Source organism: Micrasema longulum, unplaced genomic scaffold, assembly GCF_059751315.1.
Source record: "Micrasema longulum isolate JH-2025_06_02 unplaced genomic scaffold, ASM5975131v1 h1tg001867l, whole genome shotgun sequence".
Taxonomy (NCBI): Eukaryota; Metazoa; Arthropoda; class Insecta; order Trichoptera; family Brachycentridae; genus Micrasema; species Micrasema longulum.
The window spans coordinates 2,129-74,217 of NW_028279041.1; the positions used below are offsets into that span (position 1 = coordinate 2,129).

A 72,089-nucleotide genomic window follows, 5' to 3' on the forward strand; every position below is an offset into this window, starting at 1 on the left:
ATTACACATTCATTTGCTAATTACATATGAAATGTGATCCCATCCTGTTTCTTTACGATCCTAGCAGTATTTCTACACTTTAAAATGACACAACACGGCATAGTTGAATTCAAAACAAGGGGTGCGTTCTGGGCCACGGTCTACAAAGAAACTACTGGGTCCAAACGTAAAACTACTCATTTATGAGTAGTTTAGTCGCCTTCTGTTTGATGCTCGTATGCGGTTTCTAGACTTTTCTTAATTCTATGATTATTGTATAATTACAAATAAAATTTACTTAAATTTTCCAGCTGAACAGATTGACTTTAATTTTTTTACTTAATCTTGTAAACTTGTCGTCCCTAAGCGAGGAATTCTTAATGATGCTATCAATTTTAATAAAATCGTGAATGGCACACTGGACGTCCCCGATTTAACACTTGTATAGCTGTGATATCACACTAGTATACATACAATACAAGATTTGATGAATCTCTTATTTTAAAAATAATGAAGTCGTATTTTTTGTAATCCTCAAATGGGCATTTTCACACCGGATTTGGAAAGTGAAATTTGTAAAAGTATGCTGGATTTTAATATAAAAAAATATTTATCCTTGCTGCGTGAAGAACGAACGTGAGTCAACAGCAATATGTAAGAGAGAGCACGAAGATACAATTCATAACAAGGAAGACAGAGACGCTTTTCAGTGGCCGATGTTTGCGTGAAACAGATTCAGTCAGTTATTTACAGTGATGACACGCACGCATGTAAGATGACCGGCGTTCTATGATTTTTATTTATTTTTCTATAACGGGGCTAAATTATATGTTTATTTTTATAAATTATAGAAAAGGAATTATTAAACAGTATGTCTCCGTGTTTTTTTTTTTCAAATGTCTGAATTATAGTCCTTAAAATATAGCTTGATTAAAATGACAGCTGCCAAATAATGTCTAATATTTTTAATATTTTTAACCACTTATTGATTATCAAAACCAACTAGTTTCGGCAACTCGCGTTGCCCTCTTTAGGGTTATATATGGTCAGTATATAACCCTGAAGAGGGCAGCGTGAGTTGCCGAAACTAGTCGGTTTTGATAATAAATAAGTGGTTTAAAAAACAAAGTGATTTTATTTATTCTTTTAAAACAAAGTTAATTCTTTAAATATCAATAATATTTCCTTCATTAGTTTTCGATTTACTATTTGATTACAATTTAGATTGAAAACAAAACTACTTAAACATTGTGGCTTTTGCTGAGCGATACGGATCGTCATTATTGTGGAGCTCAAAATGATTACGTCACACGAGCGAGCGTGACGTCACGACATTCTAATGTACCTATTACCCATATAATTTCACAAGGATTTTCTCCACATTTCCATCGAATGGAAATTGTATTCACGCCATGTTTTACATTAGATAGGAAAAAACATGGTTTTTTCTTTTCGTTCAACAGTTTTCATTTTATTGAGAAAACATGTTATGTATAATATTCCCAAGGAGTTTTGGGAAAAAGTCATTTAGGGACGAACACATAGCAATATTTATTTATATACGTATTAACAAATTTAATGCAACAGAGCGGGAAAACATTTTTGAGAAGGGAATATGGATGTCTAGACATTTACAGGACCTACCTATTGGCTGGTTTAAGTTACCGCTTAACACACTAACATTAACCATTCTGCCCATGTTTAAACAAACGATTCAGCCAGATAAATCTCACCCACATCAATAAAGGTTTCAGCTCCTTTACTTTACAAAAGTCAGTAAAAGTACATTCCTCCACGTGCCCGAAACCGTTTAAAACACCATGCGTCTTCCTATCGGTTTTATTCGTACAAAAAGCGATGTTTTTTTTTGTAAATAAACGAGTTACTCTTTTTAAATTTTCGATTTCATATACCGTGATTTTAATTCAATCTAATTCTACTTCTCCCACTGCCCCTTTCACTGTGAGTTTGGCAAATTATATGGAGGGCCTTTGTCGGATATTGTCATTCATCCTCATGACCATATTGCAAACACGAATGGTAGCAAAAACTGTATTTACTTGTATCACATATGGTTTACTCGGCCACTTTACACGCTGTGTATCAATCACCACACTTCTGCCTCTGTGTTCATTAAACCCTGTCACATCAGAAACCGCGATGATCAGTATGAGCAAGAAGACTTATTGGCACATGAAAAAAATTTTTTGAGACGAATAAAATTAAAAAATATATAATATCAAAAAAAGAAAATGGTTTCTGACATCTGCAAAGGAGCGACAAGGGGGAGGGGAGGGGGAGTCTTATACGCCAAAAACACGCGGCCGCGCTCCCCTCGCTTCTCCTCTGCAGAAGTAAGCGACCATTTGTTTTGTTTAATATAATTAATATATCTTTCTCTAAATGTTTTTTAAATAAGCTAATATGTCTTCTTGCCCATACTGATCATCGTGATTTCGGATGTGACAGGGTTTAAAGAACATCCTGTATATGGCACATCAATATGGTAAATAGTAAACTCAAGCATTCGGAAAATCAACTAAGAGTTTCCTACTCAAATCCCCCCCACTAAATCCAGTCCTTTACTCCTTTCTTGAAAATATTTTTTGTCTTTGATAACTGAATACGTTCTACCAAAATATTGAACACTCTCGGTGCGATAAATTAGAGATGTCTCTGAGCAAAAGTCGTACGGGTTTTGGGTATGACATAATTCATGCTCTGGGAAAACCTCGTACGGAGCTGAGACCTCGCTTCTTTGTTCGACCAGAAGTGTGGTACTTATTTTAGGTACATTTGTCTCACATCCAGCACCTTCGTGCATTGGAACAACTGTTCTGGCGGGTATGTTGGAGGGCGCCGGAACTCTGAAAACTCTGAAAATATAGTATCTCTGTTTCCATAAATCCGAGGATTGTCTGCAAGTACAATATTTATTTATTTATTTAGTATTTCACAGTTTTAAAATGTACAGAGTTTAATTGTTTCAGGTCCCGACTAGCTAGGAAATTCCTGTGTTTAGGAAGGACCTTATTTTTTTCATGTGTTTTTTATATTTTTAATTTCATTAAATGATGCTTAATAAATTCAAGGAATAATAATAACATTAGAAAAAATCAATATAAATATAAATTAGAAAACATGCAAGTAATAATAATAAAAATTGAATCATAAAAATAAATTAGAAAATATGCCATTAATAGTAAATAAATGAGACACAATTATTATAAATTATAAAACATACCGATAATAATAAAAATTGAACCACAAATACACATTATAAAATATAAAATTAGTAATTAAGAAATTAAACAAAAATATAAATTGGAAAACATACCGATAATAATAAAAATTGAAGCTTAAATACAAATTTGAAAATATATCGTTAGTAATTAAAAATTGAAGAACAAAAATAAATTACAGAATATACCATTTAATTTTTTTTTTAAAATAAGATACGGTTAAAATACTAGTATTAAAAAGAAAAAAAAACATATGTAAATGAATAAACATAAAAAGTAAAAATGAAATATACATAAAAACAATAAGAGATTTTTTTCAATTAAAAGCAAACCATTTTTTTATATATTATATAATATATATATAAAAAAAATTCTTACAGCACTTTAAATTTCCGCCGATGGAATTTTAGATTATTTTACAAAAAAATAAATATTTTTTATCGGTTTTTCGGAGCAATTAAGCGTGTCAGTCCTCTTGTGTGATTTCCTAATTTTTAATCGAATTCTTATCAAATTGACAGCCATGTAGAGTACATGCTATCAATTTAACCACATATGGGAGTTCCCTTTATCTCTGTGAATCATCCCTTATCTAAATCGACCTACTAAGTTGACTCTGTGTCAATCACTTTTAATGAAATAAGGCAGAGGTATTCAACTGCCATATTATCCGGGTTTGTGCACAATGGTTTCCAAACAATATGGTATTTTCACAAATCGGAAATTTGTAAAGTTAAAGAGCTGAAACCTCTATTGATGCGGGTGAGATTCGCCTGATACCTGAAAATATTTAACAAATTACAACAGGGATGGAGAATACCTTAAATAAGGGAATATGGAAGTCTAGGCATTTATAGGGCTTATGACCTGTCATTGGCTGGTTTAAGTGGCCACTTTACACACTGTGTAACATTCACCATTCTGCCCATGTTTTAACATAAAGGTTCCAGCTCTTTTACTATACAAAAGTCAACAGATCGAAGAGTTGAGGAAATAAAGACATTTAAGATAAGGTTATTTAGAAGTCTAGGCATCTACAGGGCTTATGACCAGTAAATGGCTGGTTTAAGTGGCCACTTTACACACTGTGTAACATTCACCATTTTGCCTATGTTTGAACATCCATGTTTCTTTAATTCTTCCATTTGTTGATTTTAGTGAAGTTAAGGAGCTGAAACCTTTATTGTTGTGAATAGATTCATCTGAATAGAATTATTTCACATACTAGGCAACGCCTGAAAACAATTTTTTAATTTTTAAACTTCTTCTTGGACCAGTTGGTTTCATTACAATCTTTGAGTTTGTCCAAATGTTCGTAGACAAAAGACTGGATTTCACCCCCTCGGGAGTCATTAAGATTAACAAATTACAACAGGGATGGAGAATACCTTAAATAAGGGAATATGGAATATGGAAAAGGGAATATGGTTGCCACTTAAACCAGCCAATGACAGGTCATAAGCCCTGGGAATGCCTAGACTTCCATATGTCCTTATTTAAGGTATTCTCCATCCCTGTTGTAATTTGAAAATATTTATTTATTTATTAATATTTTTTGCTTACAAACTTTAATTAATAATAAAAAATAATGTGACCTCACCGGGGTTTCCCGTGCCGAGGACACTTAACAATATACTTTTTTTTAAATTACATTTGGGAATAAACTAAGAAGACCAACTTAAAAAACGAAGATAATTAACAAATATTCAGACAGTTTTAAAAACAAGGTATTTATGTACATCTATATTATTTATATTACAAAACACACAATGAAAATAACAAAAACCTAACATAAGCTATACACTTGTGGAGCAGTTGAATCAATATTGGTATGGGCGAATGAGACAATCCATTTTACTTCTACCTAGCTCCACTATCCATTTTTTTATAGCCTTTTTAAACATTTACTCGTTAATAATTGTTTTAATAGATAGTGGAAGTAGGTTATAGATTTTAATTGAATAATACTCAAAGTCGCTTTGTCCGAAAGTGGTTATATCACCATCAAACATCAACTGATGGAAGAATTGAAGGAATATAGATGTTCAAACATCGGCAGAATGGTGAATGTTACACAGTGTCTAATGTGTCATCTCAAACCAGCTAATGACAGGTCATAAGCCCTTTAGATGCCTTGCTTTCCATATTCCCTTCTCTGAAATGTTTTTCATCTCTGTTGTAATATATTGGTCCTATACAAAGATTATTGATTTTACACAATATTATTTTTACGTTTTTGTTTACGTTTGTGGAAAATTTTACCTTGGCTGCTATTCTGAACGCTTTCGCCGCCATAGAGAAAGATTTTAAATATAATTTTATTTTTATACATACGAAATACTGTAGAAATCCGTATACCCTAACTCCAGTCATCCGGATTGCCAAATATCCATATCGTCACCAGGAAATAAAAAAAATAAAAGGAATCGTTTTTAATTTTAATGTAATTGTGCGATTAACTTTGTTGGACTTGTTTTAGTAAGTTTTAATTGTAATTTCAATTCGCTGTATCATTTCAAATGCAACAAAATCTGGCACTCATTAAGCCGGATAACTGGAGTTTCTGTCATTGGCTCGTCCCTGAAAACAATTTTCCCACTTGTATACTTCTTTCACCAGTTAGTCATGCGTTGCCTAGTAGGGGGATTGGTTCGGCTGGATGAATCTCAGCCACATGATAAGGTTTTAGCTCTTTTACTTCACAAAAGACAGCAGATGAAAGAGTTAAATAGGTTGATGCTAGATTTCCGTCTTGAATATGGTGGTGCTAGGAATAGAGCGAATTTATGAGTAATGATTTTCTTTTTTTGGGCCTACTAGGTTTGAATTATTTGGCTGGTGGAGGAGTGGTAACAGTTCTGGTTCTCCCGATCGGACTGGTTTCTTCCGGTTTACTAACAATCTAATGAACTAACATACCCAATCGCCGTCAGAAATGGGAAAATTTGATTGAGGGTGACAGAGAGAACCAGGGCGTATGTACTCCCTCGCATAGTAAAGAGACTCCCGGACGAAATAAAGAATAGTGATACAAATAAAAATAAAGTAAAAATGGTTTTAAAAATCTTTTTCTTAAATTCTAAATTTAGTGTGTAAAAAAAATATAAAAAAATGGGGAAACCAAACAATTTTATACAGTGTCAAAAAAGTGTTTGTTTATTATGATCGGGTTGTGGTCCTGTGGCTAGTGTCTCGGACTCACGGACCAAAGGTCTGTGGTTCGAATCCCACTCTACCCCAACTTGATTCCATTTTCTAATAGTGAGTTATTTACAACTCGTTGAAAATGGCCCTCAAAATGAAATATTTGGGTAAATCATAAGAACGCAAATATTTCTTTTAAAAAAATATATATATATTTTTTATATATTTCGGTATCAAAAAAGACTTGATTTACTTGTATTTATTAATTTTTTAAACTTTTATTTTATTTATATATTTAAGATTTTTAATATTTTTATGTAAACATTATTATATTGTGTTACCAAAATGTTTAAAGAGAGAAATCCCTGCAAAAAAACTGCTTTTGCAGTTTGGCGGAAATTAAAAAAATTGTTTAGAAGAATGCTTATGTAAATTTTTTTTTTTAAAAAAGACAAATTGACTGTATGTACTTAGGTTGCTCTGACGGCGATCGGAACATTGAAAGCGGTGAATGTAAATTCAAAAAATTAATATACGCGAATCTTTTGAAAAAAAAAACCGTTTATTACAGCTAAAAAAGATTTTTTTTTTGCAATGTGGGGATCTGAAAAGAGGCCACAATACCTTTAAAACAGATTCGGGTAAGTGGGTGAGGCTTTCAGAAAAGCTGGAAAAAATGAGGAAATGTGAATATTTAAACATAGGCAGGATGGTGAATGTTACACAGTGTGTAAAATGGCCACTTAAAACAGCCAATGACAGATCATAAGCCCTGTAAATGCCTAAATTTTTATATTTCATTCTCGAAAATGTTTTCCCTCTCTGTTGCAACAAATTTTTATATTCCACGTTTTCTATACTGATTTGAAGCTAAAACTTTACCTATAAATCATCAATATAAACTGCGAATTGTGAAAAAAAACGTCTCACACGATGACAAAACTAATAATGTTTATCTTTTCATTGTTTACAGAACAGACAGGCATCGGAATCCGTGCCCCCTACGAAGCCAGCAAAGTCGAACCTCCATTACCCGAGTGATAAAGCAGAACACCGGCTCCACAGGGCGAGAAACTCCGTATTCGAGCCCCGCCCCGGCCCGACATACAGCGACATCCACAGCAGCGTCAACTCCGACTGCTACAGACAGGAAACAGGAAACGTCCGTCCCGTCAGTTCGCCCGGCCGAGTTGTCGACCCGCAAACACCCCGCCATCTCGTGCACTCGCCCGCCGGCTGTCCGCGAGCCCCGGTCCGGTACATCGGCGCCAAGACCGACAGCCGCTTCGACTACTCGAGCGGCGCGCAGCAGCGGAAGCTGGTGCGCAGAGAAACGGTCATAGCCAGCTGGAAGTATCTTAAGAACGAGAGAGAAAAGGCGCTGGGCGCGAAGGAGCCGAGAAAGATCTCCCGGAGCCACAGCGAAAGGCAAAATGGCGGTCTAAGAAAGTTCTCTTCTAAAAGAAAAAGCGTCATTTACACTTACGATCCGGTGCGCAAGGTCTTGAACAAAGCCTACACGTACGACTCTGATTCGGAATCGTCGGACGAATCCCTCAAAAACCACGCTGCTTCAACGCGGTCTTCATCGAGTATTTCTCTGGACACCGAGGATCAAAAATACGGGTGCCAACGCTCATCTTCGTTTACAAAAATAAAGACGCTTTTCATGAGAGTCTTTAATAATAAATCGCTGTAAAACGTACTAAACACATTTTAGCGTAGTTTATTTGTAGTTTCTTAATTCTAATTTTAATTATTTTTCCCGCGTAAATGATTCCGAGATATTTTTCCTCTTCGCATGTGATACCCTTTAGTGATATAATATTATTTTAAATTATAATAATTTACATTTTGTATGTAACATTCGCAAAATACGAGTATGTTAATCAACTGTCTCGCGTCTAGGAGCGATTTGTGATTGTTTGACTGCTGAAATGCATCCGCATTCTAAATTTAAATAGCGTTATTCAAAGCCGCCAAGATTCCCTCCAAATCGAAGAAGATGAAGAGCGGAGAGAGGGTCCCGGAGGTGAGCAAGGAGAAGGAGCGCAGCGACGGAAGCACCAAGAAGAAGCGGGACGGGGACGGCAGGGAGAGGAGCAGAGAGTCCGGGAAGGACCGGGACACGGAGCAGACTAAGGAGAGGTCCAAGGAGAGAGACAAGGAAGATCAGAGTAAGGAACGGTCGAAGGAGAGAGAGAAAGACGGTCTTCACCTTGGCAACAATGTGAGGCAGTTGGAGATCGGCAGAAGTCAGTCGCCAGCGCTAGCCGAACTCAGAACGGAATCCCTGCCCATCACACAATTATATCAGGTAAGATTTCTTCTATTATTTTGTTTATTTTTGTTTATGCATTTTTACTTTTCATATATTAATCACAATTGAATCCAGGGCCTCAATTATGAACTTTATCTTCATATGTACACATCGAGACGGTATACTTAACTTCTGTACTATCTGTATCTTCCTCGGTATGTTCTACCTACAGCTCGACATCATATGATCGAAACGAACCAATGAATGACCGCAAAAATTAGTCCGCGTTTCTTACTTCATTAACATTTCCAATAGTTCTCATTTATATTTCAAATAGGCTTCTGTGATAGAAAGTGCCCACTTCAAACCGATTATAAACTCCAATAAATCCCAATTCAAGCAAAAAATGCTCGCTTGAACATAATTTTTAAATGAATTTTGACACTTGCCAAGACGATTTGCTTAATAATCGTCTGCATTTATCTACCGAGCGACTACAAAGCCGGCTCCTTTAACGTCCCGATACGTACACTCCGGAAGATATTAAAACAGACGGAAAAATATAATAACTAATAATGTTTTTATTGTGGCAACTTTCTTACACCTAGATACTCTTATATGTTAATAGGGTAGAATCTAGCGACATTATTTTTTGCATCTAGCCACTTGTTCGGAAACTGACAGTTATGTCAGAATTTAATTCGACTTTAAAATTGACTTATTTCTCTCTTATATTTTGAATAGGCTTTTAAGAAAAAAAGTGCCAACCTCAAAATGATTAAAAATTTAAGTAAATCGTAATTAAAGGAAAAATTGCTCGGCGGAACATGATTTTTGACACTTTTAATGCGTAGATAAACGTATCGAGGGTTTCTAGACCCGTTGGTATAAACCGATATACTTACATTACAACTTGATGGTGGGGGAATCTGAAACAGGGGGAAAACATTTTTGGGAAGGGAATATGGAAGTCTAGGCATTTACAGGGCTTATGACCTGTCATTAGCTGGTTTTAGTGGCCACTTTACACACTGTGTAACATTCACCATTCTGCCCATGTTTGAACATCCACATTTCCTCAACTCTTCCATCTGTTGACTTTTGGGAGGAAATCCAGCCAGTCTGCAAGCATTTGGACATACTCAAACATTGTTGAATAATTATTTTATTTGAAAGTTACTAATAGGTTGAAATTATCTCATTTGGTTAAAAAGTTACGATGTTTTAGAAATCGGACTATCACAAAATCTTCTTTTATGAACATTTCGTTAAATGTGACTCCCGTGGTTTTATACTTTAGGGTAGATTTAATGTTTTCTTGTTTTCGTTCTAGGAACCAGCATCTTCAACATCTTCCAAACATAGCAGCGAAAGGAGTCATCACTCCAAGAGCCATTCCCGGGACTTGGGCAATGCCCCATCTCCACAGTCTGACCAGCAGCCACCGAGCAGATCGTAAGTACCATTATTATTATTTTTATATTTTGTCTATGCCAAGCGGACGAACGTAGTTCTGTTTGTGAAATAAAAGCAAAGTCTCGGACGAGCGTTTTCCACTCAATTACTACTCTCGGGTAGCTAATGGTTGTAGACAGAGCTGGCAGTCTCCTAAGGACATGACAGATGCGAGACCTTGAACTGATAGATGACTTTGTGTACCTCGGCTCGCTTATCTCCAACAACGGCAGTTGCAGACCTGAGATTGGTCGCAGGATTCAAATAGCCAAACAAGCAATGAACCGTTCGGAGAAGATTTGGCGAGATCGAGGTATATCAATAAACACAAAAAAGCGGTTGAAGGAAGCCCTGGTATTCTCCGTTTTCCTATATGGGGCTGAAACGTGGACAATGCGTGCATACGAGAGGAAGAGGATCGATGCATTCGAGATATGGTGTTGGAGAAGCTGCGTGTGCCTCGGACAGCCAGAAGGACGAATGCATCGATACTGGAAGAGCTGCATATTACAACTCGTCCATCAGTGGTGTGTTTGAGAAGGATACTGTCTTTCTTTGGACATATTGCCAGACGTGAGCCAGACAAACTAGAAAAGGCAATAATGTTGGCCGAGTTGAAGGTAGGAGAAGCCTATAGATGGACTGACCAAATAAAGGTGGCTACGGGGCTAAAATTTGATGAGTCGGTTCGTCGGGCTGAGGACAGACTGGAGTGGAACAGACTAATCTGAAGTGTTCACGGTGATCTCGATCCTCAGCATTGAGGGACCGACTTGGAAGAAGAAGATTTCTTTTGGGTAAAACTCCTGATAAAAAATCAAGTGGAAATATGTCCATTTCGTTGTGTATTCGTTGGCGTGTTCGCCTACTATGTTTGGGCTCCCGGGCTTGATTTCTGGAAGGATCGACATTAAATATTTGTTTATAAGGTGGTTCTTTCAATGATTGCTCTCATCGTAAATTTATTACTGCGTAAATTTTTTTTTTCCCGGTGATGGGTAGCTAGTACACATTGCGCGCCAGAGGTATAGTCCTTAAAATGTAACATGATTAAAATGACAGTTGTCAGAAAAAGTGACGACATTACTTTGTAATAACGTCAAAGGAGTTATTTATATTGACACACGAAAAATCATTCGTATCTGGCGTGTTAATTTATTTTTTCAACATAATGTTTGACACATAAATCAACATTAATATATAAAATCAGATTTTAAACTAAAAAAAAACTCAAAAAAGCCTAATTATCAACGACGTTCTTACAAGGTTACATCATTTTGCAAAAACGTTTGAGATTGGACAAATTGATCGAATAAAAATATAATTCATTTAATGTTGTTCATGTATAAATGTCTTATTTTTTGGTGAATAATTGTGTTAAGCGTTTTTATATCAATTTTCGGAAACAGAGTTTCATGATTGCATGAAAAAACGGATAAAATCGATTTGATCAGTGATCAGTAATTTCCCATCACTAATGACATTAGTTTGAAAGCTGTCATTTTAATCAAGCTATATTTTAAGGACTACAGTTTTTTTCCTTTAAAAATAAAATTATCTAAAAACTGTAAAATTCGAAGTATTAAATCAGTGTGTATTTATCGATCACACGACTTACGTAAATTTAATGGGCATATTTTTCACGTTATATTATGCAAATAGTTCATAAAACATGCGACCTTCGTTTTCTAATCAGCGGGCCGAACCAGCCTCCGTTATTCATAAATCTCTATCAAAATTATTTCATGATTACGTTCCATAAGAGCGTCTATCCATAAACAGGTGCAAACTTCATTTCTAATGAAGATTTTTAAGGAAATAAGGTCGCGGAATCACGTAGGTGCTCATTGCGTTATAACATTTACATAGTTAATTATTCAAAACGTGAAAAACATCATTTTCTTGGATATCAAATGGAGTTTATTTTCAAATGGATCGGTATACTTTTTACAAAATTTTAAAACACAGTGTCATTCAAAATTGTGGACTCAATTTCGCACTGGCGTATCGTCGTATTTCCCTGAGCCCAGGCGGATGAAGAATACAGCTATGTATGTAAAATAGAACTATAGTCAACAATATTTTGAGTTTGTCCAAATTTTTGTAAACAAGGACTGTATTCAACTCCCTGGGGCGCTGAATCTTATGGTCGTGGTTGACGCTCGGGTAAATGTCTCTATTTACGTGTGTAACCACTACCGTTCTCAATATATACTGTTGAATAATATTCAGTTCTCTGAATTCTTTGAAGGGCAAGTCACTTGGATAACGAAATGTTTTTTTTTTTATTACTAGGATTAAAGATTTCTGTGCAATTGCTACAGGTTCAAGGGCGTTTTGGTTGTATTATTTATTACTTTAACTAATAAAATTTAAACTCTAAAAAACATATTTTATCAATTACTAGCGACCCGACAGCCGTTGTCCTGCCCAAACGTTGGCTAGCCTGCTATTGGCGTAGAAAAATACTTTTCATTGATAAGTAGGTACCTAGGTACTTGTTTGTGATTAAATTCCAAAACTAAAAATTGTTAATATTCAAATATTGAATGTAAGTATATAGGTACCTAGCTTGTTTATAGTTGAATTCCAAAACATAAAATATTCTATTTTTTTCAAATATGGCATTCTTTTTGCAAACGTCAAACTCCGGTCTTCTCACTAACAGAGGGGTGTACTTATGTAGGAAAACGATTTATAAAAATGTGTTGAATTTAATATTATTTTAGTAATAAAAATCCAGTAAATAGAAATAGATGGGTTGAATTTATAAGTAATTTAATGAAAGGATCTGATTGAGATCCACAATAAACGAATGCTGTTTGTAAACATTAAACAAAAAACTTTTTTAATACACAAAAAAACAACATATTTCCATTTTTTTGTAAATGCATTCTCCTCGAATGCAACCCTGGTAGATCGATGAATAAAACATTTATGCTCCTTACTTCTTTTTTACATATTATATCGAAGATTTTAATATCTACGAACACGCACAGCGCAAAGATCTATATTTCTCTGAAAACCGCACGTAAATCGCTTAAGCCGTTTAGGAGAAGTTCAGTGACATCACACGTACAGAGGAATTATAAATATAAAGATATACTATTTATTATTTTAGTTTGTTTTATAGTTACTTATCCGATTTTTCTCTACCTAAATCCAGTAACCATTTTATTACAAATTTATTTAATTGAATTCCGGTCATGGTTTTTCAATGTTCGGGTGACATATATATAATATTTTGGGGCCCAGAAACCTGAAATTTCTTTGCCCGAATTCAGAGTTTGCAGTAAACCCCATGACCCATCCTTTAGTTTGGCTTCTGGTAGTGTGGGAGTGGTCCTTTTGGGATTTGGTAGAATAATTTGCTTTCACAAACATAATTATTCTAGATATATATAATTGCATTATATCTAATATATCAAATTCCTCGAACAACTTGACATTTGACTTATATTAATTGATATTTTAAAATTTTACACGTTTTTTCTCCATTCCATTTTTTTTCAGGATTTTTACCTGAAATTATCCATCAGCGGAAAACACGCATCTTGAATTCTGATTCTATTTTTTCACATACAGAACCGTGTTCTTCGTTGTTGGTTGAGTTAGTTGAGAAATAAGTCTAACATTTTGAAATACCCTGTACGCCGCCTAGCTGTGAATTAAAAAAAAACTTTCTACGAAATTACTCACTCTTAGTCATCATAAAAAAAAAGGGATTTAGTGGTGTGTTTTTCAATTTTTCGATAAAACTATTGGCAAATTAGTATGTGATTGGTTGAACACTCGGCTACATCTTTTTCTATCTTAATTTCATTAAATTTCACATTTAAAATGATTATTTGCATAAGGTAAACAGTTCATTGTACTATTGATATTAAAGGGTTACCTTTCTTTTTTTTCCTTCAGCGTCCGTATTTAAAAAATCTTTGATTATTGAGTACATGAAAATAACATTTTTAAATGTATAAATTGCATGTATTTATTTGATATGTAATATATTTTCTTTACTAACTTTGTATGCTATGTGGAAATCTGTTATTAGTTCTGAGTTTAAACACTATATCTGTTTGTTTACTAAAAATATGTATGTAGAACTGTTGATTTCCCAAATAAAATAAATTAAAATAAATTTATAGCTTAATTTTAAGATGTATTTTTCTAAAGTGTAATTATATTTCCATGTAAATAAATAATATATGTACGTACGTAAAAATAAACAGCAAAAAAAATTGTTGATTTTCTAGAATTGAAGAAATATTGATGCACAAACATAGGCTAAATAGTGAACGACATATATAATTTTCTTTATTTTAGATTCCACAACCCTAGTTTCCATTCTATTGTTTGCATATTTTCATATTAGCAAGGAAATAATTTTGATTTAAAACCAACTGGAGTACAGCTATTAACATAAAATTAGCATACCTACAGCTATAAGTGCCACTAATAAATAACATTGCAGACCTCGGCATGTCATTTAAAATTAGGTTATTTCTTTATTCATATTTTTACCTTAAATAGCCACGTAAAGTATAATTAAGTCGCTTGTCATTATCGATACGTTTATATTTAAAATGTCAAAAGAAAAACACCTTTCGGTGAATGTTACATTATATAGTAATTTATGCAAAATATATTTTTTATATTTAAGGTTGTAGTCGGGTAAAACGCACGAAAAATGAGGAAATCGTACGATTTTGCCATTTTAAAACGAATGTTTTTTAAACATCGCGCCATGGAATTAAGACTAGTCCAGAAGGAGCGTAGAATCATATTTGAATACATCGGACTGTGTCCAATAATTCCCCCAATATGCCCCACTTTCGCCGCGCGCATTCGCGATGTCGCCGCGTAATGTTGCACGACGGGAAAAAAAATAACCATATCACAAATGTGAGGTAAAAAAAAGTAATCTGTTAATTTCTCTACACTGTTATTGTTCACGCGGAAATATTAATTGACACAACAGAGTAGATAAGTAAAGGGTCATTTAATAAGAGTAATTGAATTAATGAACTTTGAACTTAAAATATAAAACAAATTTTATTTTACATAAAACAAATATTTTTATATCATGTTAAATAATATTTGATGTCTTGAAGATAATGTCAGTCAAATGTCCACCACAGAGTTGTTTAATCTTGCCCCCACTTAAACACACTTTCGCCGCGCGCATACTTGAAGTCACCGGGTAATATTGCCAGATCGCGAAGAATATAACCATAACACAAATGTAAGGTAAAAAAAAAGCAATTTGTTAATTTCTCTAAATTTTTATTGTAAACACGGAAATATTGATTGACACAACAGAGTGGATAAGTGAAGGGTTATTTAATAAGAGTAATTGAATTCATGAACTTTTAACTTAAAATATAAAGTTTTAAAGATAATGTCATTCAAATGTCCCCCACGGCGTTGTTTAATCCGAGGTCTAATTTTCATTAGATCAGCAAAGTAGGGTAAAAAAATTTACTACCCTGGCAACACTAACGAAATGTTCATTTTGTTTCTTCGACAATCTGACAGATGGAAAAATAATTCAATTTTTAAGTAATGTATTTGTTACACACGCTTTCATTTGCTAATTACACATGAGATGTGATTGCATCCTGTTTCTTTAAGATCCTTGCGGTATTTCTACACTTTAAAAGGACACAACACGGCATAGTTGAATTCAAATCAGGAGTTGCGTACTGAGCGACGTCTACAAAGAAACTAATGGGTCAAAACGTAAACCTACTCATTTATGAGTAGTTGAGTCGCCTTCTGTTTGATGTGCGTATGCGGTTTCTGGACTATTCTTAATTCTATGGGTATTTCTATTAAAAAATATACTACTAAAACATAATTACTTTTCGACTGACAGATTACGTCATTTCAAATTTAGACTTAATTTTGGCATGTCTATTCTAGCCGGTAGGGACTGGGTAGCAGTGGCGAGCGGTGAGTTTTTAAATTGGTAAGCTATGAAAATTCTTATAAAATGTCCATAGCGGTGGTATGGCATATAAAAAGCAAGTCTATTTTATATTTAATAAATATTTCCTAACAAATGGCTCCAGCGGCTAATAGTTTCAGTTAAAATATTTTCTAATGTAGCACAAACATTTAATTTCAAAAATACAATTTAAAAAAACATTATTGCAAAAAAAATTGGAACCCCCTATGGACTCGAACCCCCGCCTGCGTCATTAGAAAGCAACGACCCATCCGCGCAGCTATTTCGTGTTATGAGCCAAGTGTCGAAAAAGTAATTAATAAACTGGATAATTCATTAGCGTACCGGTGCATCTTTGGTTAAGTCAGACTATTATAACTTGTCTCGAAATAAAACACTATTTCTTAATAAATGAGATAAAAACCAAATAATTTAAAAGTATTCCTTACCGAGTACGATAGTTCACCAAACAAAACATAAATTACGTTATAAGAATCATTGTTTCATCGACCTTTAAATCACATTATTATTCACAAAACGACATAAATTATACATTTTATAATTCTTCATAAATATTTATTCTTAACACTATACACTAGTAACGTTTTTATCATAACCCTAACTAAATTTTAAAAGTTTAAATGGATACTGAAGAATAACCTACAATATTCAACTGTCATCGTATGCACAAAAACGAATTACAATAAAAAAACAATTCAGTTTTTTTAAAAACCCACTAAAGGATTTATACTATATTATGGATTAAAATATCAAAATATTTATTTATTTTAAAGCAAATTTACTTTCAAACCACCGAAACATAAGTATGATCAATTACTTACTTATTATTGTAACTTCCGTGTTAAGACATACAAAATATATTCGTTATCTCTTTCTAACACATAACGAGTGCGTATATTTTCACCTCCCTTAGACTGTCGTAAGTCAAATTGATGTATTTTAAAGAATACTAGCCCTTATGAAAATGTATTGAAAGACTAAATTTGCATTAATGAAAGCTGCAAGATTTTACTGTAATCGCAAGTGTAATTTTTCGAACGAGATTCTAAAGTTTTAGGTTAAAGACGTATTTGAATTAGTGATTTTAAAGTGAGCAGAGTAATCTCGTGTAATCCAATAGTAATAATTTTGGCCAATAGAGGCGCAACTGGTCGCTGTATGGAATAAAGGAATATTATATAATTTACTTACCCAAGAAAAGTAATATATTTTTTTGGTGATGTGTTTTTTCCTAATAATACTACAGTATTATAAAACATTACTTACGATGTCAAAAAAATATGGTAGCTGCATGTCATCTATTATAAGGAGCATTCGCCCCTGCTGGGTAGGCATGAAGGTAATAAAAACCTCAATAAGATATTGTACAAGCAGAATTATCTTCTTTAAAAAAAAGGAGAATATAATTCCATAAAAAAAGGTTTCAACTAAAGTATTACCGAAGGCATAATTTTACGTAGAAATGAAGGAAAATGTCACAAGAATTTACGTATTTACGAGAATCGAGATACCAAAGTTTAGTCTAAATTTTAAATGGCGTAATTTGCCGCTCGAAAAGTAATTATATTTTCATCATCATCATCATTCCCTTTCCGCACCTAATGGTGCATAGGGCACTGCATTGGCACACCAATCGCAGCACATCTTGATCATGTTTGTAACATGAAGGTAAGATGATCAGTCTCACGCTTCGGGTACCAGTCCAGGGACTATTAAATATTTTTAGTGTAAAAACACACTTTTTGATAAATATTTTATATAAACCATGTCGGGAATCGAACCCGAGACCTCTGCATGGTAGGCAAACGCGCTGAACATTACACCACGAGGCCGACAATTTTAGTTATATAAAAATTATAAGTACATTTTTTAGTAGAAATGAAAGTACATTTTTTAGTAGAAACCTTTGAAAATTATTGTTTTTATCTCTTTTAAGTTTTAATTTTTTTATTATTGCGCAATTTTTAAAAACGTGCATATGATTTCCGAATTTTCGTGCGTTTTACCCGACTACAGCCTTAATGAGGTACGGTGTTTTTTCTTATTTTTTTTTATTTGTCAGATCACTGATATGACAACTAAACTAAGCCAAATTAAAAAAAAATAAAAATATGCTTCGTATTATCAGCGCTACGGTAGGCAGAAACACCCCCCCCCCCCCACAATCTTCTTCTTCTTTTTCTGTCTTCTTTTTCTCCTCCAATTTTTTAAAAATCTTTTTCGTTACGAACTTACTATTTTGATGCAAAGCAAGTTTCAAATGCATCATTACACCTATTATTTTTATTTCTGATAAATAAATATTTAAAACCTCCCAATTTTCCAGCATGGAAGACTCACCGCAGAAGCAACTCCTAGGAAACCTCGCATCATTGACTGAATACAGTGGTATCCTCAATTCTCCATCTGGCTTCCACAGCGCTAATGTCTCCTACGCCCTCTCCAGCGATGAGTTCAGCTCGCCCCAGCCTGGCTACAGAGGTAACATTCTACTAAAATTAGTAAAAATTTTACCGGACACGAGAAGTTATCTATATAGGTTTAAATTGAGGAATGATGACTATTGTCCATGCGATGATATTTTTTTAAAGAGTATCGAACATCTGTTATATCAGTGCCCATTTTTCAGTTTACAACGCCATAATCTTGAAGCAGAATGCAGAAAAGATGGAATATCCTTAACTGATATTCACATTGTCGTTAAAAGTAGTTAACACGCGCCATTGTTTTACCAAAATCAGTGATCAAACATCCCATTTCCAAGATAAACAATAACTATTTTTTTCGAGTACCTTAGCCTTGTACATGATGCGTAAGGGTACTAAATACAGAGGTCCAAATATATTTTTAAAAAAAAAAACATTTCTACTAATTATTAATAAAAAATGAATAACTACGGATTGGAAAACTCCTTGAATAAGTAGGAATAGGTCGTTGAGGGTTGGAGCTCCTACCCCAGTTAGAGATTGACAGAGAAGACACGAGGTTGCTGTTTAATGCGTATTTATTACATGGCGAATAAGATACAGCACTTGGTTGTGTAGCGCGAGCGTAGCGGCGATGATGGATTGAAGAGACTGCATTTGAACTACATGCTGGAATTGTGTGACGTCGCCGAGCTGGACTGACCGACTGAACTGAACTTGTTGGGCTAACTGACTGGCGTTGCCATGCCCTGAGGTCTCTTTATTGGTGACGTTTCTTTGTAGTTCATTTCTTCATGGTAGGGACAATGTGAATGTACTGCAGAACGATGCCCCAGATTTCATGCGCAATACTGATAGAGTTGCATTAAATGTGATATTGGATTCTATAGAAAATGATGGCATTGCTTTCTTTGGTCATCGCAGTATTTCAGGTGAAACGTTTCAGCATGTTTGTCATCCATTATGGACTATGAACCGTACAAATATATAACTTTTTTATGCCAAAACAAACACCGCTGAGAGGGTCGTGTGTGTGAGACCCAAATGGCATTTACTCAATGTACCGATAAGTTGAATCCAGGTTGTGTTTTTTAAATCTTATATTTCCTCTGATGTATGGGAGCGAAGTATGGACTTGGAAAAACAAGGATGAAAGTAGGCTGAATGCTGTCGAAATGCGATCTCTCAGGCAAATGTGTGGTAAAACTATGTACGATAGATACACAAATGTTGAGATCCGTACATTATGTAAGGCTGAGACAAGCATTATTGACAAAATCAAGAAAAGAGCTCTGTGGTGGTTTGGACATGTAGAGCGAATGGACAGCGAAAAAACGACTAAGAATATTTACAATGCGAATGTTGACGGATGCAGAAATAGAGGAAGACCCCGAAAGACATGGCATGACCAAATCCAACAAATACTTGAAGATGGACACGTCAAAAGTCGGAATAATCGGCGCGCGGGCATGAGAAGATGCATGAATGTAGAGGTAGCGAGGTCTGTATGCAAAGATAACGGCGTGATGGTTTGTTGTTGTTATATTGCCTTTAGCTCTATTTCTGCTGATTTGTGTTTTGGTCCATTGGACAAAAACAAACTGAAGCAACAATATGTGTAAGAGTTTGCGAAGAGTGGATTTATGTGAGACGGTTTCGACTCGGGATTTACACATCACAGGACATTTCCTTCACCAGCACAATTTTCACTGTTTTCCCTTTTTTTTTTTTCAACTAACAACATAGAAATATTCTCCATCGTATGAAAGAATCAATTCAACATTTGACCCGTGTGCATGTTTTCTCATTGAAAAAATCGCAAGATGCCATCAATGAGTATTGAATTGCTTAGAAACTGCAACAAAAATTTTGAAAAAGTGCTTCATACTAGATTTGTCAAATTTATTAACAAGAATGTAGGTTTCGATCCATACCAACATGCTTTTCAGAAAAATAGTAATATGACAGCAAATTTAGTTGACGCTATGAATTACATAAATGATGAATTAGATAAAGGTAAATTTGTGATTCCAATTTTTATTGACTTATGCCTTTGACACTGTCGATAATGACACTCTATTATGCTCGCTATTAAGATTAGGTTTCAGGGTAAATTCCTTAAAGCTAACATAAAGGGAAGAAAGGCAATGACAAAGAATCTTAATTATATGAGTGAAGGAATTCCTATAACTATAGGAGTCTCTCAGGAGTCAATATTAGGCCCCCTATTGTATTTATTGTATATTGACAACTTTAAACCTTTAAATGTATCGAGGAGGTATTTCGTATAATATACAGATGATATTCTATTCATGTATAGTGGTGATAATGAAACCTAACTGTAAAACGACATCAATGAGGATCTGAATAAATTTATATACTGGTTAGAAAATAACTCATTAACAATAAATACAAATATGACCAAATATTAAAGCAAATGAACAAACGCCCCATAAAACTTAACCTAATAATTAAAGATGAGCAAATTAAACACACGGCAAATGTAAAGTACTTGGGTTTGAAAGTTTGTGACAAATTAGGTTGGACAAAACATATCAAAGCAGTTATAAAAAAACTGGGTCCAATTATTTGAATACTGAGAAGAACGGAAGTCTTTGATAAAAGTACAAAATTAATGATATACAATGCTTTCATACTTCCGCACTTTGTATATGGATCAATAATATGGTCGCAATGGCGGCCTCCGTGGTGTAGTGGTCAAGACGCTTGACTCACGCACGGAAGGTTCCGGGTTCGGTTCCCGGTGAGAACACAAAAATTAAAAATGTGATTTTTCTCAAGCCTGGGTGCTCTGTGATGTAATTCACCACCTAATTGCCTCCTGGCCTGTTGTGGTGCCAAAAAAAAAAAATTTTAACAAATGCAAGAATCAATACAAAGAACAATGAATAAGGCACTTAAAGTAACATTTAATTTTAATAAATATACTAGAACCACAGATTTATATAGAATAACAAAAATGCTCTATTTAGATTAATTCATTTACACAGAAAAGGTAAAGATGATATTTAAGATGAAAAATAAAAAATAAAGACAAACATTAAATTAAATTTTATCAGCAATATACATAAAATAAATACAAGAGCATCAAATAATTTAACTTGTGAAAAACTAGGTCTACTAATGAATAACATGACTCGCCTACAGTCTGTATTGAATGCCGCAGCGAGACTTATTTTTGGAATCTCTAAGTTCAGTCATATCACTCCACTACTTCGGGAATTACACTGGCTATGTTTTCCACAGAGGGTGGAATACAAACTCTATTGGCTTATGTATAAGTAGCTGCACAACTCTGCTCCAGAATATCTAAGGGAACTCTGCATTCCAGATGAACTAGCTGACAGATGTCTTACGCTCAGATGAGCTACATCTACGTCGAAAGGAAAAGTTATTACACCTCTAATCAAACAGCACACTAAATTTGGCGAACACGCATTTGCAGTCGCAGGCCCTACGGCATGGAATGCTCTCCCAGCAGAGATCCGAAACTGTGAGAGTGAAGTGATGTTTCGGAAGAAACTTAAAACCCACTTGTTCTCATAATCATTTGAATAAATTCTTAGCATGTGGTGACAAAGTACATTATTTTTCTTAAATTAAAAAGCTAAATTAAATTTATATCTTTATATAATCACTTTGTAAAGCGCCCTTGAGGTATTATTTTTATTTTCTTTTATTCAGGAAACATACAGTACAGTTACAAAGTTTAATATTTTACACAATTAGACTTAATTCTAATGGACCAGTGAAGTTTCCATATTAAAAAGCAATTATATGTAAGGTTAATTATGAAAGTATAAAAAAGAGAAGGAAAAAGAAAACATAAATGAAAGTTGTTTAAAAATTAAAATTTAAGTGAAAAAAATATATTTTAAGGTTTGTAGTTTGTAGTGAGTATTTACAAATGGAAATAATATTAAAAATGAAGAAAATTTGTAAGAGTAATTAAAAATTAAGAATGGAAATAAAGAATGAAAAACATGCTCAGATGTAAAAATAAAATAAAATAGTAATAACATTTTTTTTAAAAAAGGAAAAACATAAACACTTATTTATTTTAAGGGATTCAAAGAAACGATGAGAAGAATCTTTAAGTGAAATATAAGACAGTAAATTTAAATTTAGGTCAATTTAAAAAACATCTTCAAAATTAAAATTACGAAAATGGTGCTATATAAGTTATACATAATAATAATAACCTAGGACTAACAGAAAAAGAAACAGTTTTGTGTGTACAGCAATAAATTTCTTCAATTCACTTTCTAATGACTTAAATAATACACAAAACATATACGTACTTAAAAATCACCTAAATAAAACAGTTCTTACAGCCCGTGTGACGAGTGATATGTGATGTATTTTATCGACTTTTTATTGAAACTATTGTGTCATAATGTATTATATCCCCTCATACCAGCACTTTTGCTGATTGGGAATATTTCTCACAAATAAAATAATAATATGTAATGTAATGTAATATGTAAATTTAAAAACGATGTATTTTGTCATAAATAAATAAATCTAATCTAAGATAGAGTGAGTATTGGAGTTACAATGCGCATTGGACGAGGAAATGATGACGATTATTTTGTTTCCTTCAGTGGAGGATATTGCAGAACAGCCCGAGTATCTACCCCACCCGGTATTAATGTCTTCGTTCCCCCCTCGCGGACAGTTCCTATCAGATAGTGACCAATCTGTATTCTATTACCAAGGTGCGATATGTCGCTTGTTGCTTGGCCTGCTTATCACCCGCCCGAATAAATATCGAAATTGTGCGCGGCCGTAGTGACGAGCGTTTTGCGGCGCGGCGCGGGTGCAGTACGCGGCGCCTCGCAGCGCCCATGCGGTCACTCTGGACACGACACTTGTTACCATACATTTGAGTTCAGCACGCTCGACACTATGGCTAAGCTCTGACTGCTTCAAAGACTCAACTAACAAATATGCAACATTGTATCTATTGTTACGTGTATTTTTCCATTGTAATAACTTAACATTAACTATGAAATGTATGTTTAAATCTAATAGAGTTCCTAATATTGTAATATTTATTGCTGGGATAACTGCTTTCTAATTTTGAATTTTATTAAAATATTTATTTATTTATTTATTTATATACGGCATTTCTGCCATTTACATATATGTGGTATAAAGAGTGCTTAGAAATAAAAATATTAAAAATAAAAAAAATCGAGTATGAAATATTAATAAACTCGTACTGTACACATTATTAATTACTTGAAATACATACATATTTTAAAGAAATTATACAATAACAAAATACATTAATCAATCAAATTATAACTATTCCAACCCAATCTTCTGAAGATTATTTGCTCTTTTTGATAAAAATATGTTGGTCACTTAATTTTTTAAGTTAGGCAGAGATAAACTAAATATACCAAAATGTGATGCATATTCATTCCCGGTATTCTGTAATCTAACAATAGGTGAGTTATATTGAGCTACCGTTCGAGAATTTTGACAATAAAATATTGTAGATGTTCTGCTTAATCTAGGTGGTACATAGAATGAAATCAATTTCAGTAGATCAGGGGTAACAAACATTGGTTTTATTATTTTATATAAGGTCATAAGATCGGTCGATGTTCTTCGTTCTTGCAATTTAGTTAATTTAAGAGAGTCTAAAATTTTGTTATAATTTAATTGATTAGTGGAAAAACCCATCTTAAAATTAATATATCTAAGAAATTTATTCTGAATTCTCTCAATAGAATCTGAGAAAGTGATTTGATAAGGTGACCATATTGGAGAATTATAATCTAGTTGGCTTCTAACAAGAGATGTGTAAAGATATTTTAATGTGTTTATATTATTAAAATCTTTTTCGGTTCTAAGTACAAATCCTAATAATTTTACAGCTTTGTTAGATATTTTAATAATATATTTGAAAATGAATCTGATTCGATTAATTTGATAACAAATTACTATATTCGTACTTCAAACAAGTGTATTTATGTTTCAAAATCACTAAATATTAAAAAATTAACCATAACCTTGATCCACTTAAATAGCAGATTTGCACAGTGTGAAAATATATATTCATGTCATTAATTTTGTCTGTGGTGGATAAAAAATACAGTTCCTTGTGTGAAATAGAACTCCTCGACGAGTGTTTTCGACTCAATGGATGGTCTCCGGTAAAAAGAGTGGAAAAAAGTCTGCCACATATTGTATCGAGGTCCCGGGTCTAATTCCTAGTACAATGAAATATTTGTTTTTGAAATTATGTTTTTCTTGAAAAAATAGTTTTTCGCATTATCTCGCTTATTGTAATAACTCGTTGGTCAGAAAAGAAAAGATTGTTAATGTAGGGATACTAGTTTATTGTAAATAATACGTCTTATACCTAGGAAGGTCTGAATCTGAGTGCCTTGGAATAATTTACTTTCTGCTGATTGCTACATTGCAGGTGGCTCCGCATACTCCCACGTCACATGGCTAGCCTACTGCGACATTTAGCGTCAACGAGTGTCACTGCTTCACTACAATTATCTTACTTTCTATATCTGTATTCTCATTCTTCTAAAATGGTAGATTCACATAGACCTATTCTATTCGACCTGTGTAGATCTACTGTGACAAGTCCCCGTAAATTAGTTCTCGCCTTCCGAGCCCAGGTCTTTGAAGAGCCTGGCTACTGCGTAGAAGGCGAGTGTTCGTATGGACCTCACATCGTAATACTTTGATTTGCAAACCAAAACTCATTGCGTAATGGCTAAGACGTTTGCCCAACGCATAAGAGGTCTAGGTTCGATTCACAGTGTGACCGTAAATGTATAATGTAATTTTTCTCATGTCTGTCGTGTATTTCATCACTGTGTAAAAAATACAAAACTTGACGTATGTTCGATGTTTCTATTCCTCTCTCGCTAACAAGTCAGAATGCGTAATGAGTGAGATAGACCAATATTCAAAATTAAATGTACGCTTGTTTGATAAACCAATACTCGACATATGTTCGATGTTTCTATTCCTCTCAAACTTATCATTCACGGTGCTGATGAGGGAGATGGAACTAATGTTGTTATGTTCAAGATATAATGTACGTAACTTGATGTAAAAGTACTCGACTTATGTTTAATGTTTTTATTCCTCTCTCGCTCACAGGTCAGGGTGCCGACGAGGGAGACGGAGCGGGAAGCAGCGGGTCATCAAGAGCGGCAACAGCTATCGCCCACCTTAACAGTAAGGTGGCTAGGACCAAGGACCTCATACGTCTTGAGCAAACTATACGAGATGGTAATTTTTTTAAATATTGTCAATCCCAACCATAAATTCACCAATTGAAACATTTTTATTTACGTGTTTACTCCCAAGAAGCTTAAAAAATATATATATTTAAACACTTTATTTGCATATACAGTTTATATACATATGCATAAGGGCGAGCATATTGCTTCTAAGCAATTTCTTCCTACCTGTTCAATTTTAGAAAATCAGTGGTATATGAACATATTGTATCTATATTATAATGTTGTCTCTTCTCATTTCTTAAAAAATATGTAATAAGTATATTTTTTAAGAAATAAAAATTAACTAAATATCTACACCATACTATGAATATATCTGAACTTTGACTGTTTTTTTTTTCAATATATATTTTTATCCCCTTTTCCTCTTTCTTTCTCCTTTCAAACTCACTATCTGATTCCACATTCCTCATCATTTAATATGCATAACATAATGTATATTGTATCTATATTATAACATTGTCTTCTCTTATTTCTTTAAAAAAATGTATATGTAAATTTTTTAAGAAATAAAAATTGACTAAATATCTACACCATACTATGAATATATCTGAACTTTTGCTGTTTTTTTTTTTTTTTTTTTAATTAATGAGGTCATTTTTATTTTATGTATGTATCTTTTGATATATATTTATGGTTTTTTAAAACAAAATTTCGACCAACTCTTCTTTTGACCAGTCTTTTTTTTGGTTGGCTGGAACACATTGCTTTTAGCAATATGTCTGCCAAAGTACTTATTCTTTGTACTTGAAGTTTTAAACAAAATAAATTAAAAAGAGAGGCGGGAGTAAAGAATGAAAGAAAGAGTGAGGAGAAAGGAAAATCGGTACAAATTAGCAGTACATAAGCACATTTTTTTTTTACAAAACACACGGTTTACCCTGAAGATGGCTCCTGCAATGGTATCTGAAACGTCAGAACGAATCCAACATATGCGGGATCACTCAAAAAAGATAATAATAATAACAATAACAATCATGGTTTATTAACAAAAAATAACAATTTCTTTATCTACTACATTCACACTTAGGTAATAGATTTCTCCGGATTATGTCTAATCTCCCTAACTAGGTACAACCTGTTTTAAGGCAGACATTTTTATGGAAAATAAACAATAACATCACTACCTACTAGTTAATTTATTATACATTTTTACAATATTAATTTATACCATTTATTATTTAAGAATGTTTTTGAGTAAATTTTCCGATTTATCTCTGCCTAAACCCAGTATACACGACACCTCGCCGTGCATACAGTTGAACTGTAGATAGGGGTGATTCTGCAGCTGCTATTTGACCGGCTATCTCGGGTGAGGTAGCTTTCTTCAGGCTGAGTCTGCGGCGATGTTCTTCAAAGGGGCAGGCGGCGACATCGAAGGCGGAGAGGGCGTAGATTCAGTAAAACACGCAGTCTTGATTAATACACACTTTTATTTACACAAAACACGGGGGTTTTATTAACAAATTTGTACCGTGTCGCGGTCGGGCACGGTACGAGACAGCATACATAGGCCGCAAGGGAGAGCGAGAAAGGGTCGGACTTTCCCGGCTTATATCGTAGCGCGCTCTCCCATTGGCTGGACAATTTTATATTTTGTTTCTACTCTCATACTTATAAAGTCCGATAATTCCCTCGGGATGTGTTTCACATATGAAACGATTTGTAGGCCTCTTCCCCGTATCTTAATTTACGAACAGATGATACAGGAAAAGATCCTACATACGAATAAAAAGGGTGACACAAGTTTCAATGGGATTGGACAGGGTCTGATTCCCCGCCATCCGATACAAATATGTGGCTAGGGTCTCGATATTCTAACTTCTGCCCCTGCGAGTGACATAATTTACTGCCTTTTTTTAAGGGGCAGCTAGTTAGATTACATATTAAGACTCCTAGCCGAAAATAAGCATGAAAACCCGACATATAAATAATACTGGTATCTCGTCCGAGCGCCATCCGTCGCCCTGGCGGCCACTCAGGAAGCTTCAGTCGCGGCCGGGGGGTTCGACCGCCTCTCCGCGGTCATTTCAACGATTTTTCCCGTGCAGCTAGCACCCCGGACTGGGCGCCCGCAAAAGGGCCGCTCGGCTCGGTGTCGATGTTTAATGTTCGGCGCTTGTTCGCCGCGTCACAGGCCGCGTTATATGTCCCTTTGCTGCACGCGCGGCGATGTCCGATACACCCAGTAACCAATTGTTTACAAATTTATTTAATTGAATCCGGGTCATGGTTTTGCAATGTTCGGATACATGTTTACTATTGAAAGTTTGTTATTGATTCCAGATAATGTTAACGAGTACCTCAAATTGGCAGCAAACGCAGATAAGCAACAGTTACTGCGGATAAAGGCCGTGTTCGAGAAGAAAAACCAAAAGTCCGCACACTCCATCTCTCAACTGCAGAAGAAGCTGGACGGCTACCATAAAAGGATAAAGAATTGGGAGGTATGTTCCGCTCGTAACCAATGGGTAACCCTGATAATATCTGTGCCTTTAAGCTGAAATGCTGGCAGTCACATTTGGTAAATTGTTCAGGAGAGCGGTTTGAAGTTGTAAAACTGTTTTAAATGTATCTCTCGAAGTAAAAACACAATTTATTGATGTTTTTTATTTTTATTTATAGGCTTTTGATAATAGTATTTAGGAAAAAAACATTTATTGTGTGGACTATCAAATAACTATTGGACTTCAATTGATTTATTTGGTTTACAAACAATGAAAAAATAATACATAATACTCATAAATATTGAAACAATTTAAAAAAAGACACTACTTATATTTCATCAACTACATGTAAACACTAACTAAATACATCTTTATATAAAAATGAGCGAAAAAAAAAATTAAATTGTATTGAAATTACTGTAAAAATTTAAATAAAATTGCAAAAATTGTGCAAATTAATCATAAAATAAACGTGAATAAAATACATAATACACATAAATATTGAAACAATAAAAAAAAAGACACTACTTATTTGTCATCAATTACATGTAAACACTAACTAAATACATATTTATATAAAATGAGCAAAATAAATTATTAAATTGTGTTTAAATTACTGTAAAATTGAAATAAAATTGCAAAAAATGTACGAATTAATCATAAAATAAACATGAATAAAATACATATTTAAATAAAATTAACAATAAAAATTATCAAAATTAAATTATTTAAAAAAAATTATTCATTAATATAAAACTAATAAAAACAATTCATAAAATACTAATAAAAACAATAAACAAAATATGCATCGAAACAAAACCAGCAATGTTATCCATCAAAATTAATATGTCAATATAAAAACGCATTTGGTATACACTTCTTAAACCTAAAAATGTTTTTGTTCTAATCGCCCGGCCTGCGGCCTAATTCCTCCCCGGACTTTAGTATAACAAGTCACGTAGAATATTGAATGAATACCAGTGTATTTATACTACTTGCTTTAGGCAAAAACATTAAATTATGTGCCATTCATTAAAACATTACTTATTTATGAAAATAACAGGTAAATGTAAATTAAATGACATGATATTAATAGCAATAAAACAGTCATTGAAAGTAAACAGTTTGTGAAAAAAATCAAAGTAAAATAATGACATTAACGACGAAAGAAATGACATAATGGTTAAGTGTGGTTGATTATGACAATAAGACTTTAATCTTGCGCAAAACCCCTCACTGCGTCAGAGGTAGTTTGTTATAAAAATTGTGGAATTGATTCAGTATCCACTGCTTTAATACCAGCCAAGTATTATTACTGCACTACTGGTGTTTTAGAACGAGCTATTTCAGTAGTGGTATACCGGAGGACTCCGATGTTTTTAGCATTAATAGAATCTGAATGTATGAACAAAATGACATTCATAACTCAATTTTACAAAAAAATGTGACTTCCACCTTTCAGCTTTATGGTACAGATATAATTCTTAACAATGTTTTGAGTATGTCCAAACTTTCGCAGCTAAACTAGCTATTTAGGGGAATATGAACCAGCCGATGACGGGTTATAAGTCCTAGATTTCCATATAATCTTCTCAAAAATATTTTTCCTCTCTGTTGTAACAAATTTATATATGAAAAACGTGTTATTTTATTATATGTTAGTGGCTAAACGAGATGTTTTAAAAACCATATTTTCTTTTATGTTCAATTTTTAAAACATTATTTTTTAGACGCATGGATCCAGTACGGGGCAAGGTTCCCACAGGCAGCCCAGGGAGATGTTACGGGATATGGGACAAGGTTTAAAGTGAGTATCAAAAATTGTAAAAAAATTGTATGATTTTTTTATTCTGTTCCCTCCAAAACAGCCAGAATAGGGCCTTTTCACGTTTTATTATTATTTTAATTTTTTGCAAAGCAAAAATGGTAATGGTATTAATATATTTTTAATATTAATTAGATAAAAAAAACTAACTAAATGCCTTAGACATGTCGATTCCCTATTCATTTAATCACATTTTCTAAGTCAAAGCTTAAAATAGGAAAACAAAACGAATAATATATGTTCAAAAGTAGCACGGATGATGGAAATAGAGAAACACAAATATTATACGGGCTGTTAGGAGTGATAGCTTTATTCGAACAACAAGGTTCTATGTGTATCACTTGGAACCTTGTTGCCAGTAAATAGTATGTGCAACCCTGTTTTCTTGAATGATTTGAATCTACAGTCGTCAGTTGAAACCATGTTGCATTCCTATCAGCTTAGATATTATACAGACTTGAAATTTTCGTACATCGTAGAATGTTAAAAATGGAACCTTTTTGCATCAAAATGTAAAAAAAGTCAAAAAATGAAACATTAAAATCTCATTTTTACGTACCTCGGCTTTACGTTTTCCCACTTTTTACACCAAAATGTTCAGGACTTATTTTTCTTCATACATTCTCATACAAATATTCCCACCAATTTAAGTTTTTTACATTTTTTATCACCCCGGTTTTATGCTTAAAAATTTTGGAATTCATTTGATGTGTCAAAAAAGCCAAAATTATGTCGTTATAATGATGCCGCGGCCCGCGCGTCACCGCGTGTGCCACGCGAATGAAGAATAAAAACAGGTAAACAACTAATAAAGGATAAATTATTGTCTTAACCTAAATTCAAAGCGGGTGCAGTGTAATTGACTTTTTTCTTCGAGTGTCTTTTTTTAGGGTCAGTCTTAGTTTTCATTTGAACAAAAACTCATATTAACTTGTACAAATCATGATTCGCAGTTGACAAACGTTTAGAAACTATAAAGTTTTCATATCATTAAATTGCGATGTTTCAAACATGACAATAGAAATATTTAAAGTTACAAAACCGATTGTTCAAAAAGTGGAAACAATTTTGCTGCGATCTGTGTCAGTTGTTTTTAGTGATGCCAGAGAAAAAAAGTGATACAGAATAAATAAAATTTCCCAACATTTAGGGGAAAAATTATTTTATGCAAATTCAAAATTCTATTTTCGTTTTTTTTATTTACACATAAAATATGTTTAACACGCTGTTTTTAAATCAAATAAAAAGACAGATTAAATAATATTGTTTGAAAAAATATAAAAATATTTTTCGTGAAATCATTGAAAACAGGTAAAAAAGTATTGACAATATCCACTTATAACCAATTTTACAATTTTTCTGGAAGTATATGTGCACTATAGTGTAGCAAATCAATTTTATTTTTACTTAATTCCTATTTTTTCCATACATTTTTCATTTCCTCACTTTAGCGTTCTCCTCGGTTTTACATTTTTTTCTTGCTCTTTTTTTTTTCTATAAGCGTAAAAAGGGAAAGGGATTAGGGAGTGTTACACATAATGTTTGAAAATAATTCATATTTGAACATTTTCTTTCTAGAAATGTGGGTGGGAACATAAGAGATGGCATCACAGGCCTCGGAGGCACAGTAATGTCCAAACCTCGCGAATTCGCTCACCTCATCAAGAACAAGTTTGGATCTGCAGATAATATCAACCAAATGGCAGCTCGTAAGAAAATTATTTATTATTTTATCAGCATCAATGGTCTTTTAAGAACCGGACTTCTAAATGGAGGGTGACTAATGCTAAATCTCCACCTCCAAGCCCAAGTCCTTAAAATATCGGGCTTTAGGTAGGGGGCGAGCGCTCTCACATCCCCAGGCGTAACCAGTGGTACTCCGTAGAATATGATATGACTTATCACATTCACATTTTTTTAATTTTTTTTCAAAAATATTTACAAAATAGTCTTAAATTCAAGTCCTGCTGAGTTGCATACGTACAACTAGTCATCAGGTTCTTGTAAATTGATTAGATTATTCATACTTAACCTACATTAATAATAATTTTACTTGAAAAACATTACATATTACATTATCAAAAATTAAAAACTATCACTAATACAAAAAACTTTTTTCTATTAACCATAATTTGAGCAAACGTCTCACTCCTGTATTTAACTCAGTATTTTTAAAAATTGTTTAGTTACATGTTAAATATTTTAGGTATACTGTATTGCAGTGTCCTTTTGCCATATTTATTGCAATATCTAGGAACAGCTAGCCCTTCCATACTAGTAAACCTGGTGTTTTAATCATGTACCAACTTGTGTTTATACTCGGAGTGCGACGCATGCTGACAAATTAAGTTGTGCCAAAGTAGAGCCCTAACATATAATTTATGTACAGATTTATACATCAATGATATTGAAATATTGTGTCTCTGGCGGTAGAGAATATGTATAGGTGTTTCTTCATCTGCACTGTAAAATCTGCATCTATAAGTTTTAGAAATGTTCATTCTAGCAAGGTGTTAATTCAATTCGCAGTGCCATGTAAATTAACAAGAAAAATAAATACATTTTTACATTAGGGAAATATCACGATTTTTTTAATACATTTTTAAAGTAATAAAGGTCAATGAAATACTGTCCAGTAAAAAAAAAATTTTTTTGCTATTTATTAGTAGCATAAAAAATATTTTTAAATTAGTAATTTTGAATTCCCGCAAAAACCGTCATTCCATCGGCCACGCCCCTAATACATCTCAATTCATGTTTATTTGTTCCTGCACATTCAAATTCGTTTAGAACACTGGTCCGATATCAGCGGCGGCGGTAGGTTGTAATTTATCACTTGTGGATTTAATCCACATCAAAATACTATCCAATTTACTGGAAACGACACTTTCCAGCACTTCAATTCTCTTGGTGAGACCACGAATGATTTTGTCAGATTCAGACATGACATTAAAACGAAAGACAGCGCGTAACAAAAAAGGCGTGCACTCCGTGCAACGAACGATGACTCAATCAATTATATTATATTTTTAAAGTAATAAAGGTCAATGAAATACTGTCCAGTAAAAAAAAAATTTTTTTGCTATTTATTAGTAGCATAAAAAATATTTTTAAATTAGTAATTTTGAATTCCCGCAAAAACCGTCATTCCATCGGCCACGCCCCTAATACATCTCAATTCATGTTTATTTGTTCCTGCACATTCAAATTCGTTTAGAACACTGGTCCGATATCAGCGGCGGCGGTAGGTTGTAATTTATCACTTGTGGATTTAATCCACATCAAAATACTATCCAATTTACTGGAAACGACACTTTCCAGCACTTCAATTCTCTTGGTGAGACCACGAATGATTTTGTCAGATTCAGACATGACATTAAAACGAAAGACAGCGCGTAACAAAAAAGGCGTGCACTCCGTGCAACGAACGATGACTCAATCAATTATATTATATTTTTAAAGTAATAAAGGTCAATGAAATACTGTCCAGTAAAAAAAAATTTTTTTTGCTATTTATTAGTAGCATAAAAAATATTTTTTAATTAGTAATTTTGAATTCCTGCAAAAACCGTCATTCCATCGGCCACGCCCCTAATACATCACAATTCATGTTTATTTGTTCCTGCCCATTCAAATTCGTTTAGAACACTGTCACGAATCTTGATGTCACAACTGTCAAGGCCAAACATGTTGCGTTTTTCTAGCGACGTATTTACATTTATGTATGAAAACATTCCTCCACAATATCCAAATTGATTTCAAAAATACAATTAATTATTCTAAATCTATTTCATATATTTTTATCGGTATTCGTAGTATGTGATATTTCCCTATTCCGTAGAAATTGACAAGATTGGTTGCTATGTCTTACTATTTTTCCACAATGTTCTCCATCTCTGTTGCAATATTTTAACTTGACGTAGTTTTAAAGAAATCATTCTATGGTATAAAAGATTCAACAATAGTATGTCGAAATATTTTGATGAGGAAGTTCAGCCCTACGAGAAATTGTATAATTAAAAATATTTTCTTACGCGCGGTAAAAATTACAGCATTAAATTATACAGCAATGTTTCTTGAAAATGTATGAAAAAAAAATATTTTTTTATTGAAAACAAACTTCTTTAAATAACGTCACCAGTTCATAGGAATCAACCAATGATAAGGTTGCGAAAGATTTCCGGTTTATGGTACGTCAACAGACCAATCGGCAGAACTGACGAGAAAAGAAGGGGAAGAGAATTTGAGACGTCACACGCGGAGTAATTTTAGATAAACATTTCTCTAATCCATGCAGTTACCTGTCTTGCAAATATATATTTAATTAATTAATTTTTTTATTAATGCAATTAATATTTATTTTCAAGCACCCCCTTCGGATTTAAGAGGTAATATTTTTTGACTTTTGATCTTAGTTTTTTTTTTTTGTTAAATTCTATAAAAATATTATTTGAAAAATTAGATACCAAATAATATGAAACAAACTAAAATTCAAGACGTACATATTATAAAAAGAAAAATCCAAAATGACACTCTTGTCAAAGTAGTAGGAGAATCCTGCTCCGGAAAACCCCCTCGGATACATGGAACAGATCAACATCCAGAGCGATATTGTTCAGCGTAGCGGTAGCCCTTCCAACAGGCAGGGTGCTCCTGCATATCGGGATATAAAACAATCTATGCTAACGCTGTCTTCGGTAATTATCAGGAACATTCAAACCAATGCTCATCATAATCTCAGAATTATCGACCATACTGCGCAACAATGGATAAAAATGTGTAGTCAAATACACATTCCTTCTAGTCTCTCAACTGTTGTAGCCAAGCATACCCCGGAGAAACTCGGTCAGGTAGAGCCGAGGATAACACCCGCATTCTCTCATGTAGAGATATCTCAGAAACTTCTTTTGGATTTTCTCTATCACAAGAGAGTACTTCAGTTCATGTGGCCCCCAAATCATCGAGCCACTTTCGTGTCTACTTTGTGTCCGTTATGTCCCTTTTATCTCCGTCTGATGTTACTCAATAGTGCATAGGGCACTCCATTCGCAGTGTATCTCAATCATTTGACCCACGAATCTAGGTAATAATTTCACACCACTAAGACCCACTGAACTGAAATCCTTCCCGTCTTCAGGAAACAACTGGGCGGACGGGCGGCGGCCGGAGGGCGAGGGGGCGCACACGCTGCCGGGGGCGCTGCGCGCTGTGGAGGGGAGCGGCGGCGCCGCGGGGGGCGCGGGCGGCGTCAGCGCGGGCTCCGGGGGTGCGGGCTCGGGACACAACAAGCTCACTTCGGAGGAGGGCAGCGAGTGCTCGTCTGTCACCAGTTCAGGATGCGGGTAAGGAAGTCAATTAGTTCATGTATCCCTGATATACCTGGCTGAGCCATTACAACAATGAGGAACTTCAGTGCTATGGGAAATTGGATGTAAAAATATTTTCTTACACATGGTAATAATGAAAGCATTTAATTGTACTGCTGAGTTTCTCGAAAATGTACAGCAAAATAATAAAAAATATTTTAATAAAAATGAACTACTTACTTTGAACAACGTCACCAGTAGACATGGATCAATTAATTATAAAAGAGGTGTGGAAGAATTCCGGTTTGCCTACTGTCAACGGACCATTTGGTAGAACTGATCGAGAATAAGCGGAAGAGAATCTCTGACGTCACGCGCCGCGGAGTTCAGAAGAACAAAACATTAGAAAATAATAGCGCTGATCATACGATATATCAAAATTGAAAATTTTTTTTTTTACTTATTGTCATCATTCCCTTTCCGCATCTAATGGTGCATAGGGCACTGCATTGATGCCCCAATCGTAGCGTATCTTGACCATTTTTGTTACATGAAAGTAAGATTATCAGTCTTACGCATCAGGTACCAGTCCAGAGACTATGAAATATTCCAGTGTGAAACACCCTTTTGAATAAATATAAACCATGTTGGGAATTGAACCCGAGGCCTCTTAAATGGTACGCAAATGCGCTGACCATTACGCCATGAGGCCGACAAAGCTGGCTTAGTGTAATTGGTCTATTAACAAATAAAAAATAACCATTGACCTTCCTCATTACTATAGCACCCCCCCCCCACCTTTTGATGATGGATTATTTTTTTTACATATTTTTTTATTAATAAAAAATATATATATATTTTGAAAAAGTATTGAATTATATTTTATTGAAACATAACTGTATATCTATAATCTTAATGAGAAATTCAAAATGCCTTTAAAAAAGAAGAATCACTTAATGGACGCAATGACAATATTGTTATTTTTTTCAATGCTAAATTTTGTGGCTTACACGGGCACAGCCTACAATGCCACAACACAAAAATGGAGGTATTTAAGTGTTGGGGTATTTAAAAAAAAACTCTTCGCCTAATGCGAGAAACGCCCGTCTTTACCCCAGACTACATACTCTTTTGTTGCCCGATGAGGGAAAAATAAAATTAGTTCATCTTGAAAAACTATCATGCTAAAGTATCGTCACTCTGTCGCACAGGAAACTTCCTGTCTGAGAATGTAGCCAATTTTTGATCCCTGGGGTGCTATTCTGAACCGCTCTGAGAAAATAGTTTTTACATATTTACATACAAAATACACGAGATTTGATGCGCCTGAACTACTGCTTAGTAAAATTAAATATCCCAAATGGAAACCTCATACAAAACTTACTCTTTCATACCGATAACCAAAGAACTAACTATGGTTTTCATTCCCCTATGCCCAGAATTCTTAGGTCCGCCAACAAACATACCAGTCTTAATTTCTTTGATAACAAGTTGTCTTCTTTCAAACAATCACTGAATCAAATTCAATTATAAACACCTCTCTCCCGCTTCCACTCCCACCAAGTTTACTATATACCATTGTGTCTTTCTACTTTCCTTTATAATAATTTTCTATGCATAAATATGTCCTTAAAAATGCACATTGGGCGTATATATAAATAGATAAATAAGACGGCCGCCAGAGCGTTTGGAATAACCAACCCTCTGGGCTGCTTATTCTGAATGGAATTGCGCGCAAAGAGATCACTCTGCTAGCGTTCTGTTACGTGTGCTTTTGCGTTCAAAATACCACCCCTGGTCCCTTTTATTTTTCCTTGATCAATTTCCCTTATATTTTTTTCTTTATGGCATTGATCACCTTTTTGAAAATGGATTGCCTGTACAAAAAAGGACAAATTTAGCATTATATGTATGTGTACTATAAGATTTAAAATATATGAATTTGCTTTCAGCTACCAAAATCAGACCGGTAATAACAACCTGAATGATGTATATTCTCTTAAGCAGATATTCTGCGAACTGAAGGATAGAAGAGAAGACATTGACAGAATCTGCGAAAAACTAGACGCCATCAAGGTAAAAATTTATATTTAAAGCACTTACTTGTTATTCTTTATAATAAAATAAACATGAAACAACTCTGCTTCAACCACGTTTTTCTTTCCACCAAATTAGTTCAGTATACTTCGATTCAAAATTATTATTTAAAGAGCACATTATTAAAATATCTAACAAAGCTGTAAAATTATTAGGATTTGTACTTAGAACCGGAAAAGATTTTAATAATATAAACACATTAAAATATCTTTACACATCTCTTGTTAGAAGCCAACTAGATTATAATTCTTCAATATGGTCACCTTATCAAATCACTTTCTCAGATTCTATTGAGAGAATTCAGAATAAATTTCTTAGATATATTAATTTTAAGATGGGTTTTTCTACTAATCAATTAAATTATAACAAAATTTTAGACTCTCTTAAATTAACTAAATTGCAAGAACGAAGAACATCGACCGATCTTATGACTTTATATAAAATAATAAAACCAATGTTTGATACCCCTAATCTACTGAAATTGATTTCATTCTATGTACCACCTAGATTAAGCAGAACATCTACAATATTTTATTGTCAAAATTCTCGAACGGTAGCTCAATATTACTCACCTATTGTTAGATTACAGAATACCGGGAATGAATATGCATCACATTTTGATATATTTAGTTTATCTCTGCCTAACTTAAAAAATAAAGTGACCAACATATTTTTATCAAAAAGAGCAAATCATCTTCAGAAGATTGGGTTGGAATAGTTATAATTTGATTGAATTATGTATTTTGTTATTGTATAATTTCTTTAAAATATGTATGTATTTCAAGTAATTAATAATGTGTATAGTACGAGTATATTAATATTTCATACTCGATTTTTTTTATTTTTAATCTTTTTATTTCTAAGCACTCTTTATACCATATATATGTAAATGGCAGAAATGCCGTATATAAATAAATAAATAAATAAAGAATCTTGTGTGGCTTTCAACAAGTCAGTAGAAAAAAAAACTTTATAAACGGAGTTGTTTTATGCCATGAGGTTAGGTCATTTTTTAATACTATAATTATATCTGTACCTCAGAGGCAGACGGATGCAAATCCTGAATTTGATGAAATGACATTTCGATTTTCGTATCCAGTTTATGACCATGTCCATTGATTTTGAAGAAATGTAAGTCTTATAATGAAAGAACCAATGTATTAAGATACTGAAAATACAAAATAATGCTATAAATTATCAAAAATCACTTAGAGAAAGTAGATTCTTTAGACTTTAGTTGAACGTTTGACATTTGGATTTGCATCCGTCTGCCTCTTAGGTACTTCTTTAGATGTACATGTATGCTGTGTTCAGGCAGGTGAAAAATGATACCGACATATTGTCAGTGATAATATGGCTAATCTAGCAGTCCAACCGCGGCTAAATTTTCCAGAAAAACTTAAGTGATTGGACTTGCCTAGACCCGCCTGAAGGACTTCTTGTGATTAAAAAAAAAAAAATCAATTAATAGATATTAATTTGCATTTTTGCAGTAACCCATAATAATGAACAATGTACACAATAAAACACCCTAAATATGTTCTGTGTCTGAGTAGATAAAAATAGACCTCTGCGTATGAAATCTGTGTTCAGGCAGACGAAGAATACAGTTCTGTGTGTGAAATGTGTAAGAAGACAAAGACACAGAACTCGTTGATGCACCGAGCTGTACAGTCATATTATTAGTAAATACCATTAGAAATAAAAGAACAAAAAAATGTTATTTCATTTAAACGTAAGATAAAAAAATATGTGTGTAGCAGATAAGTTAGCTCTTAAAAAGTAATTGTATTCGAGTTGGCTTTAAAGAAGTTTTTTTTTTGAAGTGTACGTATATTATTTAGAAATGTTAATAATTTGTATATATTTTAATAATAATTAAATATAAGTTAATATTAGGACATTCATTCTATTTTAAGACTAAATAAAAAAAATATTTTAAAAAATGTAAAAACCCTTGACGAATGTTTTCAACCAGATGGGTGCTCTCAGGTAAAAATCCTGAGTAAAGAAATCGAGGGGAGATACGTCCGCCTCGTTGTGTAGTGGTTGACGCATTCACCTATAATTCTCGAGGTCCCGGGTTCGATTTCTGGCAGGGTGGATGTGAAATATTAATTTTGAAGGTTTTTTAAAACTGTAATATTTTATTGCTTTTGGACTGACACCTGAAGCGTAACACTGATCACATTACCTTTATGCAACAGATGATTGAACTACGCTTCATTTGGTTTACCTATGCAGTGCCCTATGCACCACCGGGTTCAGAAGGGGGATGATAATACGTGTGAAATAGAACCAAAATCTTGGGCGAGTGATGGCCACTCTTAGGTAAAACTCACAAAAAAGGAAATTGAGTATGAGATAAGTATGCCTTATAGTGAAGTGGTTGGTATGTTCGCCTACTATGCCTGGGTCCGGCAAGGTCCTGGCAAGGTCGGCATTAAAATTTCACTGTTCCGTTTGGTGTATTGATGCAGTGTCCTACACACCGATGCATGCGGTATGATGATGTTAATAATAAATGTGCATGTGTATTGTATATTTATAAATCTAACTAATTAAATGTTGATTACAGACATTATCACAAGAGGTGTCTTATTTATCATCAGCTCTACAAGAAGAAAGGTTTCGCTCCGAGCGGCTCGAAGAACAAATTAATGATCTCACAGAATTACATCAAAATGAAGTGAGTTAAATGATAGTTTATTAAAAAATAATTGTTTATTTATTCATAAAAATACAGTAAACTCTTGTTTTTACTTTCCTCAATTTTACGTTTTCCCGCTTTTTATGCCAGAATGTTTATTTATGCGGGTGAGATTCATCTAATTGAATTATTTCACCTACATACTAGGCAACGCCTGAAAATGCTATTTTTTCAATTTCTATACTTCTTCATAGACCAGGTAATTTATCAACATTGCTGAATATAAAGGTTTCCGCTCTTTAACTTCACAAACATCAACAGATGAAAGAATTGAAGGAATATAGATGTTCAAATATAGGCAGAATGGTGAATGTTACACAGAGTGTAAAGTGGCCACTTAAACCAGCCATTTACTGGTCATAAGCCCTGTAGATGCCTAGACTTCTAAATAACCTTATCTTAAATGTTCTTCATCTCTGTTGTAATATGTTAATATAAACAGCTCCCCAGGGAGTTGAATCCAGTCCTTGTCTACAAAAATTTGGATAAACTCAAAATATTGTTATAAATAGCCGTATAAATGAGCTTTATAAAATATTTGTTTTGTTTTAGGTGGAAAATTTGAAGCAGGCGTTGGCCGACGTAGAGGAGAAAGTACAATATCAAAGTGAAGAGAGAGTACGGGATATTCACGAAATGCTAGAACTCTGTCAAACCAAGGTATTCTTCTTTTGCATTGTAAAAAATATAACTAATTTTAGTGAAGTAATGACACCCATTGACGCTAGATGTCGCTACTGGGCTAGCCATGTGACGCCTGAGTGGGGGGAGCCACCTGTGCTGCAGTGGCGAATGGTGATTTTATTTACAGGTAAGCTATAAAAAAATATCATATATTATGTACCTACATAGAAGGTACAAAATATAATGTAAGTAATATATACTATAAATTGATATTTTTCTGTGGTTCTGTGTGATACAACAACTCTCATCCATGAAATCAACTCAAACGATGTAACTTCGTGATATATTATATTATATAGATATATTATACATTACTTTAATACATAACTCATTAAAAAATAAATAAAAAATAGCACTATGAATTCAGTCGATATTAGGTATTCAATTGAAATGTCAACTGGCCGAATGGTTCTAGAAATTAATAGTGCTAAAAACGGCTGCGTCAAGCGTCACATGTCGTGTAATATGGCGCATGAAAGTAACTATGGTCTTATGTCAAAAGTACCATCTCAAAGAAAAATAGCCCTTAAGAAACAATATTTGAAATACTGTTTTCCAAATCAAGAATCTTCAAATAATTTGTGTATTCTGCAAGTTTAATCTAGGAGAAAAAACCCGCACTGGGGTTAAAACATTTAAAATATAGTTTACTTTTTGGATGAAAAAATAAGCTGGAATAATCGGCTAGTTTCTTGGCTCACCGCAGGCGCTGGGCGCGCTTTATTAATATTTGTATTTATATTAGGATAAAAATACAAACGGTGAAAATGATTTAAAATAAATGGTAATTATTTATTTGTTTTTCTGTAAATAAAGTTACAGTAAAACATTATTATGGTTAGTTTAATATAATGGTAAGCTGCGTATAATCGCTTCTATACACGGTTCGCCCCTGCTATGCTGCAACTTAGCAATCGGCTAGGCCGAGGGTATTTATTCAGAGTTACTCAGATTCAGACTCTCATAATCTTTTCTTTTCGGACCATCAAGTTATTACACTAATGAATTCTTTGGCTTGGATCTATAAGGGCCAATGTCGTAAATCGCAATACAAAAGGAGAGCAATTATTTAGCTGTTTTGTGGCGCTATAATGAACTGTTTGACGTCTTTGGTAACAAATATTAATAAAAATCATTTCAACACATGTACATATGTGTGTATAAAATAGTTGAATTTACAAGTTTTTTCATTGACATCAACCCTCTACAAAACGGTGGCAAAAAAATAGGAAATCTGAAATTGGTCCTTCTAGACCCAAACCACAGACTGAGGAAGTTCAGTGTTTTTTAAAAATTTGAAAATTTTTTTGAAAAGAGAGTTTTGGATTTACGTTTTTTTCAAGTTCTCTTCCGCCCCTTCTCAGTCAGTCCGGCCGATTGGTCCGTTGACGTACCGGAAACCTTCCATAACTCTTATCATTGGTTGATTCATTGACGTCGTTCAAAGTAGTTTGTTTTTATTTAAATATTTTTACATAATGTAATTTAATATTTGCTTTTAAAAGTAAAATGATTGACCACAGAGTTTGTTTATTTTTTATTTTTATTTTATTTATTTAAAGAAAACAACAGTCATTACAGCAAAAAAATAAATATTTACAAAAAACCAAAATTATAGGCTAATTATAGTTTTCTAGACATTACTAAATACAATGTCAAAAAAAGAAGAAAAAAAGCGTATATTAAAATAGCCACTCTGCATCATTCCACACGTAAAAAAATAAATAAAATATTACAATAATAATAAAATAAAAAAATAAAAAAAATAATAAAAATTAAAGAAAAAGTTTTTACTTTACTCGGACTTAATCCTTTCGCTCGCGGATCCATACGGAGTAATACGTCAATGCTTTAAATGTTAATAATAAATCTTTTTTTGTACATTTTTAGAAAACTTCACCGTATAATTTAATGCTCTTTTTTTTCTCATCCGACAGATTAGTAAAATGGAACACCAGGCCATGCAGCAGCAACAGTACGTCAACCTCGAGGGTATCGAGGGCTTTAACGCCCGAGTCCTTGCTGTGAAGCTCATCAACGTAGTCCTCACCGTGCTCCAGGTCGTGCTGCTCCTCGTAGCCACTGCTGCCGGCATCCTGATGCCCTTCCTCCGCACTAGGTATGCCCTCGCCGTCAGACATTAGGTCTTGAGGAAGAATGACAATATCTGAGTTTTTTACATGTTTTAAGTAATAAAGGTCTATGAAATACTGTCTTGTAAAAAAAATTTTTTTTTGCTAATTATTAGTAGCATAAAAAATATTTTTAAATTTGTAATTTTGAATTCCCGCGAAAACGGTCGTCCCTTCGGCCACGCCCCTAATACGCCACGATTCATGTTTTTTTGTTCCTGGCCATTGAAATTTGTTTAGAACATTATCACGAATTTTGACATAACAACCAAGGCCAAACACGTCGCATTTTTTACGAACATATTTTTATTGAATTTCTTTTTGAGATTTATGTATGAAAACATTTCTCCACAATATTCATATTGATTTTGAAAATACAATTAATTATTCTAAATCCATTTATTATATTTTTATCCTTATTAATAGTATGTTATATTTCCCTATTCCTCCGTATAATTTGCCAAACTCACAGTGAAAGGAGCAATGAAAGCAGTAGAGTTAAATTAAATGAAAATCGCAGTTTACGAATTTGAAATATTTAAAGAGTAACTTATTTATTGCCAAAAAAATGCTTTTTTTTAGTACAAGCTAACTGATAGAAAGACTTTAAAACGGTTTTCGAGAATGTGAAGGGAGTGCTTTTACTGTCGTACTTTAGGGGCATAATATAAATGTATTGACGTATTAAAACAGAGATGGAGAACATTTTAGAGAAGAAAATATGGAAGTCTAAGCATTTGCAGGGCTTATGACCTGTCATTGGCTGGTTTAAATGGCCACTTTACACATAAGATCTAAATTTGTTGCAACAGAAGGAATATGGAAGTCTAGGCATTTACAGGGCTTATGACCTGTCATTGGCTGGTTTGAGTAGCCTCTTAACACCCGGACTTCCATAAATATTGTCTTCTCAAAAATGTTTTCGCTCTTTGTTGCAACAAATTTAGATCTAAAAAACTCCCTAGGGAAGAAATCCAGCCTGTCTGCAAACATTTGGACATGCTCAAAACTTTGTTGACTCTACACACTCACCATTTTGCCTTTGTTTGAACATCCATATTTCTTTAATTCTCCCATCTGTTTAATTACTACCTAGGGGATGAAATCCAATCACTGTTTAGAAACACTTGAACAAACTCAAAATACTGTTAAATAAGTGTACTTTTAACAAATTAATTTAAATATTAAGTTGTAAGTAATGAGATTACTAATTTCATTATGTTTAGTACGTTAATTTGTTTGAATGACCGTATTAGCCAGAATATAATATAATATATATATGTAGGACTGTTGGTTTCCCAAATAATATAAAATAAAGTAATTCATTTTATTTTACTCAAAATGTTTTTTAAAATTTTATTGGCGTTATATTCGGGGTTTAGGCCATATCAAGATGTACCAGAGTTTACACTTCCTACGCACGCAGCCAAGCAATTGGGTGGAAACCATCCTCTGACCCCTTCGGGGAAAACAAAGGAACCGTCAACTACAGTCTCAGGGGAATGGATCATGAATAAAAAAATCATATTTTTATAATATTCGATTTTATGAAATAAGTTGTGTCCGTTTTATTCCAAATAAAGAATGCAGTAAATTGGCCAATTATGTATTCTCCTTCATTATTTTACTACACATTAGTCAATGTGGTTAGTGTCTACCGTACATTCACGGAGACTGGACCGCTGTGCACATGCAAACCACGAGCCCGCTGCGTGATATCGTGTGATTGGCCCATTTCACACCATGGCGAAATTCTACACGGCATGATAAAATACAAAACGGTGGATCAATATTTATTGTTTTACAATTATTTATTTATTTATTTAATGCCCGGCAAACGCAATAACCAGTACACCACGAGACCGACTTATCTCCAGTTGATTTCCTTTTGCAGGATTTTCACCTAAGAGTTCTCGTTAAATTTAAATAACGATTTTGATAAAACTATCATTAAAATCTCTTTTGTTAAGTTTTACTATTTTATTTTAATTAGGTTGTGGTCCCGTGGCTAGTGTTGCGGACTCACGGATCAGAGATGTTGGAACTCCACTCTACCCCAACTCGATTTCCATTTTCTAATCTTTCTAAAAATGGTCACCAAAATTTAAATATTTTGGTAAATTATAAGAATGCCAATATTTTTTTATTATTTGAATAATATGAACTGAGGCCTTTTTTTATTAATATTTTTATTTAAATCATTAACTATGGAGTTTTATTTTTAAAAACACGAAAAATATAAATATTGTCAAGTTTAAATTGGCACAAACGAATTTAATAAATGTCGATCCACTATGATTTTACCGTGCCGTTTAGATTAAGACGATATGTGTGAAATAGGCTATTCTCCGTCGCATATCACATGGCTGGTTTGTTTATTTGGAAGTTCTTGTAATAATGAACAGACTTTCCTTTAGTGTTGCGGACTTACAGATCAGAGGTCCGAGGTTCGAACCCCACTCTGCCCCAACTTGATTCGCATTTTCTAATAGTGAGTTATTCACAGCTCGTTGAGAATGGAAATACTCAGGATAATCGTAAATATTTTATTTTTTTGTAAAAAAAATAATGGCATCTTCACCGCGTACACTGCACAAATATCGCAAGCAGATGGAGGTGTCGACAATGCTCACGTTTGCCTATTTGACATTTCATTTTGAAGGCTTGTGATCAAATAAAATAATATATTTATCAACAATATTTTGAGTTTGTCCAAATTTTTGTAGACAAGGACTGGATTCAACTCCCTGGGGAGCTGTTTATATTAACATATAAAATTTTCAGGCGTTGCCTAGTATGTAGGTGAAATAATTCAATTATATGAATCTCACCCGCATAAATAAAGGTTTCAGCTCTTAAACTTCACGCACATCAACAGATTTATTTATTTATTAACGGACATTGTCCATGTATACAATTTATAAGGTTTAAATATTACAATAAAAGAGTAGTTTAAAACATTTAAAGAAAAAAGAAAGAAGCATTGACAAACATAAGGGACATCGAGACAAGATCTGGACTATTTATTAAGTGCTCGTTTAAATCGTTGTAAACTTAAACCAAAAAAGTCCAGATCCTGTCTTGAGTTAACAATACGACAAAGGCGGGTCATTGGAGAATTTAGGCCATAGTTTGTTCTATGCTGATCGATGAACAGTACTTCATTGTTTCTCAATCTACGAGTCGGAATATTGAATTTTACTTGTCCCAGTAATGATGGAACATCGATTATACCATTTAGTATGCCGAACATATATATGGAGTCAATATTAGTTCTACGTTTTTGTAGACTAGAAATATTTAACATTGACTCTATTTCAGCATAAGAATAATTATCTCTCTCTAGTCTGAGCATCCACGCTATTTTTCGAAGCAAGCGATGTTGAACTGATTCAATGTGATTTATGCGATTGACATAGAATGGAGACCAGACCACTGAGGCATATTCAAGAAGAGGGCGAACAGTTGAGTGAAGTGAAATGAAGCCAAGTAATTTCAGTGATTTATTTACTGTATTATCTATATGCTCGTTGTATGTCAGTTTATAGTCCAAAACAACTCCTAAATCTCTGATGGACTTGACTACATCAATTTGACTACAGATGAAAGAATTGAAGGAATATAGATGTTCAAATATGGGCAGGATGGTGAATGTTACACAGTGTGTAAAGTGGCCACTTAAACCAGCCATTGACAGGTCATAAGCCCTGTAGATGCCTAGACTTCTATATTACCTTCTCTTAAAGAAAAATGGTAGTTTCTCTAAGAAATAAATCATACGAGGATCGCTTAAGGGAGCTCGGGTTAAGTTCACTGGACGAGCGGAGGCAGCATGGTGACTTGACTTTAACTGAGCAATATAATGTACCCAAGTTGAAATCAATGTTCACTATGAATACAAAACCGCCATCTCAGAGGTCATTCATTGCAACTAAACACTACCTCCTCCATCCAACCCAAGGAAGAACTTCCTGACAAACCGAGTTGTGGAGAAATGGAATGGCCTTCCCGAGAAAGTGATTGGTGCTAGTTCAGTTAATGTTAACTAGATGCACACAGCAATGTATAATGTTTAATAAGCATGTACACTTGATATACACGCATCAGCTCAATAGCTGCCAGTGTATTATTATTATTAATAATAATAATTACCTATAACCTTTATCATTTAGTTTTACTATTAGTGATAATTTTTTTAATTGATGCAATTTATGTCAACACCTAATATAATTTACCCAATTATTTTTTTATTTATATTTTAATTTTTCCTTTCATTCCTTCTCCAGTGGGGAAATATAACCCTTTTTTTGACATTTTTTAAGTTAAAAAGGTCTATGAAATCCTAACAAGAAAAAAAAAAAAGTTTTTACTTAGCATAAAAAATATTTTTAAATTTGTAATTTTGAATTGTCGCAAAAACGGTCATTCCATTGGCCACGCCCCTAACTCATCAGGATTCATGTTTATTAGTTCCTGACAATCTTGACGTCGCAACTATCAAGGCCAAACATGTCGCGTTTTTCTAGTGACGTGTTTTTTAATTTAAAAAAAATAAATTATGCATGAAAACATTTCTCCACAATATCCATGTTGATTTTGAATGTACAATTAATTATTCTAAATCATATATTTCTATTGGTATTCGTAGGATGTGATATTTCCCAATTATATAGGTGGCGTTATATTGGGCTAATACGGTATTCCTCTCTAGTTGAATCATCCATCTACCCGAGAACATATATTTTTTCATATTTTTTCACACTTTTTGTTTGATTTTATTTTCTTAATTTTGACTTTTGACAGGGACGAACTGAAACCCAAGCACTATGGTAATGGCGCCCACTCACAATCATTATTTTTGCACATGTAAGTGCCACCCCCATATTTCATAACACTCGCCTTTTTATTTTGCCACAAAATCTCATCTCATTTTTTCCTAAAACCGACGAACAAATTATATCGCCGACACTTTTGTTTTTCAAATTTTTTTTTTTAAGTTCCATACTTCTTCATGAACCAGGTGGATTTTTCAACAATATTTTGAGTTTGTCCAAATTTTTCTAGACACGGACTGGATTCAACCAATAACAGGTCATAGGCCCTGTAGATGCCTTGACTTCTATATTACCTACTTTTTTTTTTTTTTTAAGAAAATAAATATTTGCGTTCTTATGATTTACCCAAATATTTCATTTTGAGGGCCATTTTCAACGAGTTGTAAATAACTCACTTTTATAAAATGGAATCAAGTTGGGGTAGAGTGGGATTCGAACCACGGACCTTTGGTCTGTGAGTCCAAGACACTAGCCACGGGACTACAACCCGATTAATGTTCTCTAAAATGCTCTTAATCTCTGTTGTAATATGTTAATATTAACAGCTCCCCAGGGAGTTGAATCCAGTCCTTGTCTACAAAAATTTGGACAAACTCAAAATATTGTTGTAAAAATACATTCAGAAAAACACTTTATTGTAATTGAAGGTGTTTTTCTGAATGCATTTTTACAACAATATTTTGAGTTCGTCCAAATTTTTGTATTTAAATATTATTTAGCACATATTTAAATTTCACAGCCTATTTTAATTCTAAATTTAAACTTCTTAAAAACCATACCAAAGACAAAGAATACTCAATCTACTATACACTCCACACTCCATATTTCACAACAATGGCGATACCAACACGAATAGAATCACGTGTTATAAAATCTTTTTCTCGTTACATTTTGTTGTCCTGTTTAGAAATTGTATTATATATTGTGTTGTGTACGTAATTGGTGCTGTGTTAGGTTTATATTATTTTTATTTATAATACTGTATTGTACCAACAATAAATATAAATAAATAAATACCAGTATGATGATGTCGCGAGAGTTACAAAACCGGTAATTGGTCTATCAAACTAAGTGAATCGAAGTGTTAACCTTTTATTTACAGTAAAACCCCCGTTTAACGTTTTTCAAGGGAGCAACAAAAAAAGTGTAAAACTGAGGAAAACTTTAAAGTTTATTTAATCGGGTTGTAATCCTGTGGCTAGTGTCTCGGACTCACGGACCGAAGCTCCGTGGTTCGAATCCCACTTTACTCCAACTTGATTTCATTTTCCAATAGTGAGTTATTTACAACTCGTTAAAAATGGCCGTCAAAATTAAATATTTGGGTGAATCTTTAAAATTTGGTAAGAACGCAAATATTTCTTAAAAAAAAAAAAAAGTGAGGAAATGAAAAAAGTATGGAAAAAAATAAATTTCATTAAAATATAATTATTGTACAAGGCTATACTAAATATACTGCAGAAAAATTGTAAGAACTGTCATGAATGGGGATTATTCATATTTACCAATGATATAACTAAAAATGTTTTGTATTTTTTCAAACAATACTGCAATGTGTTATTTTTTATTGAATTAAAAAAAATACAAGCATAAATAATTTTATCTAGGTACTTAACCTTAAAAACACAAAAAATTGGATTTGCATAAAATGCATTTTTTTGATTTGACGATTTTTTCCCTAAATATCGGAAAATTTTATTTATATGGTATCACTTTTTTTAGTATGGCACCACGATCACGAAATTTCAACTGTCATTTACATCGCGGACTGCTTCACACTTTTATGATGACTGTTTAAACTATCTCCTTTTCAAATTATGTGTGCATCACATCAAATAATATTTATATTGCCATTTTTTAAACTTTCTGCATTGTAATTTATTGATGTTTTGACTTTAATCTCCCTAAATATGCGTCAAGTGCATGTCATCATTTCGTAAAATGTCAAAATTAGACTAACAAATTACAACAGGGATGGGGAGTACCTTAAATAAGGGAATATGGAAGTCTAGGCATTTACAGGGCTTATGACCTGTGGATGGATGTTCAAACATAGGCAAAATGGTGAATGTTACACAGTGTGTAAAGTGGCCCCTTAAACCAGCCAATGAGGGGGTGAAATCCAATCTTTTGTCTACACACGTTTGGATAAACTCAAATATTGTAATCAAAATTAGACACTTAAAAAAAATGGTCAATTACACTGCACCTACTTTGAATTTAGTTTGAAACAATAATTTACACATTTTTTTTATTTACCTCGATTTTACTCTCCGTTCATGCGGCGGCGCGCGGCTCGTCTTTTGACGGATTGAATGAGCTATGAATTTTTTTTGACATAAAACCAGGGTTATGAAAAATGTAAAAAACGTTAATTGGAGGGGAAATTTAACGAGAATGTTTGGAAAAAAATAGGACCTAAATATTTTGGTGTAAAAAGTGGGAAAACGTAAAATTGAGAAACGTAAAAACGAGGTTTTACTGTATATCAAAAAATAATTATTATTATGAATTTCCACCAAGAGATTAGAATGTTTTTGCTACTTCCATGATAGCGATTCTAGAGAAATTATTAATGATAATGATTTGATCTTCCAGGGTTAGGATCCTGACCACTTCTATGGTGGTGATTGGCGCAGTATTTATACTCAAGCAGTGGCCGGAAGTTTGGGAGATATCTTCCCACCTCATGGAGAGGCTCAGGAAGACCATCGTGCACTCCACGACGTCCTCGGAAGATCCTTCCAGATAACTTTTTCCATTCCACTGTGGCCTGAAGATTTGTCGACACTTTAACATTTCCAACTAAAAGTTCCGCGGCGGTCTCTGCGCGCTCGCATCGTGTCTTTAGACGCCATGTGCAGAAAAAAACGGGGAAGCATCCCTAGAAAAAAATATACAGTGAATATAAATTACATTTGTTTCTGTTCTGTCTCATTAGTTCAGTTTGAAATGTAAACATACATAACTGAATCTTCACACTTTCACCTTGATTATTGTTGTGTTTCAATTTATGTAATATGTATACAAAAAAAAGTCATAAAAATGTATTTAAATTTAATTTTCTGTTTTGAAAGAGTAGTAAAATGCTTCAAAAACACCCCTGAATTTTTAAACAATAATAAAAATCAATCAAGTATTTTTATAAAAAACATAATCTGAGAATCAATTATTTTTTTATTTGTTCAGTAAGATATGTAATATACGGCTTCGGCTACGATCTTCAGCTAACCGGATTGAAAGGTGAAAATTTTACCAGAAATTTTTTTTTTTTTTCTATTTTACCGAATGCATTATGAAGTTTTATTTCAAAATTGTTTAGTATAAACAAAAAATGAGTGAAGCAAATATCTGTTGTATTATTTTTAAAATAGTTATTTTTCGTATCAGTTTAAAAAAAAATCACAAAGTCAATTGGTCAATTCTTTCCAGCAGGTAATGGAAACAACATTTTAAAATTATTTTTACAATACTAAATTTGTGTCCTAAATAAGATTTTTTTATACCATTTGTATTGATGTATATGAATTAATTTATTATTAAGGTAAAATTAATATCTGAAACAAATTTCCATACCTAATTTAACCTTGTATTTAGTTTATGTACAATCACTAAAATAAATTTAATATGCCAAATATTAATTTAATTTTAATAATACATTAATTGATATTAATTAATATACATGATATAAAAGTATGCTTACATAGTCTATTTATTAAACTAAATACATTGTTAAATTATTTAATTTATTATTCATTATATTTTGTGCCAAAAATTCGGATATATAATCATTTGTAATTAAATTTGGAAGTCATTTTGTATTATTCAATTCATGTTTATAATAATTAAAAACAATTGTAATATTTGTATTCGTCCATGTTAAATGTAAAAGTGTGAAACAATTTGTCATATAAAATAAATAATTATCAATAAATTCCTATTATAAGCTTTGTTAAGCTTTTTTTACTGATGATAAATTACGATTATTGTGTTTTATAAGCCTATTTGCTTAAAAACAATAAATCTAATCACATAAAAATTATTTTGTACAAGAAAATAAATTTAGAAAATAATAAATAATGATATTATCGTAATCACATTTTTATATAAAAATACACTGTGTCAAACAATTTTCAAAAAATTAATGTTTGTAATTGAAAACTCTTAGCGGAAGTAATTAGTAATTTATTTAAGAAATTAAAGCTGGGCGATACTTAAATCCATAAATTTTGAATAAATAGTGAACGATGTTGCGATAGCGGTGAAACCAGACACCGATTATTCTAATTTGTGGATCTCACTATAACCCGTCTTTTATTTCTTTAATAAAGATCTTTGGAAGCAACGCAATTTTGTGGGATGGTGTTAACAAAAGTTGTTTCCGGTTTTTTCCAAATGAAGAGAACATGAGTCATTTATTTATATTTTATTTTTTTTAGTTACATTGAGAACATTAAAGAGTATCCAATATATTCTCAACGCATTACAAAATATACACATCAGATTTATTAAATAGAAAAGAGAAAAAAAAGTCATGTAAAATGGACATACATATTACAATTTGGAAATTGCCTTCCTAAGAGAAATCCCACTGTCATGAAATATATCGACATCCGAGGCGATACGATTGAATAATACGATTGCTCTACCTACCGGCATGACCATTGGCAGGTTGGTTCCGTATCGTGGTAGGTAGAACAATCTGCGTTGCCTTTGTCGCACTTTCTCTGTACTCTGCACGGATATCGCAAGCACCTTTGGCAGCTTTATTTCCTCGATCGAACGCAAACAGGGGGTGTCGAAAATGAAAATTCTCAGTCTCACATACTTGATATTCCATTTTGAATGCTTGTAAATCAATAAAATAATATATGTAACATAAACGCAAACACAATATCTCGTAGAGCAGAAAATTTTCTTTCGAATGACGAACCTCAACAATGATTTTTTTCTTTTGGTACTCATTTTTAAATTTTGAAATAAATGGACACAACTTATGTTAAGACCCAATATAATGTCAAAATGTTATTACACATTCCTCTTTTGTAATAATTTTATTCAATTCTCATTTTAAAAAAATTAACTGTCTTTTTTTAAAAATAAAATTGACAACTTTTGATTTTTTTCCGATTAGCATCATGAAATTTAATGTAATTTTGTTGTGTTAAATCTCAAATAGGGTTGTTACAATTGTGACAAATTATCACACTTCATAATGTATTAAAAAAATTGACAAACCATTGTATCGTCAGATTTAAGTAAACATACCAGTTTTAAGCCGCTCTTTTATAAATATACTAAATAATATTACAATATTATATTAAATTATTTATTTATAGGAAAGCCAACAGTTTTTAAGTATTTATATATAATGTCCATTCGCATGCTTTCTCATAATTATTACCAAAAATTGGCACATTAGACAATTAAAAAGTAATATTTCTAAGAACACAAAGGAAAAATATGATTTAGAAATGTGTAAAGATTCCACTAGAAATGTAAATGCTTGTTGAGTTTAATATAATTTGTAAATATGTATGAATGTATACTGTCAATGTTTATGTTAGGTAATGTCCATCCAACCCCGTAATGTAGGGAATAAGAAAATTTTTCTATTTTGGACAATTTTATAGGAACAAAGTATCGAGTAAATCCATTTGAAGTATTTCTGTGGAGTAATTTCATACAAGAGGCCTATCATAACAAAAATAGATCTTTATCTTTTAAAAATTTCTATGCGCTCTGCGGCTCATCATCGTCCTCTCTCCGTGCATTACCTATTTACTATCCCTGATCTTACCAGCGTCAAATTACAGAGAAAGCAATAGTTCTAAGCATCAGCAAATGAAAGCTAATACTGGAAGAAATCATAATATGTAAAAATTTTGTAAGCAGGTTTATTCTCTTCATCTGACGATTCATCAGAATCTGAAACATTTTGAGAGGAAGCAGCTGTCTTGGATGATTCTTTCTTATACCTAGACTCGGATGGTGCTCCCATGATTTGAATCATGTCTTCATTAAATTGTTTTAAAGAATTGGCTGTCTCCTTTTTTGTATCTACCACTACATCTCGTAGACGTAGAGTATTTTCTATATTTGTCATAAGGGTCTCTCTCAGATTATTAGTTTCAAGACTCTGCTCTGTGATGATAGATAATATACTTTGAATATTGTCCTGAAGGATATGGTTTTGGCTGAGTAACGACAACATCATGCTGGTGGAGGATTGAAGCCTCATAGACATCATTATCACTCTAGCATTTAACTCCTCCAAAGTACAAGTTTTTCCAATCATATTGTTTTCTGGAAATGATACATCCCCTGTCTTGTACTCCGAAATAAAAAGCTATATATAGTATGAAACATCCTTAACCACTTCTTGATATGAAGTGGATGGGGTACTATCTACAAATTTGGAGTTTGCCGAAGATGGAAGCTCTTGAGGGATCTCATCCATGAGGCCCTGTTGTGTATTGGGCTGTCTAGGAGGGGTTGCATCTGTGGTAGAGGGTAATCCTTTGTCAGTTGACTCTATGATCTCTTGTATAAGAGCGTCATGGAATTGGGTATCATGAGATTCCTTTACCCCCTTGCTCATATTATCCATGAGAAGTTTCCCCTTTGGAGTCTTTTTTGTTATCTTGTCAATTTTTTTAAGAATTTTGTTCTTTTTTTGTCCTTTGTCTGCCTCAAGACCCTTGATCAGATTTAAAACATTATTATCCTCTACAACGGATCCTATAACATTTTAATATTTTCTACTGAAACAGGCTTTCCGCTAATATGACTTGTAGATTGTTTCCCAGCATTGGGCATCTTGCTCAAGAAAGTGTCAGTGTCATGGGTATCGAGAGATATACCTTCTTCTTCATCGATATTCAGGTTATCATCCTCTCCTCTCATCAATTTTTGCTCCATATCTGATTCCTTCACAGTAACATCGTGATAATCAGATGATTCAAAAGATGATAGATACTTGGCAGATTGACACATACACCCTGGCTTATTGCATCCATCACAGTCACTCATAATGAGGTTTTGCGGGGGAAAAAGAGCCCAGATATGGTTATTCTATTTTAAATCTTGGAGCGGGTACAATTACGTACACATATACACATCTATTTATATTATTATTATTATATACAAGAGTAACTATGTTTAAATGCACATGGATAAGAGATTAAATATAAGCTGAAGTGTCTATAAGTCTATCTACAGTGACAATTGTCCTGGTAGACTTGAATCTTTACGGATGGTAGCCTGCTCGACGGAAAAGTGGGAGCGGCATTCGTTCCTTTTGAGAGTGATAAAGAATTACCAGGCAGAACATTTAAATTAGATAATTTCTGCTCAGTTTTCCAGGCTGGACTACTCGCAATACGAGAAGCTCTCGAATGGTTATTAAAGAAACCACCAGAGAGATGGGTTATTGCAAAAATATTATCAGATTGTCGTTCGGGCGTTCAAGCTATAACAGATACTCGGTTGGTAAATCCATTCATTGTAGATATTCAGAGAAAATTAAGCATCTAAAAATAAGAGGGATGAACATTCAAATATGCTGGATAAGAGGACATGCTGGTATCGTAGGAAATGAGAGAGCGGATGAACGAGCAAGAGCCGCAACTTGTAAAAGAACGGCACCTTTCTTCTCAGAATTTCCCCTTAGCTTTGCTAAACGCTGTATAAAACAAAATACGCAGCAGCGTTGGGAGGATCATTACCGCGCTTCTTCTGCAGGTAAAATCACTAAAATGTTTTTCCCAACGCTGGCTGATGCAGCAAACTTCCGTCATCATCACCAAAGTACTTTCGAAACGACCCAAATTTTTACCGGACACGGAGCTATGAGAAGTTACCTATATAGGTTTAAATTAAGGAATGATGACTATTGTCCATGCGATGATATTTCTTCACAGAGTATAGAACATCTGTTATTTCAGTGCCCATTTTTCAGTTTGCAACGCCATAATCTTGAAGCAGAATGCAGGAAAGATGGAATATCCTTAACAGATATCCACACTGTAGTAAAAAGTAGTTATCACACGCCATTGTTCTTGAACTTTCCAACAATGGTGATTGGACTCATAAAGGTAATAAACCAAAATCAGTGATCGAACATCCCATTTCCAAGACAAACAAAAACTTTTTTTTTTCCGAGTACCTTAGCCTTGTCATGTATGACACGTAAGGCTACTAAATACAGGGGTCCAAATATATTTAAAAAAAAAAAAAAATGTAAAAATTTATCTTTTAACATATTACAACAGAGATGAAAAACATTTTAGCTAGGGGAATATAGAAGTTGAAGCATCTACAGTTGAGGCATCTACATCTACCGATATTTTTTTTTCCGAATTTTGAAATGAAAGGGGTCTAAAAAGTTGCCTTTTAGATTACTCGGAATGCAAAAAATATTTTTTTAAAATTCAATACTACTTTTGGCCCTCAACCAGAAGAACCTGGGGTTAGTTAAATATATTTTGTTTTTTCCAACCTGGAATACAAAGCCTTTATAAAACCTTTTAAAAATCAAATGTCTATGTCTCGTTTTTCGCACATCTGTCATTTTTCTACGATCAGAATGATGTCTCTGAAAATTGGAAAAGATAGGTTATTTTTTTACTCTAATAGGCCGATTTTGGAATGTTAGAGATTTAGACAATACACGAGTGCTAAAAATTAAGCAGATTAAATGCTCTGGCATTCTTTCGAATCATATTCTGCACATAATTTATCTTGGATTTCTTGAAGTGTCGCTTAGAAAACATCGCGAAATGCCTTTCAGCAAAAGCAATATGAATCCGTCAAATTGTTACGTAAATTATAGATGCTGTGCTTTTAAAAATGAACTATTTTGTATAGTTATTGTGGAATTAAACACTGTTGCGGTTCAAGGAAATATCATGAAAAATAAATAAATATTATTTAGTCTAAATAAAAAAATAGTTCTGGTAATTAATACACAATAGTGAGGAATTCCACTGTTTTCTAATTTTTTTCTTTCTATTAGCGTACTATTTAACTAAGCAAATATATATATATGTATTTTTTGTGCGTTTTTTACAAAGATATGATTTTTTAAAGTTACGTTTATCAAATACCGCGCCAAGTGACTGTAATCAGTGTGTCACTTTTCAGTAGTGACGTCATGAAATGGTTGGCGTTCTTACTTTCACTGACCTGACAAGAATCTATGGAATATTGCTTTGATTACTTCATTTAGTTGATCGTAATTTGCTCATTTCTATGTTATGGTTGTTTTTACGAACGTTTCGATTTAGAAAAACCTAGAAAGTTGAAATAATCTCTGGTTAAAATGTCAAATTATACAAATTATACTCTTTTTTTCTATGGTCAAAACGTTGCGGGGCTTTAAAGCGGAAACCGGAAATACTACACGTAGATATAAGGAGTGACGTCATTATTTACGATTTTAAAATGAATACTATTTTTAACATTTTTTATTTATTTATGCGTGCGTTTTTGAGATATTTCATCCTACTCCAAAATTTTAAAATATTCACGTGTACACAAAAACATTTTTTAAATTTAATTCCGGGTTGGGCTGGAATTCCTCATTATGGGGTCAGTTGTCTGATCGTTGCATCAAGTAATGTTTCTCATTTTTTTAATAAAAAAATAAATATCCAGTATTATACGAAAATAACGCCAGATGCAATGAAAATGTATGATATTTTGTCAGATGGTTCCCTCTTATTGATGTTGGTTTAAAACTAAGTCTTATACACCAAAACTTCTTTTTATATGGTTGATACATTCCACGCAGTACCGTGTAAAAAAAGTATACAAAAAACATAACAATTGGCTAGCTTGGAATTAAACTGGTCTATGTAACATTCTTGGCAGAATCGAGTTATGAGCAAAAGTAGTCTATATATTATTTCTGCACCCAAATGTCTAATACTCAAAAATATCGCTTTATAATTCATATATTTTTTCATTTGATGCAATGAGAAAGTTTGGTATTTTTTAAATTGCGTATTGTATTATCAGCGCTATGATTTTTTAAAGTTTCGTATTTCTGAAATTACCCTGCGTGTGACATTTCAACCTCATCTTCTCTCTGTCTCTTTACCTTCTTCTCGGTCAGTTTTGCCGGTTGGTCCGTTGGTTTACCGTAAGCCGGAAATACTGACGTCGTTCAAAGTAGTTTTTTTTTATACATTTTCAAGGAACTTTGCCGTACAATTGAATGCCCTAATTATTACCGCGCGTAAGAAAACATTTTGTACATCCAATAACTTAACTTCCTCATTCTAATGTGGTCTATGTTATAAGTTGTTTATGAAAAAATATGTTTTTCGGTTCTTATTGATTCAATATTAAATCTTTTTGAATGCAGAGTATTAGATTAACTCTAAGCTAACATAAGAATGTAAAAGATTTAGTTAACATGAATTAAAAAGTGCACACTGAAATTAAACGTGTTCCATCTGTTTACTTCAGTTTTTAATTTTTTAACGTAGACCAGTTTGGTTCCAGGTTAGCTAATCCTGGATAGATATCTTTGTCTTCTTATTCTTATCAGCCCGTTTCTCTCCACTGCTGGAGTCTGGCCTCTTCCAAATTTTTCCATGTTTTTCTGTCCTGGGCACTCTGTTTCCATCCATGGCCCACGAGTTCGACGACGTCGTCAGTCCATCTCTGTAGTCTCCCTACTTTCCTTTTACTTTCGTGGGTCTCCAGTTTAGTATTCTGGGGTCCACCTATCGACTTCTTGTCTCGCCACATGACCCGCCCACTGCCATTTTTGTCTTCCCATTCTCTCTGCGATATCGGTCACCTTTGTACGGTGTCTTATCTCCTCGTTCCCTATTCGGTCTCCTAGGAGACGCCCAACATTTGTCCTTCCATAGACCGGTGAGTGCACTTAATTTTGTGAACACTATACCGGATAGGTATCTTTGTATAAGAATCAATTGGAGATTTCAAAAAGTAAAATTGTTTACTGTTTATTGTACCTACCTTGATTTTTTAAAGATATATAACATGACAACAAAACACTAAAAAAACATAACAAAGATTATTCACTATCACATTATATTATTCACCTAGTAAGTAAAAGAACAATTTAGGGAATTCCAAAAACAAATAGTATAATAAATTATATTTCTAATTTTAACTTCACAAACATCAACAGATGAAAGAATTGAAGGAATATAGATGTTCAAATATGGGCAGAATGGTGAATGTTACACAGTGTGTAAAGTGGCCACTTAAACCAGCCATTGACAGGTCATAAGCCCTGTAGATGCCTGGACTTCTATATTACCTTCTCTTAAATGTTCTTCATCTCTGTTGTAATATGTTAATATAAACAGCTCCCCGGGGAGTTGAATCCAGTCCTTGTCTACAAAAATTTGGACAAACTCAAAATATTGTTGAATTATATTTCTGTTAAAATTATTTGATATTTGTACCGCCTCATTTCGAAACCGTGTAAAAAGAAGTTCCGGTGTGTTTAATAAATTACTACTCAAATTCACAGATTTATACTACAAATTTGAATATTTTATCTGTGGTTAATTAATAGTAACAATTCGGTACATTTTCACAAAATGTCAAATCAACAAGTCATGTAGGTTAGAAATTTGTAAATATTGGTTGTGTTCATGAGAACGCGGACGGTGTAATGTAACATCTTCTAAGGACAATTAAGGCAGCTATTTATCAACTTCTGATATGCAATATCTATTTTTAAAAGCAATTTATACCAATAAAAGTACGCATTTGTTCATCATACGAGTGGAAATTGTTTCAAATGAAAATCTGTTATTACGATGAACTCATTGATTCAAAGTTATAGATAATTTAAATTGAAAGATTGAGTCCTTGGTAACTATTATTTTTTGGTAGTTGCATTCAGACCATGAATGCCTACTAAATTTTCAATACAATAGTTTCTATCTGAAAATGATTATTTTTCAAATCAAAACACTTCGGTTAATTTAAAAAAAAGTTAACGAGGGCTAGATTTCTTACCATCCATTTGGTCTGTAGCTGCAAAATGTGTTGTGATCGGAGAAACTAGAATCACCTTCCCTGCGCTTTGTAGCTGCAAGACGTGTTGGGATATTTATTTTACTGCCCTTTATGCTCTTGTATTATAAATTGAATGAATCATACAGTAAAACTCCAACTATCCGGATTAACGAGTGCCAGATGTTACCCGGATATGCTTAAATCCAGATAATTGGATTACACATTAAATTAAGGAAATGTTTTGAAAGAAAACCCAAAATTTACTCTAAGATCAATTTTTTATTGCTTTATGCATGTTAAAACATGTCCAGCAAAGTTAATTGCTAAATATTTCCCGATAACGATCCAAATATTTGACAATCTGGATGACTGGAGTTGGAATAAACGGAGTTCTACTGTATTTTAACGCACTTCAGTCGGGAAAGGTGTTGCGGGCGAAAATAAAGGTCCTGCGCAAATTTCTTTAATTTGTTTGAAATCGCTATATCTTCGAAAATAATAAAAATATTTCAATAAAAATTTCTACATACTAACTCGGCATATCCAAGCTATAAAATTAGAAACCAAATTATTTGTAATTCAACATCATTATGGTTCAATTTTTTAAGGAAAACTCCATTTCTATTTGATTTGATAATTATCTACATATAGTTAAGACCTCAACAAAGAGATTGGTATATAATATTCATATAAAAACATTGGATAATTCGTTCTTTTTTGCCTTTGAAATGAGGCTGGTGCAAAAGGTATTTCTACCCTTCCCGCCGTTGAGCATCAATCCACTGAACGGGTAGAAATACCTTTCCCGCCTGAAGTGTGTTAATTGCGATAGTGTCAAAAACATTTGTGTCATTTTCTTTCGCATCAACCCGAGTTGAATAATTTCCACTGAATGTGTGCAATTAATTAAACAATTTTGTCACATTGCCTAATTCACAATCACAAAGTTGGGGAGGGTATAGAAGGCCGCCTTGTTTGGCCGCGGTCGGATTAATTTGTTAGCTACGAGAATTCATTGCCTTGTTGAGAAATGCTCAAGTGTTTGACAATTGAAGGATATAAAGAGTAACGTTGACCCCCTAGAATAGTTGTATTCATAGTCTTATATATACAATTAGCGTAGGAACCAATTTAGAAATAACAGTTTCATATTATATCTTTTGCAGAGTCTAAATATTTTTTTAACGCTATCAAAACATAAATAATTTTATGCCAAGTTTGTACTATTAGATTTTTAGGATTTAATGTCGATGCAATAGTGTAATTTAATCCGATATGGGTTGTTTAGTAATTACGGAAGATAACCGCCCGAAAACACGTCAAAAAAGTGTTCTTCAGTCCAAAGAAATAAGAAAAACTACCTACCAATTTTAGACAAGATGAGGTTGGTAACCATTATCAGGGACGGCCAGAATTCTCCTTGGGTAAAAGCTCTTTTTATATGGGATCAGAAAAATTAACAAGAAATCGGTCAGAATTGTGCACGAGGCCATTTTTAACAAGTTGTAAATAACTCACTATAAGAAAATAGGAATAAAGTTGGGATAGAGTGGGATTCGAACCGCGGACCGTTGATCCGCGAGTCCGAGACACTAACCACGGGACCACAACCCGATCTTGAGATATTTTCTGTTTTGAAATCAGTCTGCGTGCATACGCGGTACGCAATATGCTATAAATACTTGTTACGCCCCCTACGAATCACAAAATGAATAAAAATTTGTGTCAGAAATTTGATTATTATGAGATTCTATCATTTAAAAAGCATCGTGGCTGCCTTATTTCCAACTTTTACAGAGTATTCGAATGACGTGCAGAATTCAAATAAATTATTGGGTTAAAATTAGGTCATGTTCTACATACCTATGTTCCGAAATCTGATCAGTTTCATGGTTAATTTTCTGATCGGTTTAAAACGGGCTCGAGTTCTTATTCAACCCTTTGAATATATACACTAAAATAGTTTGCACATTATTTATATTATTTAAGAACGCTCTGGAAAAATATTTCAATTTGATAATTACTCGCGCTTAGTGTAGGAAGACAGTTATTGCTTATCGAAATAAAAAAAATATTTTTTGTAATATGTGACGATTCTCTACAATTGTTGTAATTTTTACACGCCGAGTAATTTTAATGTATTTTTAATTCACCAATATCATCACCAGAATAAGATAGGAATTTTAATTGTTTAAATAATCACAAATGATCACCATTTTATATTTTTCATTTTACCAATTTTCATAAAATAAGATATTGATTTAAATTTTAAAAGTTTTTTGCGACAAATTATAAATGAAGAAATGTTCTGTGCTGCATAGTCTATTTAAAGTATTTACATTGTAAAAGTACATTTATAAATAATTAAAAATGCTTTTTTTAAAATAAGATGTTACTTATACAATATTGACACTTCTGCCGCCGATTTTCACAGTTTTTAATGATGAATTATTTAAAAGTTTTTCACAATGTTTTTGTACAATTTTTAAACAGATTTGGAATTTGTAATATAATAGAGCGTGGATCAAGGTTGTGTCTGTTACAAATACGGAATGAATGCTTTATATACAATAAATAATTAATATTATTTCTTTATTTGTCAGTTTCTCTTTACTAAGAAAACATGTGATATTTAGAAAATTATTTGTGTCTTTGTTAACCATTGTATTTATTGAATATTTGATTGTAGAAAATTTCCCTTTTTTAAAAATAATATTTTATTGTGATAATTAAATTATTCTCGGAATTTAGAAAAATAATGAAATTTCTAATTTATTTATCGTTTCATCACAAATTTTAATACGCTCCTTCGAATCGAGTAAAGCTTTTTTTTACTCAGTCGATAATAAAATATTACAAATCATAGCTTTATTAATAATTACACAATAGAATAAAGTGTCATAAAATATTATTGATAATTGTCAATTCACATTCTATGTCTGTCTATAAAGAAAGCATATAAAATGGCTATTTATTTGAGTGATTTTGTCACTTTTGTAGTGTAGTTAAACTAATGTACTGAATACTAAGCACAGAAAGGTAGCGCATTTGAAACATGTGAAAAAAAATTCAGGAAATAACTTTTAATTTTAATATAGTGTAAAAATATGAGGTAATTTCATCCTCTCACATATTTACTTTTTCAAAATTTTTTATAAACCTCTGATCGCTTGATACTCCAACATACAAGATTTTTAATTTTATTAGATGGTCGTAAGAGAATGGCAACCAGCCCGCCAGTTGTTTGTAAAAAAGTCAAATAAGCACTGAGGGAATATTACTCAAATCTGCTTCATATACCTCTAAGATGAGTTATGGTCCGTGGAAATGTTGCAGACTCTAGATTAACCTCTAAGAGAGCAAGTTTTTAATAGAAAAAAGTGTTCGCTGTAGTTTCACTGAAAATTAAAGAAATGTAAATTTTTCTTATAAATATTTTCATTAATCATCCATAGATGACATTGGCATGTTCTTTTATGAATAAACTCTATAATAAATCATTTAAGACGTACACAGTACGGCCATATTGCTCGGAGGTTAAGGAGTCTGAACCTTGTTGCAGAACAATTCTTTTGCCATTTTCTAACACGGTTATTTATGATTAAAAGAAAATGGCTTTAAATTGAAAATATAGCGTGAATCATGAGAACCTTAATAGGCTAATAACAATTTTGCCTATTATTTTGTCTCATTCCCATAAAAAACAAAGAAAATGCATCACCTACCTTTTACGTGCTTATTATTAAGACAGTATAGTAATTCCATCTTTAGTATAACTAAACTCACCAAAATTTTAGCTCTAAATTATGATAACTAATTTATTTGTTAACCAAAAATAATTCAATTATATAAATTTTTGTACATAATGGTTATGGACATAATTCCTGACTTTCTGACATGTCCTAAATATGGTTATATAAATATAATGTATTGGTTTGGTTATTTCTACAGAGCGGTGTACGGACGCTGGGAGTAATTATTGTTGCGGTGGATAACGATGTATGTTGCAGAATGTATAATATTAATATTGTAGCGATCAATGAAACTAAGTAATTTATAATGGCTTGTAATAATATGTGATGCTAATTTCGAACAAAATAATATAATGATTTTGCAAGCAAACACCTGTCTTTTATTTATAGAAAATCGTCCACAAAGAGCCTCTGTGCGTCTCTATCGGCTGCCAGCTCCTGTGCCTCCCTTTCAAGTAAGGTTTGCGTCCCATAGTTCTGACATAAACTGCCGACGGACAGTCAGCAGCGGGCATCCAGGACGTCGAGAACCTGATGCCTTGTAAAGTAGGCAAGCGTGCTTAAGGCTCTCAGGAGGCATCCGTAGTATATGGCCCAGCCAACCGTATCGCCTCTGTTTCCTCAAAGTCAAACCACCACACACTCAAGATTCTTCTGAGACACCTATTCTAAAAACTCAGAATTTTGCTGTCTTAGGTCCTAGGTCCATACTCTAGGTTGCAGAGTTTTTGGGAGGAGGAGATGAATATTCTTCGATTTAGTGGAATTGATTTCCTTAGGATGAAGTCCATAGGGATTATAAAAAGGAACGGTGCAAGTACACAACCTTGATGAACTCCGGTGGTGACCTCAAACCAATCTGTGACAACATCGTTAATTCTGATTTGCCATTCGCTACTCGAGTGAAGGGCTTTAATAAGTTCGATTAGTTTTATAGGCATCCCATCCCTAGTATTTTTCAGAGTGTAGGTCTACGCGGACTATCCAACGCTTTTTCGTAATTTACGAAACACAGCCTAGCACATAACTATCAAGTTCTTTGTTCTGTCGAATGCAGCGTATTTTGTGGATATGATCCGCACATGACCTACCTGGTAGGAAACCAGCCTGGCCCTCTTTTTATACTCACAGTTTGATGGATCACCCTTTTCATGCAATGCAGTGATCTCCCCGCTCACCCAGTTTCTCGGGCACCTCTCTTGTTCCCACACTTTGGTCATTAGTTGGTGTAAAAGGCCAGCAATGCTAGTGTTGCTGCTTTCGAGAAATTCCGAGTGTATATTTGTCGACTCCTGTTGGTGTCGTTCCATTTTTCTAGTATGATACGGCCATTTTTATTTTAGCTAGCGTTGGAGAACCGTCAGGAATGTTGACTGCCCGCAGAATGCTTGATTCAGCCTCTACGAAGATATCGAGGGTGAAACTAAGGGGCGATTAATTACTCTCTGGAAATGACAACGTCATATTTCCTTTATGCGGTCTGTGTCTGATTTGATCGCTTTATGAGAGTTTTTTTACAGCTCTTGGGGTGATTGAGCGTTTAGCAGTATTTTTAGGTCAAGTTGCACTAGTTTTCTGCATCCGGGTGGGTGAAGAATACAATTCCGAGTGTTAAATAGAACCAGAAACCTGGAAGAGTGCTTTCGACGCGATGGATACTCTCAAGAAAATTTCCCGGAAGAGAAAATCGAATGTGGATAAGTCCGCCTTGTAGTGTAATGGTTGGCACATCCGCCTACCATGCTAAGGTACCTACTGGGTTTGATTCTGGCAGGGTCAACGTCAAATATTTGATTTGAAGGTTTTACATTGCAATATTTCAATGTCCGTGTACTGCCATCTGAAGTGTAAGACTGATAAACTTATCTTAATGTAACAGATAATTCGTCTGATCGTAGAAAATTCACTTTATTTTATGCATAGAATTATAATTTAAGTTTGATATTTTAAAGAAGTGATCTGACAGCTGTCAAAGTGAAACAATGCCTGTTAAAAGTGCTCAAAGTTTTTTGTGTTTTTGCATATGTTTTTGTGAAGTTTTTTGTGAAATTTGTGTTTCGGGTCATTCTTCATTCTTTTTAACATTTACCTAGTTCATATTCAATCATTTTTATATAAAATTAAAAAAAATACCGTTTTAAATTATTTCAAAATCGGTTTGCAACAATAATCCAAATATGTTTTTTTTTAAATTTTCTTTTGTTATCAAAGTCAATTTACAGATAAATTATAATTCATATTTCATAAATATGGAGAGAGGAGAAAAACCTCCTGATCCTTCCGGATGGCAATAGAATAGAAAAAGTTTTAGAGGAGAACAGTTGCAATTTAGGAAGTCCTATTTTGCAGTCCACCAGAATGAGACGCAAGCTGCCTCTTTTGAAAGTCCTGCAAAAGCAGTGAGTTAGACCCAAAAAAAGAATTCTAGAAGAGTAGAGTAGAAAATTGTTGCCTAGACATGGAAATGCCTGACCGCATACTTTTTGGCTCCCCAATAACTGACTGATACAATATTTATTTCAAAATTTTGAACATAAATTTACCCATAAATGTCACTTCTCTCCTATTCTCAAAAGAGAGAAGAGGGGTAAGAACCCCGAAGTGATCTTCATATAAGAAGATTTCTGAGTGAGAATGGTGTGAACTTTTAGGAGGCTGCTATTCCTAAATCTCAGTTAACAGAATTATTTACATGGATGCTAAAAATCATCCTACATAGGATAAATAGCCGAAAAAATCTTTAAAAGGTTTTATAAAGGCTTTATATATTCAAGGTTTGAAAAATAACCCAAGTACCAAAGGATATATTTTTGAACTTATCAAGTTAAATTGAGGTATATAACTAGAATAAGCATGAGCGTTTGCTCCTCAACCTGCGGCCAATTGGCATATTATGTTTATTAGAACGGACTTTAGTATGTTGTGAGCAGTCCCCGGCTACTTTTGAACTGTTGTCTCCTCGTAATTACTAAAATGCCAATATGTCCGCTAAGATACTGCACAAATCGATCTGGAAAAGCGATGGTATAACCTTTCACCGGTAAGTAATGTTTTTATCTTAATCAATACTTTAAAATAGCTATTTTCATGTTAAAAAACGTTTTATTAATATGTTACGAGTCGTAATCTATCTCCTGTCTCTGTCCTGCTCAGTTAGTCGGGCGTATAGTGAAACGATAAACAAAGGTGACCCGTATGCGGAAGGGAGCGACACACTGAATAGAACTTACAGTAGACCGATGTAAACAGTCCGTGCTTTTTACTGTACTACGTGTTTTGCCAACCAAGTGCTAAAAAGAAACGGGAAGGAAAGAGGGGAAAGTGAGGAGTCTGAAACACCGCCTTGCTTCTCACCTGCAGAAGTAAGCAACCATTTGTTTTTTTAAATATTTTATTTTTAAAAATTTTCTTCGTTCTAAATATTTTTTAAATATTCTAATATGTCTTCTTGCCTATACTGATCACCGTGGTTTCGGATGTGACAGGATTTAAAGAACACCCTGTATATTATATCTTAATGTCAAGTTATGACATAGTATAAAAAAAAATGAAACCCTCTCATCATGACGGATTGAGATATGCTGCATTTGGTGTTCAAATGGAGTGCCCTATGCACCAAAAAGTCAAGATAAGTAATGTTTAAGGTTAAATAATAGTTGCATTTTTGTCAAAATGGGTGAACGAGCAGGTTTATCTTATTTTTTTTCATAGATCTCACTTTGTCCGTTTTGTTTCATTCAATTCAATTCAAATAACAAAACATCTGAAATACTGATTATCTAACATGGACGTCAAATAGCTGACAGCAGAGGAAATAGAAGATGACCTCAAGTCCCCACTTGGAAGTTAAAAGAACAATATGGACGGCTACTGTACCGAGAGTAGTTAAATAGATCAGTTCAGTTCCAATTCAGGAGTCAACAGTTTGCAGTTCTCGCTGTCACTCCCGCTCCATTACTGCTTCAGCATTATATTATTAAGATAAAATGAGGACGGACGCAGCAAACTCCGGTGATAACTGTCGTCAAGCGGAGGCGATACGGTTGGTTGGGTCATATGCTGCGGATGCCTCCTGAGAGTCTTAACCATGCTTGCCTACTTTATAAGGCATCAAGTTCTCGACGTCCTGGATGTCCAGTTCTGACTGTTCGTTAGCAGTTTATATCAGAACTTCGGGACGAGAACCTGGCTTGGGAGGACGCAAAGGAGTCGACAGCCGATAAGGTGCATGGAGGCTCTTTGTGGATACCGTATGCTCCAACTAGGGAGCGGACATGGAATGATGATGAATAATTTAATACACATTGAAGAAATAATATCATTTTCTTTTATTACCTTCAACTGGGGTAGGAACTCCCTACATCAACAAGCATCCTACAGTAAAAATAATTCATTGCTTTTTTTCTGCCATGACAATGATTTTTCTAACAATTTATTTTTCATTAAATAAATATTTGCGTTCTTATAATTTACGCAAATATTTCATTTTGAGGGCCATTTTCAAAGAATTGTAAATAACTCAATATTAGAAAATGGGAATCAAGTTGAGGTAGAGAGGGATTCCGATTTTGATCCGCGAGTCCGAGACACTAGCCACGGGACCACAACCCGACCCAACATTATTTCATTCATTATTCCCTTTCCACACCTAATGGTGCATAGGCCATTGCAATGACACACCAATTGCAGCGTAACTTGATCATTTTTTGTTACATGAAGGTAAGATGATCAGTCTTACGCTTCAGGTCCTTGTCCAGGGACTATGAAATATTCTAGTGTAAAAACACCCCTTTAAAGAAATATTTCAAGTCGAGCACGTTGGGAATCAAACCCGAGACCTCTTGCATGGTAGATAAACATGCTGACCACTATACCACGAGGCAAACAATAACTATGGACTCTTATCAAGAAATATCTTGAAAAAAACATAAAGTGGAAATATGAGAATAATAAAACGAGATACATTTTCTAATTATTTTATTGGCCAATCATCAAAACAATGATTTAAAAGGGTTCACATCAAAATACTTCATCATTATCGAATAATCGATGTTACAATAATCGTAATAAATCATTTCAATAAAGGTAACATAAATCTATGAAACATCTTAATACTACTACGGCTAGAAATTATCATCATTCTGAAATATCCTTCAAACAATTCCATTAATTTATCATATTTATTTACTATGAACGTCTTTTAACTTAGTTAATATTAATTATTATTTAATTAAGAAATAATACAATAAATTTATTCCTAACTTCAGTTCAAGTTATCTTCAATTAACAATATTTCGAGTTTGTCCAAATTTTTGTAGACAAGGACTGGATTTAACTCCCTGGGGAGCTGTGAATATTAACATATTTTATACATATTTTATACAGATTTGAAGAACATTTTAGAGAAGTTTAGGAATCTACAAGGCTTATGACCTGTCATTGGCTGGTTTAAGTGGCGTAACATTCACCATTCTGCCCATATTTTAACATCTATATTTCTTCAATTCTTTCATCTGTTGATGTTTGTGAAGTTAAGAGCTGAAAACTTTATTTATTTCAACCTTTTAGTCACAACATCATTATCTTCAATTTTCAAGAAAGCTCTTATTTTTTTTTTTGCACCACAACAGGCCAGGGGGCCCAATGACAGTAGGGAATTACATCACAGAACACCCAGGCTTGAGAAAAATCACATTTTCAATTTTTGTGTTCTCACTGGGAATCGAACCCGGAACCTTCAGTGCGTGAGTCAAGTGTCTTGACCACTACACCACGGAGGCCGCCGGAAATGGAAAAAAAAAATGGAAATGTTCAAGAAGAGGGAAGTGAGGACAATCTTAAGGCTGGGAAAATCATTCAAAATATTTTGGGGCATGAAACACCTATAAAGATAAAAACGTTTAGGTTTGGAAAAATTAACTCGCGGAAAAGCGGTGGCCGTTAAACGTTATATTCCCCGACAAAACACAAGCCAAGGCAGTGATGTTTTCTTATCGTCAAAAATTTTGAAAACTCTTGAATACCTTCGCAAAACTCTTGAATACCGGATGCAAAATGGTGAAACAAACTTAACAATAAAATACTTAAATGGCTGCCCGAAAATCATAAATAAGACAAAAAAACTGATCTCAAATATATCTTCTACCATATCTCCTTTAATCGATCCAGAAAATCCGTTTCCGTTGTGTCAAAATATTTTATTAATAATGTAGCCATTGAACAAGTCCATTCTATTAAAGACCTAGGGTTTACTTTTGATACTTAGTTAATTTTCTCACATCACTATGAAATTATCTCCAAAATCTCCAAATGTTAGGTTTTGTTATTCGTAACACTCAGCACTTTCAAAATATTGAAACAATCATAATTTTATTTTGTTCTATTGTAAGATCACGGCTAGAGTATGCATCTGCAGTTCACAGTCCCGCTTATTACCGCAACTCATATGATCTTGAATGAGGACGAAGAAAGTTTTTAAGATTTATTCATTAGGTTATACATCAGAAATAAATTATAAACCCCGATGAATAATTTAAATTTAAAATTACTGTCAAGCAGGACAATAAATGACCTCTTGTTTAATCATATATTATTAAATAATAAAATAGATTGCCCAGAACTGTTACTTTAACTTTAATAAACTTTCGTATTCCACATAGACCAACAAGCCTAAATTGTTTGTTTTACAGTCATCATTATGGTACTAATTGTTCATTGAACTCACCAATTATTCGCATGCAGCGACTTGCAAATCAATACAGTGATGATTCAGATTTATTTTACCCACGTCGCTGTTCATAAGAAAAATTATTTCTTAATTTCCTTTTTTTTGTATTTTTTAACATTTTAACGCCCGCTGTAGCATAATGAAGAATTCCAGCCCAACCCGGAATTAAATTTTAAAAATGTTTTCCTGTACACGTGAATATTTAAAAAATTTGGAGCAGGATGAAATATCTCAAAAACTCGCGCAAAAAAAAAAAAATGTTAAAAATAGTATTCATTTTAAAATCGTAAATAATGACGTCACTCCTTATATCTACGTGTAGTATTTTCGGTTTCCGCTTAAAGCCCACGCAACATTTTGACTATATAAAAAAAAGAGTATAATTTGTATAATTTGACATTTCAACCAGAGATTATGTCAACTTTCTAAGTTTTTCTAGATCGAAACGTTCGTAAAAACAACCATAACATAGAAATGAGCAAATTGCGATCAACTAAATGAAGTAATCAAAGCAATATTCCATAGATTCTTGTCAGGTCAGTGAAAGTAAGAACGCCTATCGTTTCATGACGTCACTACTGAAAAGTGACACACTGATTACAGTCATTTGGCGCGGTATTTGATAAATGTAACTTTAAAAAATCATATCTTTGTAAAAAACGCAAAAAAAAAAAAATATATTTTTGCTTAGTTAAATAGTTTTTTTAATTAGATTTCCCACTATAAAATTAAAAATACAGAATTAGAAAAATTGGGCATTGAAAGGTTAATAGACTTAACAGATTTTAATAAATACAATTTTTTATTTTAAAATATCGCTCTATGATTTTTCAAAGTTTTGTGAAATTGAAATAACTCCGCATGTGACATCAGAGGTTCTCTTCCGTTCATTCTGTCAGTTCTGCCGATTGGTCCGTTTACGGAAGCAAACCGGATATCTTTCAGACCTCTCTTATCGATTGATTCATACAAACTAGTGACGTCGTTCAAAGTAGTTCGTTTTTAATAAAATATTTTTTATTACTTTTTTGTACATTTTCAAGAAACTTTGCCATTCAATTTAGTGCCTCAATTTTTACCAAGCACAAAAAAACATTTTTTGAATTCACTTTCCAGTCGGGCTGAAGTTTTTCATTATTCATTGGGTATTTTCACAAATCAGGAATAATGTTAAAAATATATGAAATATTTTGTGTGGATTTTCACGATTTTGATTATATGACTCGGCAGTCAGATGGCAGAAGAGACAACCTGTAATTTTCAAAAATGTTCGTGAGAGCTGAAGTAAGACTCAATCCAAAAACTCAAATATTTTGGTGTACTTTTGAATAATTCGTTACCATTTTAAACGATGCTGTTTTTATTTTTCTATGTGTATAAAATTATCCGACATTGCACGGAAAATAATAACCGTTTGGATTGTAATTTTTGACTATTTAATGTTTTTTTTAAAAAGTCGGCCTTGCGGTGGTCAGCGCGTTTGCCGACCATGCAAGAGGTCTCGGGTTCGATTCCTGACATGGTTGATATGAAATATTAATTTAAAAGGGTGTTTTTACACTGGAATATTTCATAGTGCCTGGACTGGCACCTGAAGCGTAAGACTGATCATCTTACCTTCACGATGGGTGCACAAATGCAGTGCCCTATGCACCATTATCTGCGGAAATTGAATGATGGTGAAAAAAAACCATGAAATACAGGAAAATTATGAGTAAAATATCTAAACTTATTTTATTTACATCTTGTTGAAAATGGCCCTTGATATTGAAATATTAGGGTAAAAACTT

At 33.3% G+C, this 72,089-nt stretch overlaps 2 protein-coding genes across 2 annotated transcripts; both read left to right on the top strand.

The window, feature by feature from the left end:
• Positions 1-7,338: 7,338 nt before the first annotated feature.
• Positions 7,339-8,559, top strand: LOC148273699 (uncharacterized; the record flags this gene model as incomplete). Its single annotated transcript, XM_088238337.1, has 1 exon — positions 7,339-8,559. A coding segment is annotated over one exon (726 nt), but the record flags the coding sequence as incomplete, so codon positions are not given.
• Positions 8,371-51,146, top strand: LOC148273700 (transmembrane and coiled-coil domain protein 3-like). The gene is made up of 14 exons (XM_088238336.1): positions 8,371-8,682; positions 9,959-10,080; positions 18,375-18,529; positions 25,633-25,764; positions 28,062-28,222; positions 29,953-30,029; positions 31,626-31,756; positions 35,185-35,389; positions 37,306-37,429; positions 40,029-40,139; positions 40,713-40,820; positions 42,782-42,963; positions 47,780-47,842; positions 50,410-51,146. Exons 1-14 carry the CDS (start codon positions 8,371-8,373, stop codon positions 50,561-50,563), a joined length of 2,037 nt encoding a protein of 678 aa, XP_088094462.1. The 3' UTR covers positions 50,564-51,146.
• Positions 51,147-72,089: the final 20,943 nt, after the last annotated feature.

What these genes read in the sequence shown, in the direction of transcription:
- LOC148273700 (XM_088238336.1), top strand. Translation starts at nt 8,371, where the DNA reads ATGAAGAGCGGAGAGAGGGTCCCGGAGGTGAGCAAGGAGAAGGAGCGC. An exon ending in AAAGGATAAAGAATTGGGAG is followed by an intron (nt 28,223 to 29,952) that starts GTATGTTCCGCT and finishes ATTATTTTTTAG; the next exon opens with ACGCATGGATCCAGTACGGG. An exon ending in GTCACCAGTTCAGGATGCGG is followed by an intron (nt 35,390 to 37,305) that starts GTAAGGAAGTCA and finishes ATTTGCTTTCAG; the next exon opens with CTACCAAAATCAGACCGGTA.